At 52.4% G+C, this 70,556-nt stretch overlaps 1 protein-coding gene across 1 annotated transcript; it reads right to left on the reverse strand.

Annotated features, from left to right (window-relative positions):
- Positions 1-2,397: 2,397 nt before the first annotated feature.
- Positions 2,398-53,990, reverse strand: UNC5B (unc-5 netrin receptor B). The gene is made up of 17 exons (XM_066324383.1): positions 53,856-53,990; positions 17,519-17,740; positions 13,053-13,196; positions 11,281-11,384; positions 10,585-10,765; positions 9,872-10,039; positions 9,235-9,399; positions 8,519-8,551; positions 7,917-8,111; positions 7,185-7,577; positions 6,503-6,590; positions 6,251-6,419; positions 5,922-6,155; positions 4,932-5,081; positions 4,500-4,664; positions 3,794-3,975; positions 2,398-3,067 (listed from the first exon to the last, which is right to left on the reverse strand). Exons 1-17 carry the CDS (start codon positions 53,950-53,952, stop codon positions 2,902-2,904), a joined length of 2,856 nt encoding a protein of 951 aa, XP_066180480.1. The 5' UTR covers positions 53,953-53,990; the 3' UTR covers positions 2,398-2,901.
- Between the last annotated feature and the right edge of the window lie 16,566 nt (positions 53,991-70,556).

Consider the following 70,556-nt stretch of genomic DNA (forward strand, 5'->3'; position numbering starts at 1 on the left):
GAAGGGAACGAACTGCTTGAGAGGTTGGCTTAGCCCACGAGTCACAGCTGTAACCCTCGTCTCCTGCTTTGGAAGCAGCCAAGCGAGCCCAAAACAAACCATCAATCAATCTCCAGCTTACTTCCATCAGGGACTCTGAGGGTAACACCCTCCTGCCGGCAGGCCTGTGGCAGTGGAGCCCAAAGCAGGCTGGAGGGATGCCCACAGGGATCCCCAATCCCTGCAGATGCCAAACGTAGCAGGAACCAGGGAGCGATGAACAGGAGAGGAGCGAGCACATTGTTGTTTTTTCGTTTTTTTTTTTTTAATTAGACTAGGAAATATAATTTATTGCATAAAAATTAATTTGTTACAATAGGAATGCTAAACTTTATTTACAGTTCTTTAGTTTACAGAATAAACAGACACGGGTTTAGAGGATGCCACCAGGCCCATCCCCTGGACATATAAATATGGAAACACATTTTGGAGCAAGAGATGGACACTGCCAGCATGACACGGACCATGGGGCTGCCTTTGCCAAAATGCCTGGCTGGAGAAACCCCTGGGCGTGGAGGGAGGCATGGAGAGCTCCTGGGAGCTGGCACCCATGAGAGATGGAGGCAAACCCTGCATCCCCCCTGGCCTGCTCCTGCTGCAGGTCCCCTGCTCAGGAAAATGGGGAGAATCTCCCCAGACATGCACTTCAGCCAAGCCAGGTGGCTGCTGCCTGCCCAAAGAAAGGGGAAGATGAACACAGACAGATGGGGATGGAGAGAAGCACCCAGAGGCAGGACGGAGGGATGGATGGACGGACAGACGCACACCCCGGTGCAGCGATCCATCAACCAGAGAAGGGGAGCGAGAGAAAAAGCAGCCCATCAGAGAACACCATGGAACTGAGAAAGGAGCCCTCGAAACCACGGGCAGCTGGATTGATCCATCGAGTCTTAATTGCTCTCCAAATCTGCTTATCCTTCCTTAGCTCAGAGGGTCTCAGAAATGGTCAAATTGAACCCAAAGGACAGATAAGCCCCCTCCCATGTGACACAGAAGCTCACCCGGCAGCAGTTCTCCCATCCAGCACAAGGGGAAAAGATCCCTTCTTTCCCACAGCCTTGAAAACTCAGCAAGAAGTGAACCCCCGGGACCTTGAGACACAGCAGGGAGCAGCTCAGTGCTTTCCACCAGTGCCTCAGGACCTGCCCAGAGGAATCCTGTCATGTCCTGGCAATACTGAAAGCTCCTCCCGAGCTGCCCTGTGCAGGTGATGCTCTCCAGGCTCCCTGAGCGTGCTCCTGTGCCCAGCACTTTGTGTGATGACGCAGGCATTCCACGACACTGAGCCAGGGCTCTGCAGCCCAGAGCAGGATGTTGCTCCTAATACTTCACTGACGGGGAATCCACAGCCTGGCTGTGTGACCTAGTCTAATCCTGAGCTTACCACCCCCTTCCTATTTTATTTTTTTTAAACAGACGAATTTCTAAGATACAGCACTCAGTGAGTAACTATTTCTACCTGCAGGCAACCTAAATTTTTTACCTTCATCAAGACACCGTATCTGTGTGAGGAACCTTGTTCCTGCCTACCACTGGATTACTTTCCATTCACCCCACAGCTTCGCCATCATTATAAAAAGCCTGTTCCAGGGAAAAACAGGAGCTGCAGTGAGGGATGGAAACCTGAGCACTGCTCACGATGCCATCCCTCATGTGAAGATGCTCAGCCTGGTTCACAGCTTGGGAATACCGCAGCATCCTTCCCTGAATCCGTGCTGAAATACTGCATCAAAATCCAGGCAGGAGTGCACGGACCTGGAGTGGAGGTGGTCTGATGTGGCGACATCCCATCCCGCCAGCCCCTGCTCTCCCCTGACCCCTCTACACGTGCTCATCACCTCCCTCTGACGCCCAAGCCCAGGTTTGGGGTGCTCACTGCAAAATCCTGCTGGGTTTACAACATCCACCCTTTTAGCCTCGAGTCCAGAGACGGATGCAGGACTGAAATCTTTGGTTTGTACTGAAGTTCTGTAAATGAAGGCGTAGTCATCCTAAAAAGCTCCCCTAAACCATGCCAGGGAAGAATTAATTTAAAATACCCATATCTGGATGCACTCTCTACCCTGAACCCTAAACACGGGCCAGCATCCCTCATCCCTCCTTGCAGGTGGAGTGGGACCCGTCATTCCCGCTGCCAGGGAAAAGGGAGTTTGCAAGGACAAAAGCCTTGGGAGCGGTCTGAGCCGGCCCTGAACCAGAGGGGTGGAGAGGCACTTCACCCTCCAGACTCCCTGGGTGTCCCAAGATATGTAAACACATTTTGCTCAACTTGGATCACATGCTTTTCCCTACAAAAGTGTGTCCATCGATACTCTCTCTCTGCCACCCTGACCACAGTGACACTCTTGCTCTCACACACTGAAAAGATTTATAAATCTTTTTTTTTTCTTTTTTTTTTCTTTTTTAAAAAGGACACATCCAAAGATCTGGATAATAAATAATTTGCGTTTCCTAAGAAACTTTTTTTCCTTTTTTTTTTTTTTTTTTTTTCTATTTGCTTCGTTAAGCTGCCTGAAGCCTTTGACAGAAGTTAAGCCTGGATTGTATTCGACTCTTCAACGCAGAAATGCTATTAAAAGAGGAGGAAGGGAACCCAAAAAAAGAAGAAGGAAAAGGAAAGCCCCATCCCAACTCGAGAAGCCCTAATTCCTCCCCCGTGCCATGAGGAGGAGGAATGCTGTGTAACACTTGAATTGCTTGTAAACGCTGAGGATGGGTTTCTAAGGCTGACAGTGATGCAGGAGAAGCGCCGGCCTCGGCCCCTCCCCGCTCAGGACGGATGTGCCCCCCTCTGCCATCGAGGGAGGACCCTTCCTCAACCCCTGTTTTGTCCTCCTGGCCCCCCAGGCGAGGGGAGCACCATCAGCAGTCCCCCTCCGTGGCCATGACCACCAGCATCTCGCTCTTGCCCATCTCCTCTAAGGCACTGGCCAGGGTGTTGAGATCTCCGTCGTCCTGGTGCTCGGCTTCCCACAAGTCCAGGAGCACGCCGGTGGGGCTGGCTTTGGTGGCAAAGTAGTTCAGATACCTGAAAGGGAGAAGCAGAAGAGGGTTGGGCTGCTGTGGTGCCCTCTGGAGACTGCAGGAGGGAAGATGCTGGAGCAGCAAACCTGTTTGGAACATGAACTTAAGATGGGAAAGCTGTAACACAAATGCCAAAGCCCTCGAGAAACCTTCTGTAGTTTTTAGACAGAGCTGGTATTCAAAGCTGGTAAGCTTTGTTTTGCTGAAATTACCCTTTCTCCCTTTGGTACTGGGGTGAAACCAAGTGGGAATGGCACAGTCATTGTCCCAGATGAATAAGGGCCATTGAAAGTGACAAGAGATGCAAGACTGTGGGACAGACGGATGCCAGAATTGTTTGGACTGGAAGGGACCTTCAAGATCATCCAATTACACGGTCAGGGACACCTTCCATTATCCCAGGGTGCTCCAAGCCCTGTCTAACCTGGATTTGAACACTTCCAGGGATCCAGGGGCAGCCACAGCTTCTCTGGGCAACCTGTGCCAGGGTCTCACCACCCCCAGGGGAAGAATTTCTTCCCCATCTCTCATCTAAACCTCTCCTCTTTTAGTTTAAAATCATATCAAAGGATGGAGATAGATATGTCTATGCAGAGCTATATCCCCATTTATGGATGGACCTACACAGCTGGACACAAACCCAGTTGATGTCTACAGCTGACAGGGAGCACAGAGTGAAGCCTCCCTGCCTGGGGCACACGAAGGGAAAGCAAAGCCTGGGGAGACCCACCGGTCCATGGAAAGCTTCTGGGCAAGAAGTCTCCAGTCGTTCCCTCTGGAGCTGGGAGCATCCAGGCTGTTGCAGATCTTCTGCCGGATGGAGAGGGGGATTTTGAAGGCGTAGGGTCCCACCTGGGTGGTGGTGGTGGCACTGCTGTGGTGGGAGCGGAGGCTGTTGGAGGAGCTGCCGTGCTGGAACAGGAAGGACAGGGTGAGGCATCGCTGATGAGACTTTACGTTTTAGCTTTCGTATTTTCCAGATTCTGTACTGCATTAGTATGTAACTCTGAGCTTCATATAAAGTGTTAGCAAATTCTCTCCACAGTTTAGTCGGACAAAACAATCCTTTTCCAGCCTGAGAACCAAGGACACAACTGCAGCTACAAGCCCAAAGAATGCAAACAACAGCAAACTGAGGAGAGCAACCTGGGAGGATGGGACTTCACAACCTGAAGCTGTAATTGGACAATTAAGCCCAATACGTAAATGGACCAAAACTTACAGAAATGTGAAAATTTATGACCCGCCATCCATCTTGGGTGTAGCCCTGGCCAGGCTCTTGTACTGCCCAAGGTGTGTTCTTTGCAGGTGTGTTCTAATAAATAGCTACTTTATTCCTTTAACACTGTCTAGCCTCTGTTCTAGGTAGCATCTCCAGGCATCACTAAAATGCCCAAGCATGTCCCCTGCTGCCCCCCCGCCTCCTCTCTGCTCACCTCTCCCAGCGTGACGTGGAGCTGGAAGATCTGCCCCTCCCCTTCCACCTGCCGGACGCAGATCTTGCAGGTGAGCTCGGTGGAGGCCTGGCTGTGCCTCTCCAGCGTGAAGGTGCAGTGCAGCGCTCGCTGGCTGCCGCTCCAGATGTGGTAGAAGGGGATTTCCTGTGGGCCACCAAAGCAAAGGTTCAGCCAAGGCTCCAGCAGCTCCCGTGGAGATCCCACCTCCTCTCCAGCCACCCCGTCAGGGATGAGATGGGACAGGAGGGCCTCACAGAGAGCATCCCACCAAGAAGACCAGAAAACCCGTCCCCTTCCTCCTTGGGGAGACAACTCAAGAGACAGGCCCAGGACACCCACAGCTCTGCAGTGCCTGGCTGGAGATGGTGCTCCGGGTCTGGAAGCACAGCTGTCCCCTCATCAGCCCCTCACCTGGTACTTGGCCAGCAGTTTGCTCCTCCACAGAGCGTGGGGGATGTCGTGGATGGAGAGGCGCAGGTTGTGGTAGCTGTCCTTGAAGGGCAGGGGCTTGGGCTCCTCTAGTAGGTACCCTCCCAGTGTCCTCTCCAGCTCCAGCACCTCCTGTGGGCAGCAGGATGGGTAGGGTGAGACCCAGGAGAAGGGCAGGGGCTGCTCCTCTGCCCACCTCCATGCCCAAAGCCAGGATGGAGAGGGGAGAGGAATTGCCAAGAAGCACCAGCAGCAGCCTTAAGCCCATGAAGAACAGCTTTTGCCATCCCAACAGAACTTGCCAGCTCGTCTCATACACCAGCCCCACCTAAAACTTGAATTTCCCATTTGTGAGCATCCACAAATGCCTCCATACTCCTTGGAGAACACAAAGCTCCAAGACAGGGGTCAGGCACTCCCTTGAATGGTGCCACTCTATCTGCTTTTAACACCACCCCTCAATCACACCAGCAGCTTCTAGGAGAAAAAGACAAACCAGGAGCCGGAGCCCTGCCTACATGCCCACATAAAGACACCACATCAATCCCAACAAGATCTACTGGACAAGTCACAGGGAATCAAAGAGCCACAGCACTGGTGGGTCCAAGTCGCCAAAGCATCCAAACTCCAGCTTCCTGTGATGCACTGAATATTATCTATGCTAAAAAACCCTTCCACAGCAGGGAGAGACATGGATCCATGCAGGAATCACAGGATCTATAAAAAACCCGCAGCCAAACCTCTCGTGCAATGCAGGAGGGGCCCCAGCAGAGAAGCTACACAACACCCTCCCTGTTTCCTTCACAGAGGACAAGGAAGGACAGGCAAAGCAGTAAATACCTCATTATTTCACTGTGGTCACTTTGCAGGCAGTTGCATCAGGTTATCTGCTCCCCAGGGCCAGGCCATCCTGAGAGGCACCAGGCAGCATCCTGCTGCCAGCACAAACAGCTTTGGGAAGGGGATATTTACCTTCAGAGCATCTGGCGTGTCCTCCAAGCAGTAGACCTTGAGGCTGTACTCCAGGGAGGTGCAGATGGTGGGGGCAAAGATGGCCAGCTGGAGCCTCTTGATGGCTGACCTGGAGTAGGACTCCCCCACAAAGGCGTAGGTGCCAAGCTGGTCCAGCAGAATGTGGCAGGACTTGGCTTCCAGCTGGCAGTAGCAGGGAGTGTTGAGGGTCTCCTCGTCCAGGGTCACAACTTCCTACAGAGACATCAAGACTGAGGGTCAGCCTGTCATCCAAGGGGCTATGCCCCTCAGAGTCTCTGCTGCCTGTAGGGCCTGGGCTCTCCCCTTACCTCCCAGTTTCCCTGGTGGGACTGTGTTTTCAGCTGGTAGATCCAGTCCGAGGAGCTGATGTCGGCACAGTGGGGAATGGTCAGGACGACAGGGCGGCACAGGAGCAGGCCTGTGGGGCCACAGGTCACTGCGGGGCTCAGCACTGTCTGTGTGCCCTCAGAGGGCAGCCTGGGGAGGGACAGAGGCAGAGGTTGGACAGGGTGAACTCCGTGGTGGCCAGCGAGGAGTGGGCGGCCAGCAGGGTGACTTACAGGGCTGTGTCAGCCTTGTTGAGCACCAGGTACATCTCGTAGAACTTCCCCTGGGGGATGGCCCCATGGGGCACCAGCAGGCTCACCCCTGGAACGGCACACACAGGTGTCAGTCACAGGCAGAGCGGAGAATGAGGGAGAAACCACCCTCCACCCCAGCCACAGAGCACAAGGAGAGCAGGAAGCCAGGGCAGCACAGAGAGGAACACCTCCAGATCACAGAAACATGGAATGTTTTGGGTGGGAAGGGAGGGACCTTAAAGATCACGCAGTTCCAGTCCCCCTGCCTTGGGCAGGGACACCTTCCACTATGGCAGGCTGCTCCAATCCTTGTCCATGCTGGCCTTTAACGCTTCTGGGGATGGGGCAGCCACAGCTGCTCTGGGATGTCCCATGGCTGCACTGCTTGCAAGGATGAGCCAGAGCAATGCTTTTTCTTCACTAGGAAGGAAAATCCTAATCTTTGGGTTTCCTTTGGAAGGCTCTAGCCCTGGATCAGTGGCAGGGAAAGACCAAGGCAAGCCCAAGGAGGCTGTAACCTCCAGCATAAGATGTCAGACTTGGGAACGGTGTTCTGCCTTCCTTCCCTAAGCCCGGTTTGGGATAGCACAGGGCAGCTCACGCAGGGACAAGAGCAACTCCTCGACGGTTCAGCCGCCACACAGTCCCACCCGCTGCTTACCTGTGCCTGGCACAGTGAGCCTTCCTCCCAGGTAGCCAAACGTGCTGCTGGCGCTGTAGCCGTGCTCCCGGGGCAGGCTGAGGAGGTGCTGGGAGCCCAGGCCTTTGGTCCTCACGCTGGCGAAGTGGCCGTCCCTGGCAGTGTCCCCCGGGTAGGTGCCGGTTGCGGGGACCCCCCCCAGCAGGTCGGTGCTGTCGTGCAGCCCCGGTGAGGAGGAGGTGGTGGAGGAGTTGTACACCTTGATTTTGAGGCTGGGCAGAGGGTCCAGCAGCGGGGAGTTGGTCATGGGGATCTTGTCGGAGGAGTCCTGCAGGGCGTACATGGGGCCGCGGTACACGCCCGCGCTGGCCGTCAGGTCCGGCTGCATCGATGGGTGCAGCAGCTGAGGGTTGTCTGCAGGGCCAGGAAACAGAGGTGGGATGGAGACACTGGTGGAAACATGGGCATGGAAAAGTACTGCTTGAGTGGAAGACATCCCAGGATGGTTGGGGCTGGATGGGACCTTTGAAACCATCTCATTCCAAACTCCTCCCATGGGACACCTTCCAGTATACCAGGCTGCCCTGATTCCCACCATCAACACCTGACCACTTCCATGGAGAACTTCAGCCTTCAAAAATCAATATATTCTCTCAGGAAAACAGGACTGGGAGCCCAGTGAGGGATCCAACCCTCTCCTGTGACTTTCCTTCTGCTTGACCTAAGGATGGTGAGGACCTCTGTGGCTCTTACCATGCCGGGACGTCTTGAAGTTGACGGGGTGGAACCCTCCTGTCAGAGCGGCTGAGGAGTCCGTGATGTCCGTGTCGAAATTCCGGCGTCTCCTCCGGTACACCACCACCCCCACGGCCATGAGGATCACGATGAAAACAAAAATGGCCACCACCAGCCCGGCGTAAAGGGCCACATCACCCGTGGCCTCCAGCACTGAGAGGGATTAAAGACACAGAGGTGAAACAAGGGGCAGCAGGAAAGCATGTCCAAGACCCACCATCATTCCCCAATCCCACCACTGACTCAGGCATGGGCAGAAAGATGTGCCCTGGGCCTGCTGGAAAGGCTGGCAAGGAGGAGGAAAGAAGGTGTTTTCTAAGAGCAGGAAGTCAAGAGCAATGCCAGAGAATGAGATGGATGTGAAGCCCTCAGACCTTTGGAGGGACAACCCTGAGGAACCCACAGGAGTTTTGGAGTGGGTTTCAGTTGTTCCCTCTTCCCACCCTGTCCTTGCCCAGCTGCTAGGGAACCCCTACCATGGATTCAACAGAACTAAAACACAGGAGCGAAAAAAAAAAAAAAAAAAAAAAAAAAAAAAAGGCCATGAAATGAGCACTTACGGTGGCTTTTGGGCTCGTTTAGAATTCTTTTATCTGTTAGGAAAAACAAAGTTAGAAAAGAAAAAGGTGAAGGTGATGATGGGGATGAGATGAAACAGAAAGTGAGAGGTAAGCCAGCCCAGGAGTGGGGTGTAGGAGATCAGCATCGTTCCCTGGGGCATTCCAAAAGCCAGGTAGAAGCATGGTGACAAGGACATCCCCATGCCCAGGCAGCAAAGGGAACAGTGGTGTCACACAGCAGCAGGTGGCAGTATTGGCTGCCTTCAGCATGCCCACTCACAGGCAGCAGCACCATTATCATCACGATGGGTTTATTTCCTCAAAAAACACCTCCAGAACATTTAGCAGTGACCCAGGGAAGGAGTTTTCATGGTGTGTTTGAGAAACCCCTCCTGTTGTCCTGTCTACCCACAACCAGCTTTATTTCAGCAGAGACCCCAAACCTATGGGGAGAGACAACAGGGGCCTCAATGCCCCTGCACATTTAGATCCCCCAAAATCCCCAATATCTCTTCCTCCAGGTAAGAAATAACTCTGGAAGGGGCGAATCTGCTTGAAAACATCTTTTTAAAGACCTGGCTTAAAACTCAGGTGGCAGTGGCTGCTCCAGCTTGGAGGCACAGCCGACAAAACATGGCAAAATGTTGGAGCGCCACAGCCAGTGGCATCTCCTGGGGCATGTCCCCGTGCCCGTGGCCACCCTCCAGGGTACTCACTGTGCAGGCAGAGGCCATCGGTGCAGTTTTTGGAGTCCAGCAGCACGCCGCTGCAGTCCTTGCCGCCGTTGCGGGGCGCGGGGGCAGCGCACTCGCGGCTGCGCCAGTGGGTGCACTCGGTGCTGCACGCTGACCACTTGCTCCACTCCGTCCACGCACCGTCCACTGTGGGCACCGGACACAGGCGGCGTCAGGAAAACCTTCCCACTTTGGGCAGTGTTATCCCTGCATTTCTTAAGGACCAGCTTGTTCCAAACCCTAGCCATGGGCAGCGACATCTTCCACTAGACTGGGGTGCTCCAAACCCCGTTCAACCTGACCTGGGACGCTTCCAGGGATTCAGAGCAGCCACAGCTTCCCTGGACACCCTGTGCCAGGGCCTCACCAACCTTCCAGGGAAGAATTTCTTCCCAATATCCCATCTAATCCTGCCCTCTGTCTGTATGAAGCCGTTCTCCACCGTGCTGTCACTCCAGGCCCTGGTAAATAATCTCTCTGCATGTTTCTTGTAGGCTCCCTTGTACTGGAAGGCTGCAATTAGGTCACCTCAGAGCCTTCTCTTGTCCAGGCTGAACAATCCCAACCATAGCCTGGGGTACAGGCATTGTGGGCATAGCAGTTTCTGAACCCTCCTCACCTGGGCAGAGGGTGGTGCAGGTGATTTTCTGGAAGGGCTGCCCGTCGCAGAAGGAGCCACCATTCAGGGGCGCGGGGTTGGTGCAGGTCCGGGTGCGCTTCTGCCAGCCCCGGCCACAGCGGTTATTGCACGGAGACCACTCGGACCAGGTGGACCAGCCACCATTCACTGCAGAGGAGATGGGCAGAGTTAACTCTGGAGCCCAGTTCATCAGCTAAGCCTTGGGCTGGAGCTAAGCCTTGAGTTCCTACACCTTCTGTGACTCCCCGTCACAGCTCAGCCTCATGAACAGCAAACCACAAAACTCCCTCTTGTGTTACCACCCCGCCCATGCCCGAGGTGCTCAAGAGTGCTTTGGTCCTTTTTTCCGCTTGGCAAATATTTTTGACTGGCCCTGAGAAGAGCTTTGATTTCATAGCAAAGTTCACCCAAATGCAGCTTTCCAACTGCTTTGAGAATCAGAGCAATCCATCTGGATCCAACCTCCACCCATGATCCTACCCAGCAGAGAATGCTCATAAATACCTCCACCCCTCAAACCTCTCCTTAGAGCCTGTGGAAGCCATTAGAGGCTCTTGTTCTGCAGATATTGGTTATCACCTAATGTAATGCACTCAATTCACTCCTACCACTCCCAGGAAGTGCCCATTCTCCCCCTCGGTTTGGAGACACAGCCAGCACCAATGGTCCCCTCCCCGGAGCGCGGGCGGTACCGTAGACGATGACGGCGGCCGTGGTGCTCCGGCGCTTTGCCACTATGTTCTTGGCCATGCAGGTGTAATTGGCAGTGTCCAGCAGCCGGGCCTGCTTGATGATGAGGTTGTGATCGATGGTGATCAGGAAGTTGGTGTCCTGGGTGGGATCGATGACATCCTCGTTCCTCAGCCACTCCACCTGGCAGGAAGGGAAAGGGTGGAGATTAAGCCATCACCAAGACAAATTATGTCCTCAGCACTTTAACCACTGACTGGACAACCTCGCCTCTGACTGGATTTATTTCTCCTCGAAAACTGGGCCAAACCAGGCCTGACTGGGGCACCTTACTGGTGTTTTGGCCAAGGATGAAACACTGTGGCTCCCTCCAACACACAGCTCCCACCGGCTGACAAAGCTGTGCGCAAGGAAAACTCCACTACCTTGGCAGGAAAACCCATCCGTAATGATTTTCCCAGCCCTCAGCTCCCACTGGTGACTGCTCCCACTGGTGACAACTCACTGGGTGCCTCCTTGTCAGATTTTCCCTCTGAGCACCTCAGGAAGCGTGGGAGAAGTGTGCTGAGTGGGTGCTGCCCAAAATAAACCATTCTGCTGAATGAGAGCCGACAGGAGATTATCCAGGATGCAATGGGACGGGATGGGATACGGTGAGGTGGGATGCCCCACCATGCGTTCCTTCAGGAGCCGCTCACCTCGGCCTGTGGGACCCCCTCGGGCGGGCGGCACTGCAGCAGCACCTCGTGCTCCAGCGGGACCTCCTTGCCCAGTGGCTCCTGATCAAAGTTCTTCCGTAGGTCTGCGAGGGGAAGGAAAAGCCAGGGGTTAGTAGCCTGCAGCAGGAACAGGACAGCCTCCAAAACTTTGGTAAGCACCTCAGCACCAAGCACCCTCAAGTTGGGAAGGCCCTCTGGCACAGACAACCGGGGAAAAATGTGACCTAGGAGGAAGGAGTGGAAGAACCATGTTTTTTCCAGGATGGATTTGGTGCTCAAGGATGATACATTTCCTCCTTCATGTGCTTGCAAGCTTATACCCCATCCTGCCTTTTCCTTTTGGGGCTAACCTCAGCTTATCCACTGTTTCTTCATCCCTCCCAGCAGAACCCCTCAGGATGTGTGGGACACAGCAGTATCCTGCTCCAGAGGCTGGGAAGGAGCAGGAGCATCACTAGATGGTGCTGCATTCCTCTGCTACAACTCCCAGACCTCTCCATGCGGCTCCTGAACCCTCTGCTCCAAAAAACACCATGGAAGGTGTCTGGAGGGGGTTTGGAACAAGCTGGTCGAGAGAAGGGTGTCACTCCCCAGGGCATGGAGGTGAAATGAGGTGAGTTTTAAGGCTCCTTACAACCCAAAGCTTCCTGTAGTTCTACAATTCTTTGAGACTGTGGTTTTCCCAGACTAGACCCTTCAGCAGCATCACTGATCCATCAGCCCTCTCTGTCTCGGATAACATGCTGGATTATTACCCCTCTAATAGTAAAATCCGTTTGGGACCGGGGAAGCCTGGCTGCCCTCCTGTAGCTCTGCCATCTCACGCAATAATCAAGCAAATTCACGTGGGTGGGCCCAGCCCAACTAACTCGCCTTTAATCAGGCTGGCAGCCCCAAACAGCAGCTGAGGGCAGTGACATGTGACAGCAGAGACCCAGAGGACACGGAGTGGCTGATTCAGGCATGCAAGGTGACATCCGCTGGGTCATTAAGTGTTATAAATGCCTATTATAAAGTTGGCTTTTCGCAAGATGTGTGCTGTATGATTAATAACTTTGTGGTAAGGATGTAAGTTTTGATTTCTGCTGTTAGTAAAGAAAATTAGGCATAGTGGTAGTAGTGATACAGTGAACATCCAGTGAAGATGTAAAGAAGACTCTGCTATTGATACTCCAGCTATCAGCATCTCCCATCTGAAGAAAGCGTGGACCAAGGCCCGAGCTGGAGGCGATGATGAAGACACAGCCCAGAAACACACATGCTCTAAAAAGGCGGACCCAAGGAGGGGCCCTGCAAAACAGTCCCTGGAATATGGAAACTAGTTTATGGAAAAATATGAATATTGAACAGACTGATACAACAGAAAGGGTATTTAAAGAAAGTCCGTGAAATAGCAGTTTGTGGACTTGGCTAAATGCTTGTCCAGTCGTACTTTGCTTTTTTTCCTTATCTCCTAATTGTCTTATCTTTTATTAAACCTATTTCTTAAAATCTATATAAAAAGTGAATCTCGTTTCTCACATTAAGGATAATAAAAGCCCGGGAAGCACTGAGCACGCTGCTGGGCAATGCAGCCTTAACCTTGGCAGTGCCCCCGCCCCGGCAAGATGGGGACGGCGACTCTCAGAAGCAAAGCTACAGCTGGGGCGGGTGGGGAGAGAAAACCGGGCTGGTCCGGCAAGGATGGGTCACCCCAGGGTGATCAGAAACAGGAGCAGCAGCCAGGCTTCGGAGGTGGGAGCAGCACTCACAGGCGATGCGGACGTAGGCGCGGCGGCTCTTGGTGGTGCCCGCCGAGCTCCAGGCCACGCACTGGCACCAGTAATCTTCCAGCCCAAAGAGCTCCTCCACTTGCTGCCGGGACACCTCGATCTGCACCTCCCGCACCAGCAGCCCTGCAAGGGGACACAGGCACGCCATCACAAGCAGGGAAACTGAGGCAGCGCCCAAGAGGGGCGGTGCGTGTGCCAAGCTGGAGGGTTGGAAGCCTGGCCACTGAGGATTTCAGACTCTCTGTGCTGACAAGCACTGACCCACCCCCAAACCAAGGAAACGCTGTGTTTGACCTAAAACCATGGAAAAAAAAACTTCCAAAATTGATAATAAGCTAAGATTATAGGAATATCATTTAAATAAAAGTGTATAATATCATACAGTAGAAAGCCTAAAATTTAAAGTTTTAAAAGATAATAATATATATAATTATAAACAATATATAATAATTATATATTATAATTATATATAAAACAAAATATAAAATTTAAGGCAAAAGCTAATCCTTTTTCCACCTTCTTCTTCATAAATCTAAGCAGTACTTTATAATTAAATGGAAAAGTCCACATTGCAAACCACAAATTGTTATTAAATTAAAAGTAAAAATTATTTAAATATAATTTCTTAATTAAACAGCTTATCCTTAAAAACCTTATAGAAAAAAAGATAGGGGTCATTTTTACTTTGTTAGCTGGAAGTGCTGTAAAACTCACAGTTCGTAAAACTGCAATATAAATAAAAATTAAACACGTACAATTAATAAACATCAAACAAAAAAAAAAAAAAACAACAACTATTTCACACAGTTAATTCCAACTCTAGCCAAAAAAAAAAAAAAAAAAAAAAAAAAAAAAAAAAAAAAAAAAAAAAAAGCAACACTGGAGGACAGAGAGTTGGAGGCTTCTCATCTGGGGTTGGCAGCTCTGAAATCAGGGAGACTGTTTCCTCTGAAGGATGGTTTAGGGATGAAGCCAGGGCCATGGATCACTTGGAAGTGCCTCTTATTTTACCCGCAGTCCAGCTGAGCAGGACCAGAATCTCTTCACCCTTTCTCAAGGCATCACCCTGCTTCACCAGCTCTCTCCCACATCACCAGCACCCCTGTCTGGACCCCTTTCCACCCACCAGGGTTTGAAGGATGCTTCTCCCAGGCTTTGCTGTGGGGAGAAACCACCCCTGTCCGTGCCACTCGAATACAGATATAACAAGACAAATCAAGTCTTAGAGAAATCAGCCTGGCCATGGCAGGGGGGCAATGGCAAAGGTGACACCAGGACATGGTCCCCTGGACTGCAGCAGCACCAGTGATCATCACCAAGGATGGGAGGAACTTGGTGCTTATTTTTCCTTATTTTAAGCAATACCTGCCCTTTTTTTCTTTTCAGTTTCTATTTTGAAAAGGCCTCAATTTCACAGTGATCTAGATCCCTACCTCCCCAGCTGTAATTTTGTTGCAACTCACTCCCAGTGCTGTGAGGAACAATTACTGTCTCCCTGCCACCTTCCTGGAGAAGAGCTGACAAGGAAATACAATTTATTTTGTCACTATTCAGGGGAAGGGAAAAAAAAAAACAAAAACCAACCCAAACCCACAACAAGAAAACCCCCAAAGCAAAGGTATTTGGGCCAAGCACTTTTGGGAAACTCTGGGATTTTAAAAGGACCCAGGATGGAGATATGGCTCCAATCCATCTTGTCTATATGGGAAGCTCTGGTGGGATGGGCACCCTGGAAAGGTGGGAAGCATTCTGCAAATGCCCCACCTCTGCCCCACTAAAAGCAGTGACACCCACAACTGAAGACCAAGCTCGTGGCACACAGGAGTGACTTTTTAAGGGCTTCCAGGAACCCAAACAGAGCTGCTCTTCCCACCTGGCCCTCCTCACCCAGCCGAATTATCCTCTCTGACTTGGCCTATTTTTGCTTTCTTCCGCATGAAATGCTTTGGATCAGACGCAGTCAAAGCATTACTGAGCCAGGCTCATTCAAGACACGTCATCTTAAAAGTTCCTATTTTTTTCCCCTTCTTCTTAAAGGTCCCTTTTTCCAAGCTTTTAACCAAGGACACTTGAAAAGTAACCATGTTAACCCGTGCCTTTGTGCCTGGCTCTCCCCCGTGCCCTTTCTGGCAGCTTTCCCTAACAACGCCGGGCGCTGCAAATGCAGATTTTTTAGCACGTTAAACCGCTTTGGTTCCAGATCCGTTTTCCTCAGAGAGGCTGCCAGGCAGAGATGCCCACACCGACAGCTTTTACATGCACAGCATCACCTGCAGGCACTGTCAGTTCACTCCCTGATAGCAGCAGTGCCATCTTTGAAGCCTGGATGAAGGAGGTGTGTGTGCTTCCCTCCCAAATTGCCTGCACACAGCAGGCTGGACTCTGAGAGGGAGATGCTGGACCAAAGCAAATGAGTTCCCACAGCAACAGGTTGCCCACGTGGCTGCCTCATTCCTGAGAGTGTTCCAGGCCAGGCTGGACGGGGCTTGGAACAACCTGGGCTAGTGGAGGGTGTCCTTGCCCATGGCAGGGGGTTGGACTGGATAATCTTTAAGGTCCCTTCCAACCCAAACCATTCCATGAGTCTATGAAATAGAGTTTATTTCCACACTGCACATCACTAAGGCATGAGACGCCCCGCCTACAGGATGCTCCAGAGAAATGAATCCTGACAGCAATTAGACAAATTAACAAGGGGGGATTCCACCCAGGGCTGGACCACACAGCTCAGATGTTGCCACCAGAGTTGGGAGTCCCTGATTGCGAATAGTGGAAACTGGGAGGGTGATAGGGCAGCTCCATTGCTCTCTCCTTGTCCTGGTTCCATGATCTTCCCCTAAGCATCCTCCACTGCTGCGTGCAGACCTTTGGCTCAACCCAGCGTGGCCAGATGTTATAAATAAACGAAAAACCCCTTGGCAAAGGCTGCTTGGTCACTGACCAGCACTGACTCTGCCCTGCAGTGGTTGAGGGTTTCAAACCTGGCCTCTGCAAGGTCTGGGAGGTGGAAATGCACCTTGAGAGAGAGAAACAAGAGTGTCCCCTGCTCCTGTCAGCCTCCGGAGAGGAAAAGCGACAACCTGCCTGAGCATCTCTGACTGTTCTTCCTCTACCCCATGAATGGCTAAAGCAGCCTTAGGAGGAAAGGCTCAAAAGGCTGCAGAGGAAAGAAAGGACCTTCCCTTTACAGAGCAGGTCCAGGGATGCACCCGAGCACAGACCGGCTCATGGCTACTACAGGGTGGAGAGGAAGAGATACCAGGGAAGGGCAAAGCTGTGGGAAAAATCACAGGGACAAGAGGAGATGCTGTCAAAATACTGGTGGCTCCTCCAGGCTAGTGAAGTCTCTCCTCTGAGCCCAGCCTGCCTTCCAAGGCCAACACCACTGCAGTTCAAAAGGCTGCCTTGATTTAAAGCCCTCCAGCTGCCACATGAGTAGGGATTTGCAGAGGGCAGATCTTACAGGGGAAACGTGACTGCTCTCCTCCACTCCTGATCAGCCACAGGTACCAAAACTGGTGCAGGAAAGAGAGTGCTGAGCTAAAGCATCCCAATTTTAGCAAATCTACTTGATTGCATGCTATATCTAACCCCACATCTTGTTCTCATGCCAGGATGTTTCAAGGCATGGACTAAGCAGCTCTGCTGAGCCCAATCCCATGGAGTAAGATCCCCCTAAAATGCTTAAGCCACTTTCTCACCCCGTTCCAGGCAGCCAGAGGCTGACTTATCCTCTGAGGCAGAAAAGAGCTCATTTGCCATCAACAGGCATTTCAAATCCTACCTGCAATTGCTCTCATTACCCATTAAACACTTAATCCCTCTGCGAACCTGCATAAGCTGCCAGCCTTTGCCACCCCTCCTGGCAATGACTCCTACATGTTGATTAGGCATTTTGTAGGAAAGCAGTCCTGGGGTTTTTTTGTGGGTTTTTTTTTGTTTGTTTGTTTTTGTATTTTTTTTTTTTTTTTTTGGTTTTTTTTTGGGGGGGGGTGGAGGGTGTTGTGGGTTTTTTGTTTGTTTGGGGTTTTTTTGTTTGGGGTTTTTTTGTTTGGGGTTTTGAGGGTTGGTTTTTTGTTGTTTTTTTTTTTGGTTGGTTGTTTTTTTGGTTCTGGTTGGTTGGTTTTTTTTGTTTTTTTTTGTTTGTTTGGGGTTTTTTTTTGGGGGGGTGGGGAACGTTGTTGGATTTAAACATGCTGCCTTCAAAATCCCTTTTAAGAACCCCAAGTCCTGCACAAAGGTAAGTGTGAAATCAGGCAGGGTGACATCCACAAGCTTCTGGGCGGTCTGGAAGCACCACAGCACCACCACGGTGCTTTCACCAATGGTGGGGGAAGTCTGCCTGGAGGAGAACCATCACCAGTGTGGATGTGGCAAGAGGGAAAAGGGCATGGAAAGCAGCGAGAGATGGGAAGGCAGAGGGATGCTGTGGTGGCTTTGCTCACCGGTGACCTCATCCAGGCTCTCTCTGGTGACGTGGTCGTTCTGGTTGACCCACTCGCCGTTGCACTTGAAGTAGATCTGCGTGGCAGGGTTGGCGCGGCACACCAGCTCCACGGGCTTGTTCTTCACGATGTAGGCGTCCTGGGGCTCCAGCAGGAAGTGCGGGAGAGTCTCCGCCGGCGCCGACGGGAAGGAGTCAGGCAGCACGTCGCTGTACTCCAGCCCTGCCAGGAGACCCAGAGGGTCGGGAGGTGCCCCATGTCCCCAGCCCTCCTGCTTCCTCCCTGCCTGGCACACAGCGCTGGCAGCAACAGCTGAGGATGCGTGGGAAAGCAAGAAGAGGGCTGGAGGCTCCTCAAAAAGCAGCAGGACAGACCCCCGTAAGCTGCAGAGCTGTGGGATCGATCCCTGTGAGTTTCACCTGGGTACCGACCCCTGATCCATACCCTGAGCCCAAAGCTTGCATGATCTCACTGGAGGATACTGCGAGGGCAAAAGCAAAACAAACCCAGGTCCAGGGATAGTGACGGGGACACAGAGAGCCTCCAGAGGGGCTGGTGGCCCCAGTCCAAGCCTTACAGCCCTGAGGAATGCATGGGCATGCTCCGAGCAAAATGCTAGCAGGGCTTGTGCTGGGAATGCTGACCATATCCCCAGAACAAGTGTCAGACATCCACACCTTCATTGGAGCTGCATTTGGGAATCTCACCTCCTGCCAACACTTGGATTTCAGCATCACCCAACAGGTGAGCTTCCAGCCCAGCCACCTCCAGAGAACCATCACCCAAAGATGCCACCAGGATTCACACTATCCCAGAAAGTGGGGGGCTTTGCCCTGGGGAGCTTCATATTTCTGCTTCTTTGCTTTCAAACGACATCTAAATGCAAAAACAACTGGAGGTCATGTCTGCTCAGGCCAGGCCAAGAAAAGTCTTGGAAAGGGGTGAGCAGCTCAGTGCTCACACAGGAACGTTCTAGCTTAGGAGTGGGAGCCCAGCAGCAGCCTGGGAAGATGCTCTGACTGAAGCTGAACATCATCTGCAGGAGACCTGTTTCCAGCCCATTAAGATCAACCCCAAATATCACAGGAGTAATAAAAACCCCCACAGAGGTGCACAGGGATGCTGCTGCTTAACCTGTTGTTCCTGGGAATCTCACTAGCAGTCAGGTCACATCTCGAGGCTTCTCTTTACACTCAAAGGAGTTATGAGCTTTTCCTCCTCCTCTCTTCCCCCAGCCAGACCTGTGATTCTCAACTCCAGGCACTGCAGCGTGCAGGAAAACAGTAAATATCCCCAGCCCTGCGATAACACCTCCAGAGCTGGCAGGGAAAAGAAAGGAGCCCACTCCCTTCGTCACCCTTGGCAAGGAGCAGTGCTGCACAGAGAGAATCAGAATCCCAAGCTGTGAGGAGGAGGAGGAGGAAGAGAAAAAAAAATATAATCAGATGCATCAAGAAAACAAGATGACCAAGCTTCCTCCTGAGCAAAAATTAGTGAGGGGGAAAAAAAAAAATGCACGAGGTCAGTCGTTTAAAATCCATTTAGGAAAATTGACTTTCCATTTCCATTTAACACAGCACTACGGGAGAGCGGTAGGACATTTGTCATAATCCATTAACTGCTCTTTTGGAAACAATGAATTAAACTCCGGGCTAATTTCTCTCTCTCTCTCTCTCTCTCTCTCTGGCTGGCTCTTCCCCACCTCTCTGCTGCTGGTTATTTCCTCTCCATCTCACTTGCAAACCTGTAATTTTCCCAGGCCCCCGTGGCAGGCAGGGAGACAGGGAATGCTTATGTGTGCGATCCCTGAACAATCTCACCTGTGACCACCTCAGGCCACTGCTCCTGCTCCCCTCACCTGCTGATCAGCCTTTTACTTATCACAGCAGCAAACATCCCCTTTTTTAATTTGTTACTCAATTTTTCATCCACTGGGTTGTTGTTTTGTTGGTTGTGTGTTAGGGTTTTTTTGTTAATTTCAAAAAACCGCTTAGATGCCATGGCTCTGAATTCCCTGGGAAAGGAGGCTGGCAGGAGATAATCAAACTGGCAACAGAGGCAGCCAACAAAACTTCACTCACGGGCTTGTGTGAAAACCTCCCTGATGTGCTGCTCCCTGCATCCCTGTGGCAAAGCCAGACCTGAACTTGGGAGCTGGGAATGAGCACAGGTATCCTAAAGAACCAGTTTCTGGAAGGATCTTCCCCTATGGAGGTGGCACCCCAAAGTGCACGTGGCCCTGATCCAAAACCACAGGCCAGGAGGAGAGCTCCTTCTCCAACAGCCAACATCAACAATATGTTTTCTCTCACCTCATCACCACCCTGGTGATGCTAAACAAGACTTTAGGTCACCCAAGAAGATCTGGGAGCTGGGAGGGGATGAGTCACTGCCGGATGGGGATGAAAATGCTGGATTTGTGACTCACCGGGATCATCTACAGCAGGAAGGGTGAAGGCTGCAGTGGGAGCAACCTTGGGCCCACAGCACAAGGTTTGGGGCTGAGACACTCCTGGTGGTACCAAAAATCCCATCCAGACCCTGCTCCAAGAGGGAGTCTGCCCACGCTGGGTCTTCAAGGTTCTTCTCCACGGGGGCACAGCAACTCTGGGGACGAGGGTGGGGGAATAGGACGGCGTCACCAGCCAGATTCAACATCTGCTTTTGGTGGTTACTAAAACCTGCTGGGTTTAAGGTCTGAACCCAAAACACCTTTTAAGCAAGGAGTACACTGGTAAAGTTAAAATCCTGCACACTCACAACAGCGGAGAGATCCTTTGTTTCTGGGCAGGAAAGATCTGGGGCCAAAAAAGCGGCTCTAACAGGAGGCAGAGGAAAAGGAAGATGGGTTTTTCATGGCAGACTCACAACTGGGGCCATGCCATAGAGTCTCAACCCCCCAGACTCCCCAGACTCGCGTACGGGAGCAAATCAAGGGAGAGGGTGATTTTTCCATTCAGATATTAGCTGGGGAAAAGCATTTGCAGCTGGGCAGGGCATTCTCCTCCAGCATAAAACACACTGGAGAAGAATTAAGGCATGGGAACAACAGGGACTTTGGATGAGAAAAGGGAGGAGAACCATGCTGGGCACATTTATCATAAGCCATCAAGCCAGCCTTTCATCCCCGTTGCCGACGCCCGGCCACCCGCCGCATGGGAAGCCTCTTGCTCTGCCGACACTCATGGGGGGTGCCCAAAAATCCACACACGCTCAGTGGGGGGAGAAACACGGCTGCCTGTGCAGGAACAACTGCTGCTGCTGTGTGCCCTGCCTGCCCAGCAACAACTGCAAAATACCCCCCCCAGAAAAAGACACTTTCCCGGTGGTGCAACCCCATCACCTCCAGCGGTCACTGCCACTGCGGCTCTGGTCCCGCCCCAGGTGACACCGTGGCCCAGTGACCGCAGGAGCAGGAGACACGGGAGGTGCTTTTGCATGGGAAAGCAGGAAAGGAGCCCCGCACAGCCGGGATTTCCAGTCCTGCAATCACACCAGCAATAAAACTCCCAGCAGTGACAAACTAATAAATATTTGAGAGCGTGCTCTGCTGCCTGTAATCATCTCCCTGGCAGACGTCTGCAGGGGGTTCCCATCTGCCGGCTTCCCTCCTTCCTGCTGGAGGTGGGTGCCTGCTTCCCAGATCTCTCCTGGGTTTGGTTTTTTGTTTTTTTGGGGGGAGAGTCCCAGGCTGTCACCATCCCACAATTTCACATTACTGGGGGCATGGTGTTGTGGGGTGTCTGGAGCTCTTTGGGGGGAGGGAGAGACAAAGAGGGAGCAGCTCCCAGCTCGACCCATGGGACCAAATCCTGGAGCCTTAGGGATGATTGTAGTAGGAGCAACGAGAGGAAAAGGGAGGAGGGGAACAGGCACTTCTTTTCCTCTCCGCATCCCTCACCACACATTTTAATCTGCTGGGGCTGAGCTGGATTATCCGCAGCATCTGTTCCCCGGGGGGTGATTTGCAGATGTTTGCAGCCAGAGTTTGCAACTTGTCGAGATCCATGACCCCAAACCCACCCCACACCCCAAAGGGAGCAGGAATCCAGCCTTAAGCCCCTCTCCATCACCCTAAACACGTGGCACCAGGGATGGCGAGCCCGGGAAGCAACTCCCCATGCAGCAATGGCCAAGCAAACCTCCCCCGGAAAGTGTTAAAATCCTCTCTCCTGCAATTGTTATCCCTCCAAATATTTGGAAGATTACAGGAGCATTAGTGGCTGCCCATCACCCACGGCCACCACCATCCCTCCTCCCGGTACCAGGCAGGCAGGGATGCGATGTAAGGATGCAGGGATTAGGCTGGGATGCCTGGGTTTCTCCAGCTAAATCTCGGTGGCTGTGGACGCTTAACCCCTTCTGTCTCCACCTCCCCACGTCCCCGCCTGCCTCAGGGCAGGAGCTGGTTCCTGGGAAGGCCTGGCAGGGAAGAGTTAAACCTGCCAGGTGGGTTAAAATCCTCCTGCAGGAATGAAAAAATATATGACAGCTTATCTCCAGCACCACAGGAGAAGTCATCTGCCTTCCCAATCCCCCTTCCCAATCCCCCAGCAGGGATGGGAATGACTCTGGTTCTGGAGACAGAGATGGAGGGGATGCTCCAGCCACCGGCTTAGCTCCAAGAGGTGTCTGACAGGCTGGAGCGGGGCTGTCCCCCTGCCCCAAATTCCCCCTCCTATTGCCTCCAGGGAAAAGGTATGAACAGGCTCATTTAGAGATTCGTGCTGTTGCCGTTTAAACTCCAGCAAATTCTGACGCTGGAGCCATGGCATGGCTCCCTGCCATTCCAGAATCCCTGCCTGACTGAGGGCATCCCTGCTGCCAGCCCTGGAGGGACACAAAGGCATCCCATCACATTCCAGTTTGCTCCTCAGCTCAGGGGGAATGGCATCACCAGCCCAGACCTGTCCTATTCCCATGGGCTTCCCATTGCCATTGGGACAATTTTGTGTCCAGTGGTAACACATCCCCAAACTTTCCATCCTAAAAAGCATCCTTCCTCCCCCAAACATCATCCTCTCTTCCCCAAGCATCCCCTTCTCACCCTTGCTCTGCCAAATTCAGCCTCCTACACACCCGTGTGGGCCCCAACACAAAGCCCCATCTCCGAGGAGGCGACAGCAACACGTGGCACCTTCAAAGGCAAAGTCTCCACAAGGCAGGGCAGTGCCACACCAAGCCACAGCCCACTGCCCCTTCTCCGGGGTCACACTGGAGACACAGCAGGGAGAAAGGAGGACGGGCCAAGATACAGGGTGTAACTAAGCATGGGTTTGGGAGATTTTGAAGGCGCTCACAGCCAACTCTCTCCCTGCTGCCTCCTCGCACAGAGCCCACAGAATCCTGCGCCTTGGAAAGCCTGGGATTGTTCAGACACAGGCTGGAAGTGCTGATGAATGTGAGATGCAGGGAACGTAACAGGTCCCCAGGGCTGCAGCTGGCTGATGTAACCCCCGGCCTCATTAACTCAGTGTGGCTCATTAACCTCTCCCTCCTGAGATGGGACAGCCCCGAGCTGCCAGCAGAAGCCGTAAAACGGAGTGTGGAACTTCCAGGGGCAGCAAGGACAACCAGCAGTACCCAGTGCCTGGGCTCATTCGGGTTCAAAGTGAAATTCATGGAAGAAATTCTTCCTTATGAGGGTGGTGAGGCCCTAGAATAGGTTGCCTGGAGAAGCTGTGGCTGCCCCATCCCTGAAAGTGTCAGGCCAGGCTGGATGGAATTGGTCTGGTGGAAGGTGTCCCTGCCCAGGGTGGGGGCTGGAAGTCCACGATCTCTAAAGGTCCCTTCCAAGCCAAATCATTCCATGAGTCTACCTCACCTCTAGTCGGGAGCAGGGTTGGATTTTGAGCTCAAAAAGCCATGGGGATGCCATGCTCATGGGGTGACCACCCTCGTGCGCCCAAGCTTGGCAGCTCAGCAGGGGCTGGAGCACAGAAACCCAGCACCCTGCTGCGTCCAGGGCTGTGCTGGGGTGCACAGAAAGTGTTGTTCTACCTCTCTGACCCCCAAAAAACTGGAGCCCATCCCCTCCTGCTCCCATCAGCCAGGAAAGCACCTGGAATCCACACCCGGCCTCTCCATTCTCACCACCCTTATTTAACTGAACGTGGAAAGAACCACTTAACCTTTCCCCCAAGCATCTCTGCCTGACAATCCAGCTCTTTTTCCTCCCCTGGCTGCCCTCCTCCAGCAGCTTCGCAGTCCCTTCCTGCCAAACCCGGCATCATCCAGCCCCGAGCCAGCCCCATCCCTCCCTCCCACGGCCTCCAGCTCCTGCCAGAGCCCACCCAGCCCGAGAGGGATGGACAGACAGGCATTGCCCAGAGGGTTAGAAGTCCCTCCTTGTCCCTCCCGCCTGACAACAGGCAAACTTCGTAATTAGAGAGCATTCCTCCCCAGCGTGGGTAATGAGGGGGTGCACCCAGCCAGCCCTAATTACACCCTTGGAAAAAAAAATAAGCAGATTCCTCCTCTCCCAGCTAAAGGAAGAGCCTTCAGCTGGCCTTCCTTGCTGCCTACCTTTATTAAACCAGGACTGGATGAGGACAGGGAAATAGAATAAAGAAAGCAAAGTCTGTGCTGAGAAAAGGGTGAGGAGGAGCTGAGCAGTCCCACAGATGTTTCTGCATGCAACAGCCTTATCGATCCAAACCCCAAAATAAATATATTTATTATATTTATAAATAAATATAAAAAGAAATCGACTTTTTAGCTAAATCCTCGGGTCGGGTTTTTGCAAAGCAGCCTGAAAGGTAAACTAAGGCAGGGTGTTCTCACACAGGGCAACCAAGCACAGCATACTTGGGCATCTGGCACAGAATCCCTGCACACCCCACCACAACACCTCTGTGCCACTGCCAGCCTCAAGAGTTCAACCCAAACTCCATCTACAATCCCCAGAGAAAAAAACACTCAGGGCTGTGGCAGCACCTCCCGTCCTGGGAGATGGAAAAGGGAGAGATTTATCTTGTTGACTATGCATTACACTGGAATATTTATGGAGCCACTACTCTTTTGTTTATCTTTATGATTATGATAATCAAAGGCGAAGCCTCCTGAGAAGTGTAAACAGCTGAGATCCCTTATGGTACAAATCTCTTCATTTTTCATTATATGGATTTACAACACGACTCAGGCAGATTGGAGTAAATGGTTCCTTATTTCTGGTTTTAGCTGAGCCGCGAGCTGCGTGGATCCCTGTAAATAAATACCCATGGAAAAGAGAGTGAATTAAAATTAAAAAAAAGAAAAAAAAGAAGAAAAAAAGAAAGAAAGAAAAAAAGGAAGAATTACGTAGCAAACCCCTGCTACACTCTATTGTGCTGGCTTCTTTTGTGCTGTTTTATACATTCCCTTCAGGGAAGCAGTTTTGTTGGAAAACTATCTCCAAATTTCATCCAGCACTGGTTCGTGTTATGGGCACAGACACTTCCCTTTGTGCTATTTTAATTCCATTGTCACGGTCCTCTTGTCAAGTTTATTCTGTTTGCCGAGCTACAATGCTATTTTTAATGGACATAATAATTATATGAACTTTTTTTTTAATTTATTTGCTTTGGCCCATGAAAGGAAAGCGCCAGCAGCGGAGAAGGCGGCAACGTGCTGTTTATTCACATGTACGGCGTGTGCCGGGCTCCTGTTGTGAAAAGAATAATCATTTCAACAAGAAAGGAGAGAGGGGAGAAGAAAACAATGAACAATCAGGGACTTGTTGCCCTGGTTAAGGCCAGGAAGTCCGAAGAATTATTAATTATCCTTCAAACCGCAGCAAACCAACTGGAAGCTGCGAGCTCTCCTCGGAAAACATGGAGAAGGGAAAAACGGGTGCCTTGTTCAAGTGAGCACTGCAGTCTGGAAAATGCTAACTCCGGGAGAAAGTAAGTCGACGGTTTTTTGCAGACAGAGAGCGATTTCCCCTTCACCCAAATTACATACATATTTCAAAATGTAAATTTCCCTTGAGAGTGCAACTTTCAGGCAGCTGTTTTGCAATTGGGTAGGTTTTCGTTCTTCCCCTGAACGTGCAAATCTGGAGGCGACTGTCTTGGCTTTGGGCACAAAAAGCGACTTTAAAGCAGTAGCAGCAGCAAGCAGGGCTGTGAACCACCCAGTGCTCCTCGGGAAGGCAGGGACGCTCTGCTGACCACTGGGCGTCCCAGCTGGGAGCATCCCTCCCTGGGCACACACATCCCACAGGACCACAGGCCAGAGAGGAGCAAGGTTTCACCTCTGAGTGCCCCAATGCCAAACACCAAGGTGGGGACAACCCAGCCAGGTTCTCTAAAAGTAGCTCACAAAGTTTGTTAGTCCTGGATGGTGGCACTTCTGTCCCAAAATCCAGAGAAGATCCAGAGAAGCTGGCTGTGCATGTCCCACCTCAAGGAAGCCGAGGCACTGGCACGAGCCCAACAAGGTAAAGCAAAAAGTTTAGGCAGCTGGCCGCAAAGAAGGGAGCAGCAGTACAAAAGGAACAGAAAGTCGGGGGGGGGAAGGGGGGGTTGCATTTGGTTTTGAGGTTTTTTCCCCCCATCCTTTTTGTCTTTCTCTCGCCCACTCTCTCCTCCCGGGCAGCCAAAGCCGCCTGGAAGGACGCTCCCCGCCGCCTCCATCCTCTCTGCAGGCCCCTCGCCAGCTGCTGCCCTACTTTTCCCGACGCGATTCCCACTCTTCTCCCGCAGCTCACTCGGTGGCAGGCGTGGGCTGGCACCCGCCCGGGTACCTGCAGCATCCTCCAGCCCCGTGTGCCACGGCTCCCTCCCTGTCCTGGAGCTCCCTGTGCCAAGGGCTCCCTGTGCCCACTGTGCCACAGCTCCCTGTGCCCGAGCTCCCCATGCCAGAGCTCTCCATGCTGGAACTACCTGTGCCCAGGCTCCCTCTGCCAGGGCTCCCTGAGGATCACCTCCTGCCCCCCCAGGACAGGCCAGCTCAGCTCAGCAGAGCTGCTCAAATCGAGCAATGCTGCTCCAATTTGAAATAACTTTTATCATCACATTATTGTTGTTATTATTATTATTATTATTATTACATTAAACAAACAACAAGAGAAAAGGTCTACTCTGTGCCTCCAATTCCCCATTAATGTAGCTGGGGGAGGAACATCACAGGAGAGGCTGATTAAGGTCCCTTTATTAAACTGTCTTTAAAGCTGCCCTTAATATTTCAGATTTCTTGCTACTATGGAAAAAAAAAAAAAAAAAAAACAACCACCCCTGACGATGACAACAACAAAATAACCACCACAAATGGAGGCTGGAAATGTTTTGCTTTTCCTTGTCCTTTCTCTGTCCTTTTCTTCCCTTCTTGTTTTACTGCAGGGACAAACAGAAGGAAAAACTGAAGGGAGGGGGAGAAACAGGAATAGAAAAAGATTTAAGGAAAAAAATAATCCCTGCTGATGCTGAATGTCAAATATTAAGATTTTTCTCTCTCCCCCCTCTTTCAGCAATATCCTTATTAAAGAATAAGCCCCCAAACCATCAGTGAGACTAGCTTAGATGACAAGGCTTCCCCATCCCCTTTTCTGTGTTAGGATTTGATCCCTGAAGCCAGGGATGGAGGGCAGGTACTTCAAGCCCATCGTGGCTTTCCCTTTGTGGCACAGAGAGAGGGTGTCTAGCCAACGGCAAAAGGATTTTAACAATTACTTGATTAGCTTTATTCCTTTCCCTCTAAACTCGGCAGCCAGCTGGGCTCCTGCCACCTCACACCTGCTTTAACACAGTGAAAATAAACTGATTTGATTTGTTAAAAGCCATGAGGTTTTGGGGTTTTTCTGGGGGATGCGTGTTCTCAGTGCCTGCCCTCGCTTGGCATCGCCATGCAGAGTGGGAGCAGGAACACACCGTGCTCCCACGGGAGGAAATCCCTACAAAAAACAAAGCCTCTTCCCCTCGGTCTCCCATTTCCACGGAGGTGGGAAGCCTTCAGGAGCTTCCTAGTGTTGTTTGGCACCCTCCTCCCCTCTCTGGCATTTCAATACCGTGGGACCCCACATCACCACAGGTTTCTTCTTTTCTCACCATTGCGAATTTCCACCTTTTCTTCTCTGGACAGAGCCCGTGTTCCCACACCACCGAGCCTTTCCTCCCTTTGTCCTCTGGCATACACATCCCTGCCCCTGTGCACCCAGCTAAACTCTGAGGTGGCCCAAACTCCCACAGGCATCCTTTCTTGTCTCAGTGTGGGTCCCCCTTGGTGCCAGAGCTGCCTGGGCTGGAAATGCCCCAATTTTGAGGGTCTGTGCCGCCCTGTGCAGCTGGGACTCCACCTGGAAGCATTCATTCCTACTGATGCTGAGACCTGTGTCCAGCACCTCGACAAGTCCACACTTTCTCCCACACCTTCCTCTCCTCTCCCTCTCCTGGTGCTACATGTGAAAAAATGAGGTTTATTTTTTTCGTAAAATTTTTAAAAGTTTAATTAAAGACAATAGGAGATAATGCAAAGAGTTTATGGCTGGGTGCTTGGCATTCAGCCAAGAGCACACATTATTTTGGAGATACTTTTTTCAGTACTTTTCTATTCTATTAGCTCGTTGCATATTTATAAGCTTTTATGCATATTCAAACTTCCCTACAAACTAGTTCACATATGTAGGAACTGTCTAGTATGGCCACTCTTTGGGTCTGCTTTTTTTAGAGTATGCATGTTTCTTGTCAATAAAATTTACTTTTATTATTACTTTTAGTTCAGGTCCTGGTCTATACTTTCCACAGACAGTAAGTGTTGATAATTGGCATGTTAGCAGCAGGGATATGTTATATATTATATATCATATAATGTTATTATACGTATTATTATGTGAATATGTATTATATTACTTATATGTTATTATATGGTATATTATATGTTCATTACATGTTCACTGGATGTTAGTGTTCACTTTATGTTCACGGGATGTTATCTCCACCAAGTAGAGACAGTTGAAGCATACTATATTAGCTATTACCGCTATGCTGAATTTTTGCTAATAGCAGAAATAAAAACAGTATTTATACAGTAAAGCCATTTTAACATTATACATATAACGCTATATATCTCAGTACTTGCGAAAAGCCAACAGTATAATCTGTATTTATAACATACAAGACCCCGGGGAACTGATAGAAATTGACCGCAACAATCCACAGAACTGACGAGTCAAATGAAGCCTGGGGTGTCGAAAGCAGAGATGTTTCAGTGACTGAGATGTTTCAGCAGAGCTTTGGGACTGACTCTGGTGGGTGCAGGACATCCCAGGCTCCTGCAGGCACCTCCGAGGGATGCACAGCCAGAGAGAGGCACCGGAGGGGACCCAGAAAGCTCCCAGGGGAGCAGGGGCAAAGCATCACCCGCCCCGAACGTCACGGAAAATCGCCCAGCGCCCCCCAGCCCCGGCGTTTTCTCCTCGTTGTCCCGCAGCGGCGGCATCTCCATGAGCTATTGGCGCTAATTGCTTTAACTACGGCCACGCTGCGGGTAATGAGAGTCATTAAGTGACCTCTGCTCCGGGAGAGGGCGGGCGGGGCCGGGCACGGCTCCCGCAGCCCCGCCGGGACACGGGCATGCGGCTCAGCCTCCGGTTTACTCCTCCCCGGAGCCCCATCAGTGAAGGGCCTGTGTCCTGCCCTGCAGCGGGCAGTCTGGATGCCGCCCCGCTCCCGAGCCCCCGCAGGGATGCATCCTGAGGGGTCCTGCTCGGAGGCGCTGCTGGCAATGCTACGGAGCCGTGACTTGTCGCCACGACTGGCAGCTAGCCCGGGGCTACTGGGGCTTGGATTTGGTTCAAACCAAACGCGTACGAGCGCCTGAAAACCCCCCAAATCCTCCCCAGACATTTTATGAATGGAGAAAAAAGGTGTTGCCCCATCCCAGTCCTGGGGCAGGGGGACAGGAGGAAAGAGGCAGATGTCACTGACCAAGGGACACCAGGCTCCAAGGCTAAGCCTGGATCTGCTTTCCTGGAGTGCCAGGACACTGCCAGAAGGCAGGGTTGGGTGGGATGTTGGGAAGGAATTCTTCCTTGTGAGAGCAGGGGAGACCCCGGCACAAAGTGCCCAGAGAAGCTGTGGCTGCCCCTGGATCCCTGAAAGGATCCCAGGCCAGGTTGGATGGGACTTGGAGCAACCCGGGATAGTGGCAGGGAGGTTGGAAAGTTCCTCGAACGTCCCTTCCAACCCAAACCATTCCATGCTTCCATGATGTCCACCAACACGCAACACATTCAGCCCCCCGCAAGCACAGTTAGAACTGAAAAAGAACCACAAACGCTCCTTGGAAACCCAAATACCTCCATCCCGAGGAGATGAGACCCCAGACCCCGCAGCAGGCGTCCCTCTCACACCCTTGGTGTCCAGGCTGAGAGGCGTAAGGGAACATCCATGCTTCCAGGAAAACGCACTGCAGCCCCCTTCCTGCCAATCCACAGGGACCCATTACACTAACAGTGTGTCCATTCAGCCTGATATATAAATTACTAATGTAAATTAATGGATAATTGAAGCCCTTTAGTCCTAAATATTTAAATTATTTAACAGGCAATTAAGAGCAAAAGAGAAAGGAAAGAGGAAAAGGGGCCTTAACCCCAACAGGCAGGAAAAAAAAATATAAATGAAGTGTGAGGAGAGCAGAAAGAGCTGAACATAGACACTTTAAAGCGAAGCTGCCAGGTTCATTTTGTTTGAGGCAGGCTGGTATTGCAGTGGATGCCCCAAATCCAGGGGGACAGGGAGAGGAGCATCCACCGAACAACCCCATTGAGCAGGACAGATTCTGATCCATGTCTTTTCCGGAGAGAAAAACTCCATGGCTTTGTTTCTAACACCTCTTGGTTACAGTGCTTACCAGAACTTCCTGGCATGTCAAAACAATACTTTTAGATAATTTTTTTTCATCCTCCCTACCCCTAAGCTGACAGCATTCCCTATTCAGTAATACCATTCCTGACTCCCTTTTTAACCTGATTCAAGTACAAACACATTTATTTCAAGTGTTTTCACTTTCTTTTTTTCTTTTTCAGGTGGTCTACACAGCGGTTTCACTCTCTTCATCCTGCCCCCTGCCTCTCCAAACATCCTGAGCAAGGCAAAGTGGTTACAATTCCTCACAAAGGCAACCCAGCAGGATGCTGGATATCAACCCACCCTAGGTGTTCTGGAGAACCCCCCTAACAATACAGTGACAGCAAGGAACAGCTCGGGGCTGAGAAACACGGTGTTTCCTCCTCCAGCCTCCATTCCAAACTGGCCAGGGATATTCCTAGTGCTCCACTGGGAACTGGGAGAGGTCATAAGGAAAAACGGTCCGTCGAGAGCATACGTCATGTGGGAAAAACAGGATTTTAACAAAAGCAGCGCGTGAGTCTGTGCATGCCCGGGGACGACACCGAGGGCAAGGGGGGCTCCAGACAATAGTGAATAGACTCCAGATTATATCCTGAACTCACAGCCCCAGGGGGACAGGGTTATAAAAACCCTTTTTATTTTGTTTGTAGTCCAAAACAAACAAGTACATAAAAAGCTAAACGTGGAGAAGCCAGACAGGAAGTGAGTAACATCTGGGAAACATCTGGCCCCGGCTGTGCCTCCAGCCCGGCCGCCGGCACAGCTCTGGCTACCTGCTCCCGCAGTTCCCAACCTCCCAACCAGGGGAGGTCCCCAAAACCTCTGCTCCAAAAGGGGACAATGTGCTGGGGGAAAGGATGCCCAGCAGCACAGGACACCCTGGCACAGGCTCTTGAGCATCCCCTGAGCACCACAGGAGCCTCGGAGAAGGGCTCTGAGCATTAAGGATGCCCTAAACAGTGGGGCTGATCCTGATCCAGGCTCTGAATATTGCAGGACACCCTCTGAGCATCACAGGATGCTCCTAAAAAGGGCTCTGAGCATCTCAGGACACCCCCTGAGCACTGCAGAACATCCTTTGAATAGGGCTTTGAGCATAAAGGATGCCCCGAGCAGTGCAGGATACCCTGGTCCAGGGCTCTGAGCACCACAGGCCAGCCCTGAGAAAGGTGCTGAGCAATAAAGGATGCCATGAGAATTTCAAGACACTCCGGTTCCAGGGCTCTGAGCGGTGCAGGAGGAAGGCAGGCTGGTCAGCTGGTACCAGCACACTCTTTCCCAGCCCTAGGAGATACCCCACATCCTTCTCCACCGGAGAGAGGAGGTCCTGCTGAGCAGTCAGAGGGGCTGGAGGTATTTTCTTCCTTCTGGTTCACATCTTCTGCTCTTACTCCTCCAAAAGCCCTGTGCAAGAGCCTCCCAGCACTGCCCCATGCACGGACCTGGGAAGTCGAGGGAGGTTGCAGGGCCTGATGCTTGGGAAGGCTCCAGCCAAGCTGCGAGAGCGGAGAGCTGGCTCAGCAGGATCACCCCCAGCTCTCTTCACCGGGGAATTCCCCCGTGGCTGCCAGCCCACATCTTCCCTCTCCACCCGCCCACAGCCAACAGGGTCCTCTGGGGGCAAGAAAAGGGTCTCTCGTGCAAGAGACCCCACAGAGCTCTTAGATAGCAAGGGAAAGTGTAATGAGAAGAGCAGTGATACTCAGGAGAGGTCTGGATCACAGCAGGAATCACTTCTGTCTTCCCCGTGGAACTCCAGCTGCATTTCCAGCCAGGACATGCAAACAGCCACACTCAGATAGACACCTGGAGAGACTCCTCTGATCCTTCACTGCCACAGTGGCTGCACCAAACTCCTGGCAAGCCAGCTTCCCTCAGCTCGTCAGAAAGGCTGAGATTCCCCCAGCCCACCAGATAACCCCAAAGCACCCTCAGTTCTCCCCAAAATGTCTCCCTGGCATTTCCTCTGCCATTCGCAGTGGCAGAGCCCAGGATTAGCACTTGGGCTGTTCCAGTGGGGAGGATTAAAGCTGGTCCAAGACTGGAGAGATAGCAGCAGCTGTCTGCACAACATCTGGCACTGCTGCTCATTTATTCCTCGTTGTGCACCTGCGGGCAGCAGCACGGGACTAGTGAGGACCACCAGTGACACTGCTCATAGCCCAGGTGTCCCACAAGGACGGGAAGGACAAGGACAAGTCATTAGGGATGTGTTGCAGCCATCCTGGCAGCTGGCCTGAATGTAGAGCATCTCCCCTTGGAAGAGCCCAGACACGATGTGGAGGGACTTGGGAGTGAAGGGAAGCATTAGGGCTGAGGTCGGGGATGTCAGAGAGAAAAACAGGGAGGAAGGAAAATAATCACAGAATGGTTTGGTTTGGAAGGGACCTTAAAGAGCATCTCATTCCAGCTCCCTGCCACGGGCAGGGACACCTTCCACTAAAATACCAGAGCAGGAAGGACAGTGTTTGGAAAGGGAAACAAGCGAGGCACATTAAAGGAAAAAATTATCCAGCAGGCTGGCAAGGTTAAAAAAGCAAAAACACTGGGACACGGAAGGATAGGGAGACCTAATTAAAGAAGCCTCACTCAGAACACGCCACCAGCAAAAAGCATCTGATGTGTCAGGGACAGAGACGTCGGATGCTGCATGTCCCATCCCATGTCACTGCACACCCTGCAGCAAAGGGCACAGCTCCCAAACTCCACAGCCACTGCAGCACGAGGGTGAGCATTTTACTTTCTCATTTCTGGTCATTTCTGCACCAGCTGATGCCCACCCGTAGCTTTTTTTTGTGGTATTACTTTAAAAACAGCTACATTAGAAAGCTCCAGCATCAGGAGCTGCCCAGAAGAGTCAGACCCCACTGCAGGAGGTGCTGCAGCTAAATTTGGCCCAGCTCAGGGGCAGACCAGCTCCTGAAGGTGTCTGAACACATCCAGGCTGTCGGGGCAGGAGGGTGATGCACAGGAACCCAACGGAGCTAGGCAGCCTGTTCCCACCATCCCTCCTCGCACGTGCTTTTTCTTTCAAATTCCCAGCCTAAATAAGGCTTTGGGGAGGAAATTAATGAAAAGCAAAGCTGATTACAAAGAACAATACAATGACTCAATCTGTTTCTTTTACCTCAATTGTATAAAGCTTTTACATTTATGAAGGTTTCTCTCAGTACACAATGAAACAGCCCTCTGAGGGAAGCAGTAATGGCCCTGGAGACTTTTGAGCAAGACTGGACAAAACACCACGGGAACAATCCCAAAGGAAGGACCAGATGATCTAACAGGTCTTTTGCATCTTTAATTCCTCACCCTTTTCTTTCTCCTCCTGTTTCAGGCAAGGGGGCGGGGGTTTAGCTGCTGCTAATTAGATGTTAATGCAGGAGCGGCTGGTTTGCAGCTCATGGTGTAAGCAAGAGGAGAAACACAGGGGCCCTAAATGACAACCAGATCACAGGGACGGGGGTCCTTATTCTCAGCATGGAAAATCTCCCTCTGGAAGCAAAACAGGCCATAAAATGTTGATGTCCTTTCCACACCAGGATGGATTACTCCTGCAGCCACCAACAGCTTCCTGACACTCACGAGTCACATCGGTGCCGGCTTTGCATCTCCCCCCTCTCCATCCCCACATCCAGCCTCCTCACCAGCGCATGGGAAGGATCTCCAAAGATGTTTTGCCTATCCAGGGACAAAGGGAAAACCCCACCAGCACAAGACACACCAAAACAACCTGAGTTTAGTTCAGTCCTAGTAGTGACCAACTCTCCTGGCCGCCCCTTTGCAGAGCATCTCCCAGGAGAAGGCAGCGGGATGCTCTCCCCACCACCTCCTCCTTCTCCCTGCTGTTTGCTGGGCTGTTTGAATCATCTCTAATACCTCTCAGCGAGCTGCAGGGAGCTGAGCCGAGCTGTTTGTGATGAAATCAATGAGGTGACGCAGTGGCAGAAGTCTGAGCCCCTGCTCTCGGTGCCCGGCCCCACCACGGGACAGTCGCCGAGGCCGTCACCACCAGCACAACCCTGAACAGACTCGCAGAATCATTTCAGTCAGAAAAGACCTCCAGGGCCATCGAGTCCAAGCTGTGACACATCCTCACTTTGTCACTCAGAGCAGAGCACCGAGTGCCACGTCCAGGCGCTCCTTGGACACCTTCAGGGATGGGGACTCCACCACCACCCAGCTTGGACATAATGCTCAGAGATTTCTCCTGGCCGCATGTTGCCCTCTTCACTTCCCCACTGGCTGAGGTGCGAGGAAGGTACGGCCTGCCCGAACTGCCCACCACACATTTTCCCCCTCAAACATGGAATTTTCCTGCAAAGTTTGGAAGTTCAGGCCGTCTGGGTTCTGCAACTGCCTTTGTGTACCCATTTGCCCATTACCCTAAAGTTCAGGAGTTCAGACTGTCTGGGTTCTGTAACAAACCTCGGGTCTGTACAGACATAAAACCCATTTCGAAGACATCAGCACCCATTTTTCCTAAAGACCCTTACCCATCGAGCTGTTTAAAGACATCAGCACCCATTTTTCCCATCGGGCTCCACTGAAGCACCTTCGTACCTCGAGGTCCACGTGGACAGCCAAGAAGGATGGGGAGTCTGCAATCTGTGCCAGTGAGATGTTACTGCCCTCGTTAGTGGGGTCAGAGCCCACCGACAGCACCCCTATGGACAGTGACCTCCCTCCCCCTGACCTCCCCGCAGCCCCAGTTCCTAAGCCCAGTCATGACAGGAACAAAAGCCACTGCTAAGAGACACATTTACGACCCTCCAAGAGGGAGCCCGCTGACAGCTTAACGAGCTTTTTGTTTTTCAAGTAGTGGTTTTATATTTACGACCTGAAAGGAAAAGATGCAAGTAGGCAGGGACGATCTGGGGGCTATCTGGTCCTGCTGCTCCTGACCCGATGCTGTCCAGCCCACATCCAAGCCATTCCGGAAAGCCATAAAAAACGATTGCATTTCAGCTTTCCCCCCCCCCTTCCTCCTTTCTCCCTCCCCTCCACTAAAAACAAAAAGCACCTTTTTTGGTGGTGCTCGCTTCTTGTTAATGTTCACCCCAAGGAAAAGCATCAAATATTAATGCAGGGAGCTTCAGAGAGCTCACACCGGAAATCAGAGGCCCCATACGTTGTGGAATATCCCAGTGGATGCAAGATCCCACCCGGTCATCCCCAAGGTCTGGCTCTTTAATGCCTGGGAAGGAAGGAGGAGGCCAGAAGCTGAGTTTTTACGAGCACGAGGGACCACATTCCTGGGATATCAGCCCAGAGTTACACTTAGAGGAGGAAAAAACTGAAGGAAAAAAAATCCAAACCCCACTACCCTTCCCCAGGACGCTGCACAGTTATTTATAAGCTTAAGAGTGAAAAGAGAGGGCAAAACTCCCTGGTTTTGTTGTTTCGGGATTTTTTGTTGATGTTTGTTGGTTTTTTATTTTTTATCCTCAGCATTTGCACAGCAGAGAAATGCCTTTGGGCTGCAAGAGCATTCCAGCCACCAGCAAGAAGATAAGGCTTTTCCTTTGCCTCCAGATTCCTTGGCAGAGAGTAGACACATGGGGTTTAATTGCACACAGAGATGCCACAGCGCTGACACGAACATGATAAGAGCCTTTGTCCCGTGGAGGGCTTACCCAGCTGATAAGGACCCTGCCCTGAGCTCCTAAAATCCAGGAGGGACCTTGGCTGAAGAGCTGCAAGGGGCTGTAGGGAACGTGGGAGGCCCAGATGTGCAACGCAACATCTGGTAGGGGAAGGGAGCCATGTGCCACGGCCATTGTGCTTGGTGGTGGCAACTTTGTGCCCAAATGCTGAGACTGGATGATCTCAGCTGCCTTTCCCAACCTGCAGCGCTGTGTCCAGCTCTGGGGCCCCCAGCATAAGGATATGGAGCTGCTGGAGCAAATCCAGAGGAGGCCATGGAGCTGCTCCCAGGGCTGGAGAGCCTCTGCATGGAGCCACCTGGGAGAGCTGGGGGTGAACACCCAGAGAGACCTCAGAGCCCCTTCCAGGGCCTAAAGGGGCTCAAGGAGAGCTGGAGAGAGATTTTGGACAAGGGCATGGAGGAGCAGTACAAAGGGGGAATGGCTTCACACTGCCAGAGAGCAGGTTTGGATTGGCTATTAGGGAGAAATGCTTCCCTGCAGGGTGGTGAGGCCCTGGCACAGGGTGCCCAGAGAAGCTGTGGCTGCCCCTGGATCCCTGGAAGTGCCCAAGGCCAGGCTGGATGGGGCTTGGAGCAGCCTGGGACAGTGGGAGGTGTCCCTTCCCACGGCCTTTAAGCTTTAAGATCTCTCCCAACCCAAACCACTGAGTGATTCTATATGAGCTTGGGACATCTTTCTCTCCTCACCGCGCTCCATCCCCACACAAGCCCAGCAGCCCCGGTGCACAGGCAAAAAAAAGATAGGCAAAACAGAAAAAAGAAAGAAAAAAAAAAAAAAAAGCCTTTTAAGTGGGATTGAGCCGAAGGGCAGTGGTGCTGCTCAGAGCAGGGCAGCCCCCTCCCCGCTCCCCTTCCCTACTTATCGCTGCCCGGGGCTCTGCCCGGCGCCTGCCGATAATCAGGGAGCTCATTGAAACCCCGGCGCCAGACTGGATCCTTATCTCCTCCCGAGCAGGAATGCGGGATGGGGGCTGCCCCGGCAGCAGCAGCAGGAGGAGGAGGAGGGGGAGAAGAAGCCCCGTCCCACGGCCCTGCAGTGAGCAGCAGCTGGAGGGGCCGGGGGGATGTGGGGGTGCGCGGGGCTCAGTGCCCGGCTCCCGGCTCGGCCGGAGAAGTCGGCAGCAGCCCCCGCCTTGCGCAAGGGCCGCTAATTATCCCCGGGGATAATTACTCTGCTTCATTTCCCCATAAAGCCAAGGGCCGGGCGCGGGGAAGCCGGCTGGGAATGCCCGAGGCGTGAGCCGGGGGGACGCCAGGCGACAGCCACCGGCCCGCTCCGGCTGGCAGCTTTCCCTCCCTGCCACCCGGAAAGATGGGAGAGGGCTGGGAGCCATTCCTAAACCCGCCCAGCCCCGTCAGGGCGCGGGCTGCGGGAGGAAGAGGAGGACGGGAGGCCGGAGCTGCCCGGGGCTGGTCTCCATCACCGACAGGACCGACAGGATCTTCCAGCCGCCCAACACGGGCGGCGAGGAGAGGAGCGAGAGCCAGGCTCCCGGCTGGCCTCCGCCCGCTGCCAGGTGGGACAGGAGCCACGGCTCCAGCCTGGCGCTGCCTCAGCTCCCTCCCGGCCTGAGCGCTGGATGCTCTTAACACCCTGAAAGAGCTCCCGGTGCTTGTTTTCACCATTAGGAACCCAGAACTTTGCCCTCAGTGCGGCACCCGCCGGTGAATCCGTGCCGTAGGTCCGCGGTCAGCGAGCCTCAGCTTCATCCCTGCCAGGATGGGCAGCCACACCAGGAGGACTCCTGATGCCATCAGAGCCCCAGGGAATGCGCAGCCAATTAAGGGGATATTTAAAAAAATCATAATAAGGGGCTAATGAAGTCTAGAAGCTGCCGACAGCAGCCATATGCCTCAAATATGCTGGGTACAGTTGGTGCCTAGGTAATGCAGCTGCAGGTATCAGCTCGCCTAATTAGCTACCAGAAGAAAGTCTAATTTAAAACAAAGCTCTTATTTTATTTATTTGCTGACAGCAGCAGAGCAATTCCCTCCAGCACGAAGAGAAAGCAAACACACTGCCCTCCAAACAAACCACCACGGGCTTTTTAGATGTATCCTCCAACAAGTGTTCCCTGGTAAATCTTTGGCAAGGGAGGGGCAGGGGGGAAGAAAACAAAACAAAACAAAAACCCCAAACAACAACAACAACAACAACTCAACCTGCACTTCCATTAGCATCACAGAGGAGTTGCAAAGACAGCTTCCCACTTGTCACCTCCCCGCCACAGAAAACAGCAACCCCTGGAACCCCTCTGCTGTGCAAGGAAACCTGCCTTTAATAAAACACCCCTAAGGAAATGTGTCGCCCTTCTCCTCATTTGGGGTGATGAAGGGGCTCGGCACACCCTCGCTGCCATCACCCTGAGATGCCCAGGCTGGTGCCCACACAAACCAAGACTCCTGACCCTTCCCATCCCTCCCCTTTCTTCACCTCTGGACGCATCCAGAAGCAAATGCGGGGAGGGAAAAGGGAAATCCTAGCAGCACGGAGAGAGTGCAGGGCCACTGTGATTTCATTTAGCATCTTTATTTATTGAAGTGCTTTAAATAGATATGGAGTGACTCTCACGGCTGTCTGGCTGTTACAGCTTGGAAGGGGAGCTGCAGGCAGCTCCTGGATTAATGCACATGAGGCTACTTCCATGGATGCTCAGCATCCCAGTCCATGTGGGACCTCCTCCTGTCTTCCAAGCTTCCACTGGGGCCTTTGCATCCCCCTCCTCGTGTAAAACACAGCGTCCTGGTGCCTCCGCTGCTCCACACCCATATAAAACCCTCTTCACCACCACCCTCAATCACCTCCACATGCAAGATGGAGCCAGCAGCTCCACCACCCGCCCAGCCAAACCCTTCACCTTGTCATCCTCCTCATACAGTCTGAACTCATCCGACTAATCAGGGATTCATTCTATGCTCACAGCACGTCCTGCCAACCATTTATGGATTTATGACGGGGGGAAGAGGCATTGCAAGCCCTTATGGACAGCACTAGCTGGGCCCTGCATTTTTCTTCCCACTGATTAAAGTAATAATGTTCAGTTAAGGAGTAAGTAATAAAAATCACACCATTTTTAGGCAGCTGGGAAAGAGGAGGAAAATCTATTGCAGTGGTCCTGAACGAGCACTTCCCCAGGGCTTCAAGGCAGAAAACATATCAGACACTGCTCTGATAACATATTCAGGCTGAGCCATTAGTCTTGGGCATAAAAAAGGTGTAATAAAAGTTGCCCCTAACTGCAGACTGAGTGAGGAGGGGGAAATGGGGTTAAAAACCCACAGAGGCCAAAGGCTAGGGAGCAGCAGCAGCTTTGGGGCTTGGCAGCATCTCCAGCACACACTCCTGATAGTGAGAATCCACCTGCTGCCACACAAGTGTCCAGGGACAGTTTGTCTCCTACGTGTTTAAAGCTGCAGAGAAGTGGGAAGATCAGCATCCACTGCACCACGAGGCTGGTGAAAGATTTCCCCAGGGCCAGCATCCTCAATCATCCTCAACAACGTATTTTCTCATTCTGGCCTCATTTGGCTCCCCTGCTACATCCCAGTCCCTATTACCCATCTTACAACACCTTTCCCTCCACAAACACAGCTCCCTTTCTTCCCTGTAATTCCAAACCAACCCTTTGTCCCAGGCACAAAGAGCTGTGAGGTTTCTGCTGTGGGTTTCTCTCTGCTTTCCCATCTGGCTTCTTTGGGAATGCCAGAGCACAAAGCGAGCCAGCTGTGACCTGTAGCTACTTCGAAAAAATTATCTCCACTGGAATTTTCTCCGCACCTCCTGCAACGATGGAAATGACAACACAGCCTCAGAGGTGTCCCCTTTCTCCTTGGCAATCACCTGCTCTCTGCTCGCCTCTTAAATCCCACACAGATCACCCAACCTGGGGAAGCCAAGCAACAAAAAATAAGCTGGAAACGTCCCCCGTCCTGCTTCTAAACCACCTTAAAATGGTCAAGTCAGTTATTCTTGAGGGGGGGGAAAAAATTAAATCCATGTTTTTGATGCCTTAGCCTCCCTCACAGGTGGATGGGAAGCTCATGGCAAAGAGCAAGTAGCAACCACATAGCTGCTTTTGTAAGTTCCTATTCCAGCGCCTCAGGCTCAGCCTTCTGGGCACACCTCAGGCTCCAGCCAAACTATCCCTCATTCCTAGGGCTGGTGATGTGAAAACCAACAACCCACCAGCTCCACTGCTGTCCCTACAGATGGTGAAGGTCACTCCATTCCCCGAAGGTGGCCACAGACAAGGTCTACCCACAGCTGGGCACCTGATCCCAGCATCATCCAGCCCAAGCCATGGCTTCCTCACTCCTTCCCTCCCTTCAAGGCTGGTTTTCCAGGCAAAACAAGGATGAGAATTACTCATGCAGCATGTGACATGACCACCAGAAGGAGGACATTGCATTGCTGGAGCTAAAACCGGATCCCTGTTTCTATTGTCTATTCTTTTGTAGTGATGGGAAGAAAGAGCTGCTGCTCTGTAATCAGGCCTCTTCTGGCTGCTCCCCTGCTTTTAGGGCCAACCAGGATAATGCAACATTGCTTTCATGTGGCAAGAGAAGCTTATAAACAACACCATTACACTGCTACACCGCTGAAATTAAAGCTCTACTCTGAGCCTCAGTCCCTCCCACAGGCAGCCTGCTTTGCCTTGGACTTGATTTCTTGTCTCAAAGTCTGCAGCACAGGGGACGGACTGAATCTGGTCCTGAATGAGCACTTGTGAAATTCAGTGTCTTCCAAAATGATGTCCATTACCTATTTCTGAAAAGAAGAGTAACTCCTTCCAGCGTTTGCTGATGTGCCTCTCAGCAAACACTCGTTTCTTGTTTTCCCTCACTGCAGAGCAGCTCCAGATCATGATCCACCCCAAAAGTGAATGAAAGTCTTCTCTTCACTGATGCATCTTCACAGCTTTTTATTGTATTTTTTAGTCCGAAGTGATTGAGATTTACCCCACCACACTGCACATAAAAATTCAGATTCTGAGCTCACTCATACACATCCAGCCGAAAGCCTCCAGAGTGGATTCTCTCAGCCAGAAATGATCTCAGCTGTGAAACATCACAAGGGGCAGTCACTTTCTCAGCAGTCTCAAAATAGAGGTGGTTATTTTTTAAAAAAATTAAAAGAGATGCCATCCCTCTGCATTATCTGGGATAAACATCCTGGTGCTGGAAGAAAGCACACTTCAGCTTTCCTACCTCCAGGTTCTCATTTCCACCAGCTCCTTGAGAACTTCTTTTTGGTTTTCCAAGCCTTCTCCTGTACCACACTAAAAGCCTGTCTGCAAAAAACCCCATGTTTTAAAACCCAGGGGACTCTTGAAATAGGACAAGGACTCCTTCCACCACCCAAGTGAGCCCAGTCCTCCGTCAGGTTCAGCTCCTCTTGGATTAAAGCTTCTCCTGGGTAACTCGGTTGGGACAAACTGGTGAGGCAAGAGCCAGATTTATTGTGGCACTGACCAAGGGACAAAAACCAGCCAGATCAAACCCTGGGGACATCCGGAGGACCTGCAGAAGCAGCTGAAACCATCTCAGTAGAAGATGCTCTTCCCCTCACCATCTTGTTCTATTTTCAGAGGCGCTAGGAACTGCTTGCTCCCCAAAAACATGGAAAGCCAAAGCTGCAGGATAATTCTGGCCCAGAAGTCTACAAGAACTCAAACTCCTCCAACCTTTGGACCCCGTGGTTGATATCAGTGCCCCACATCCAGGATGCCAAGTGATTTTTCCAGAGCTAGGAGGAAGCTTCCCCGCCTCTCCCCGCTGACCCAGGCGTGGGATGCTCTTCTACTTCCCCTTCCATCTCAAACATCATTAGCAAAGGATCGTCTCCTTCAAATAAAGGTCACCTGCCAACAGAAGCCATTTGCCTTCAGCGCTTCCCTCACCTTGCCTAAGGCTTTTCCCAGCATTTTTCTCAGTCCTTCACTTATTTCCAGGTGTCCCATCGCTGCTCATACATCGTGGTCCCACGAGCAGCAGAGCAAAGCCTGTTTTCCTATGGATCTGCTGCTCCAAATACTCCCTCCCACACGGCATTTGTGTTCCCCAATAGTAGGTGGCAAGTGTTATGCTGTTGATGTTTTGGGTTTTGGGTTTTTTTTTTTTTAGTGGGATATCAATAGATCCTTCTCACTGGCCGATCAGCCTAGATAAAAAACTTTATTGCTAATTTCCTAATCAGGCGAGCGCTTAATTACAAGACATCTACTTCTGAGTCAGAGGGAGAGGGATGCAGACATACAAACAGCACGGCAGCTAAGGAAAAAAATAGTCTGCATTTTTTTTTTTTTAAGGAAATGAAGCTAAAAAAAGAACCTCCCTCCCCCCCAAACAAACAAGCAACAAAAAGAAACAAACAATCCAGCTAGCCCAAAGATAAATCCGCAGGGATTTTTGGCGTTTTAGGCACAGGAGCTCTCCTTGAGGCAGGGGACAGGGTGGTCCAGAGGAGCTGGATCCCCATGGCAGTCTCTCCCTCCCCCTGTGTCCCACATACAGCACAGTCCCCATGGGCTGTGAGCAGATGGTTTCCAAGCTGACAGGTTGCAAACAGCTCCATGGAGCAGGCCAGGGAATCAGATATTGTCTCCATGCCTTTAGTGGAGGGAATAAAAGGTGTCTCCCAGCTAAAAAAAGTTTGCTGGGAGACCTCGGTGCTTTTTCTTTTCAGTTTCTTTTTTAAAGCACTTGCACCCAGCTCCGATCTGATGTCTGTACAACTCTACGAGCTGCCTGCACATAACTTTTTCCACTTTTCCTCTGACTTTCCGCTCTGTAGCTGGAAAGGGACCACAAGGACGGCCCTGGTGCAGGGCATATCATCCTTGCTTTTCCAGCGAGCTGCAGGCACTCCCTTTCTGGCAAAAATGTCTTCCTTCGACTTCCTGTCAAAATTTGCAAACACCATGAACTCAGGACAACCTCGACAAGCTTCTTCCCAGCATCCATGTTGTTTATCTACAAGAGCCCCAAGGCTTGGGAACAGCCCTGGACTCCAGTCCTAAACACACAGGACAGTAGAGTGCCAGGCAAGAGACCCAGATCATCTTTTAGGGAGGGTGTATTTTATAAAATCATCCTTCAGTAGGCCACACTGAATCCCCCCACACATCTACCGGGACGCAAAGCCCAGCCAAACTGCAGGATTCCGGCTCCTTTGGCTTCCCTGCTGCTTTTAGCTCTGCAACTTGACCCTGGGCGAAACATATGGTTTGCATTCTCCCCCCCCTAAACTTTCCACAGACTCCTTCCCCCGCCTCCCCGCCGCACACAAGCGCAAGCCCTTCTTCTCTCCAAGCGAGGAATGGTGCCCGCAGTCCTTCCCACCCCTCTTCAAGGGAAGGAGAGGAGGCTGCAGTAAAACCCCTGGGCTGAGACCGCTAAGTGGGCTTTGCTGTTCCGTGCAGGGGTCATTAACAGCCCGGCTGGAGCTGCTGCATCCCCTTCCAGCCAGTCCATAAATACTGAGGAAAACAGAGCCAGTGTGTCGTGGTGATGTGGAGATGGAAAGGGGGGAGGAGCAGCACAACAAGAGCTCGCTCTACAAGGGAAGATTTCCTTTCCCAGCCAGCCCAGGACCACTGGGGTCCCACATCCAACCTCATCCCTCTGCAAAAGCCAGAAACAACATCCTTTAGGATGCAGGGATGGCAAACAGGCCCAGCACTGCTCAGAGGATGTTCAGAGTTAAGCAGCAACTTCACCTCCTCTTTTCCCCTCCCTGTGTGCAAAAGTCATCTTTTATTTTCCTGTTAGGCAGTTCTCATCTAATTTTCTGCTTCATCCAGCAGCCAGGCTTTTCTCCCTCAAAATGACTCCAGCAGCCTAAACAGGTCTTTGTTCAGCCCGGAAGCCTGATCCAGCAAGAAGGGTCAAGTGGGATTCTTATGGAGCATTACCAAAAGGCGAGGCATCACCTTCTCCCAACCCATGGGGCTGGGTGGAGTTAAAAATCCACCAGGGCATCCCCTTCCTCCTCCCAGTGTCCTCAAAGCACTGCACTGGAGAGGAGCCCTGCAGAGCCTGGGAGGACCGTGGGACGGATGGACGGAAGGACAGACGGATGGATGCCCCTGGCCAAAACTGCGGCAGCTATGATGGAAACCAGAAGCCTTGTGGTCTGCCAGCCCAAGCAGACTGCCTTCCCAAGGCATGCTGAGCATTGCTGGCACGCCTCTGTGTCCCACGCCAGCCACGTCCGAGGGATAAAACCAACCCAAATCCTCTGAATTGGTGCATTTTCTGCAGCACAGGACCGGCAAGCCCAACAGCTCCTTGGAGCCCAGCACGGATTCCTCTCAGCAGGTATTAAAAACCACACTCCCAAAAGAAAAAAAAAAAAAAAAAAAAAGTAATCTATTTTTGACCTGCTCTATGTTTAGGATTGGTGTCACTCGAGGTTTTAGCTGAACAGAGGAGGCCCTGCAGTAACCTGTGGCTTCCCCTACTCCTGATCCCTCAGGATCCTGCCCCATCAGCTGCGACCCCATCTGCAAAGCCGGCGTGTGGGTTTTTCCATCCCCAGCAGGACCGGCCCCAACACGCCCCAGACTCCCGGGGTTTTGCTGTAAACTACAAAGGAACCTGCCCAATTCGCCTCAGTTTGCATAACCAGTTTATCCCAAGCATTTGTTTTAAAAGCTCAGCTCTGGTTAGTCACTGTTCAGCCCAAGCGAAAACGCAACCCTCTTCCCAGCTTTTGGATCTTGCTTTTCCAGCTTTGGGCACAGCCAGCATTTTTATCTTGGCATGTAAATTTTAGAAACATGAAATATGTGCCTTGATGCCTTGATTTATATATATACACACACATATATCTAATATATATATATTATGTATATCAGGGTATCCAAAGGATCTGCAGCCCAGGATAGGGATTAGCCACGAGTCTGTAAGTCCTGAAATCCAAACCTAGTCATTCACTAGTAGCAAACCATTAAGCACAGACACACATGGAAAAAAAAAAAAAAAAAAAAAAAGGAAGAGGGAATGAAAAGGGGGAGGAAAACAGTTTTATAGCCCTTGGCAGCCCACACCCCACTTCATCACACTCAGGATCCCAGTCACCCAAGCAGCTCCACAGCCAAATCCCCTCTCCTGTAACAAATCCCGTTAGTGCCGACACCGGAGCGTGGAAGGAGGCATTTGCAAGGCTCTGACTGCAGAAAAGCAGCCAAAACGATGTGCAAGAGGAATCAGACGTCCTGCAGGAAAACCTGCTTCCACAACTGAGTCAGCATCTCCTGCTGAAGACTGGGGGAGGACAGGAGGAACTGCAGGCCTGGGGGACGCATTTGGATGGGCCTGAAAGGGGAGCCCCAAATGCCACCTCTTCTTCTTTCCAGCCCAGAGTGGCCCCAGCAGTGACAACGGAGTCAGGCATGCACCCAGCAGTGACACCACGTCACCAAATGCTTCTCCCCAAAAACACAGAGTGATGGAACCCCTCAGAGGAGACCCCACGGAGCAGCATAGGGATGCCACGGCCCCAGTGAGGAGCTGGGGGCACCAGAAACAGCTTAATCCTGGCTTAATTCAGATTTCCAGCGATGTTTGACCCCCTCCGTGAAGATGCCCCCCAGCCAGGGCCCAGACAGCAGAAGAGACAGGACATTTAAGCTTCTCCAAGATAAGCTGGAATAGAAAAACCCTTCCATGAACCCTGTCTCCAGCACAGCGACCCAGACCGCTGATTACTTTTAATTGCTGTGTAATTGGACTCTGGCAGCCATGCTTTCATTTTAAGCCTGTCTCTACATCTCACATCTGTCAAAGGGGGAAAGAAAAACCTTCAAAAGTAATATTCCAGTGCAGGAACACTGTAGCACCACCCAGCAACTGCCAAACCAGCAGTAGCAGCATGGAGGCAAAGGTTGCATCCCCAGCGTGCTTGGGATAAACAGGGCTGGAAGAAGGTGCTGGGATCCCACACCTGGGCAGCGGCCATCCCAAAGGCAGCAGTGGCCCCAGGCCAGACCACGGCAGACAGCATGGCCACATTGCAGGATCCACCCTCATGACCAGCACGAATTACTACCTTGGCTTGCAGGGCCCTGCAAAGCCCTTGGAGAGCCCCCCAGGTGAGGGCGGGGACACTCGCTCGGCTCCACGGATGAAAAGCAAGCAGCAAACCGCATTTTTTTTTTTTTTTTTTTTTTTTCCAGTTGTTTTAAATAGCAACCACTTTCTGGCTGCTGGAAAACACCCTCCCTTCTGTTCTCCAAGCCAACCCAAACAGATGGAGCCAATAACGCAGCCGGGTGATGGCGCAGGATGGTGGCAGCTCATCAGGGGAGAGCAGCCCCTGCTCACAGACCACAAGAAGGGGAACCAGACCCCCTGAAGATGGCAACGAGGCAGAGCCTATCAATCCAGTGGAAGAACTTCAGTTCATCCATCTCCATGAAACCCTCCAAAGTCCTGGTACAAATCACGAAAGCTAAAAAACACCTCCAGAATCATGGAGCCCAAACACCACCTTGCTGGCCATGGGATTGTCCTCCATCCCAATTGCTCCCAGTCCTCCAACCAGCAGTCAGGAAGTTTCCCAGACACCATGCGAGTCCACAGTGAAACACAGTCTTCACCTTGGTGCCTTCAGCCACTGCTGTGGATGCCCTCACGTGTGTGCCCCGAACCTCACAGCCCAGAAAGCACTGAGGACACTGCTGACAGCAGTGCTCATCCCAGGCTGGTCCCTTCTCCCACTTCAATCTGTCCCGAGGAATTTCTGGGCTCTGCATCCTCCTGCCTAAGGAAAACTCCCACGCTGTACAGTGCAACACAACCCTTTTAATAGCACCCTGCCTCTGCAAGCCTCCCAGCCGAGAAGCCTGGATTTGGCTGGAAATGTCCCATCCCTCCATCCTGCCACCGCCCCAGGAGGCGCAGGCACAGCCAGAAGCCCACTCAAAGGTGGGCAGCCCAAACTGCTCCTTGTCTGAGTGGTGAGATGGGACCTGTAGAGGCATTTAAATGCTGCTGATGTGATGAGAAGGGGGCAGGCAGGAGTCACTTCCTTGCCAGTGGCAGCTCCTAGGGACAAGAGGCCGCTCCACGAAAGGAAAGACTTACAAAGCAACAGCAGGACAAAGTCTGGGTGCAGAGAACCTTGCTCTCACCTCAGCTGTGCCCTCACCTCCCATCATTTAAGAGCCACCAGGTATATCTCCATAGAGCCTCAACAAGGAGGGATGCCCGGCAAGGAGGAGCATCATCATCCTGCCTTGCAGGAAGGAGCACTCCCCATTTCCCATCCTGCACTCAAACCCTCTCACACATGTTTTCCCTGCACCTGGACAGCCTTTGGTTCAGAGCATCAAGGTGTGCTGAAACTCATCCTTAGACAAGACAAAGCGTCCAAAAGTGATGTCATGTGCAGCCACATCAGTTCCAAGAGCATTTCTCTCTACCTCTATGGAAGCTTTTCTTTGCTTCCCATGCCTCTTTCTAGCATTCCCTACTTTCCACCTGCCCGGATTCTCAGCACAATGATCCACAGCATCATTCCCACAGAGCCCCCCAAGCCCACCCATCTGCACTGGGATGTCCTCGTCTCTCCTCCTGCGGTGGCCCCTGCTCGAGAGGGAGGCAGATGGATCTAATACGCATTAAATGTCTCAAAATGAGATTTTCTACGCTCTTTCAAAGGGAAACAATCCCTCAGCTTTCACACTGGGCGCAGGCTCGTGAAGGAGGGGAGCCGGGGCAGCAGAGGTTATTTGTGGGGTCTCTGTGGAAACCACACCAGCAGGACCCCTTGGAAGCAGGCAAGATGCTGGGATCTGACTTTGGTGTCAGGCTCCATGAGGGAATTGTACTGATTGGGCTGACAGCCCTGGTTATTCCAGCTGGGAAGGGATCACTTGTGTACAAACCAGCCCTTCTCCTCTTCCTTTGTTATTCCCATAAAATGTGGGAATAAACTGGGGAGAGGAGCGAGGGTGGCTGTGCTATAAGTGTGTGCACGCAGGTATTATGGACTTGTGGGGTAAAGGGAGAGCCCCGCAAAAATGCTCCCCAAATCCATAGGGTCTTCTTCCTTTTCTGAAGGGACTTGCTTCCCTGGAGAAAAGGACTGCCCAGACCATGAATTTCAGGAAGGAAAAGCTCTGCTTACTTTTCTTTTTGTATAACCAGGTATATTATTACTCTTAAGAATTAATATAATGTCTCAGCTTGCACTCTTCATCTCCCAGGGTATAAAAAACAACAACAAACAAGACAACACACCAGCACTGCCTTAAACTTACGCGGCAAGCAAAGTCAAAGGGGAAAAGTAGCTCAAAAACATTTGATTTTTAAATGCTGGGTGACTATGTCAGCCACGTCCACCCACATCAAGCTATGCCTGGCAGACAGTGGGATGCAGCTCCTGATTTTATATTTTATTTGGATAAACTTAAATGCCACGGACACAGTCCAATTTTGGGGCTCCAGTGCCATTGCCATGTCTACCATTCCCATGGTCATACCCCATTTGGCTTCACAGCAATTCCCAAGGCTTGGGACCTGGTAATTCCTCCTCCCTGCAGCAAGGAATTAGCTGAAAAGGGGCTGTTTACCAGCACCCAAACAAGTGAGAGCTCGGCCATCAATCCCCAGCAGAGAGGGGAACACGGTGGGGGGAGAAGACACCGAGGCCTCCATGGATGCTCAAGCCAGGCAGGCAAGGGAAAGGGCCGGGCAAAGTCCACGGAAAGGTGGGAAGCAGAATTCACACACAAGACAAACATTTTTTGCCTCTGAAACTGGGAACAGCCTCCTTAAGAGTGAGAGAAGCCATCCAAGGCAGCAGGGAGCAGAGGAGACCCAAGTGGGGCCAGGCTGCGGCAGGGAGGGACTCGCAGGAGATTAAAGGCAGAGTGCAGGACACGCTGGAGCAAGCCCCGTGCTAAATAATTCCTGCTTCCCTTCCCGTTCCTCGTTTTCCAGCGTGGCTTCACCCAGCCTTTCCCAGCCAGCCTGGCGTTTGATCTCTGCCTCTCCCTCGGCAGAGGTGCTGAGCCCAGTGAAAATAAAAAAAAAAAAACCCCAAAAAACCCAAAAAAACCCAAACTCCCCCCCCAACAACAAAAAAACAACCAAAAAAACCCCAAAAAACAAAAAACAACAAAACCAACCCCCCCACAACAACAACAACAACAACAACAACAACCAAAAAAAAAAAAAAAAAAAAAAAAAAAAAAAAAAAAAAAAAAAAAAAAAAAACCGAATAGGAGAGGGATGAAAAAAAAAAAAAAATCCAAGCTCAGCAAACATGCGGCTGCTACCAGCCCAGCCCAGCGGTTTGGGATGGGGAAGGAGCTCTGGAGGAGGAGGAGACGGCAGCTCTTCCCCTCGCTGAGGAGTAGGTCTGGGGCTGCCAGCCCAGCGCATTCCTGTGCCGTGAGTCAGGCCTCCGAAAAACCAGGAGGCTCCAAAACTCATGGTCCGTGCACAGAGCCTTGGGGACGCTTTGCTCGCCCTCTGGCTCTCCCCGCTCCGCTGCTGCGGGAGGAGCGGAGCCGCTTTATCTCCGAGCGGGGACCCTCCGGGACATCGCTCCCCGGGCGGGCACAGCCACACTGCACAGCTGCCTCCGCAGTGAAAATCCCAGCGCCAGCCAAGCCGGCAGGGCTGCGGGGACAGGGACAGGGACAGGGAGGGTGCTGCATCCAGCCTCCAGGCTCCCACCCAGAGAGGTCCCTGGGAGGGCGGGTGTGAAGCCAGACATCAGAGCAGCTCTCCAGGCCTTTCTTGCCTCTGCCAAGCCGGAGCCCTGCAATTCCCAGCCCCGCTGCAGGTCATACAGGATTTTCTCCAGGGCTCCAGCCTAATGTGAGCAGAGACATCATCGCTCAGGAGCCGCTGGTTCGCTGCTTCTGGGACACCTCGGAGGCTCTGCTTTTCAAAGATACAGCTCACACAGCACTTCCTCAAGGTCCTGAGCTCTGCCAGAGCCAGGGAAGGATTACCCAGGCTCCCTTCAGCCCAAGGTGAATTGAAGGAAGTCACAGACTGGTTTGGATTGGAAGGGACCTTAAAGTTCATCTCGATCCAGCCCCACTGCCACAGGCAGGGAGGGACACCTTTCACTGGACCAGGACCTATCCAACCTGGCCTCGAACACTTCCATGAGGAATGAGGCTCCATGTCACCAGACAGGGATCCCCTGCACAGAGCCCAGCACACCGAGGGCCAGGGCTGTGTCTGCTCGGTGCCACCGTGTTCTGACTCACGGGCAGCGCTGCCTTGCACAGTACAACTGATTAAAGCAAATTACAGCTCTGCAGATTGTGGAAAACCAAAACTGGAGCCAGTGGGCCTTCAAATGCCACGGAAGAGCTGATGGCGGCCACTGAGCGGCTCAGGCATCCCTTGCACCCCTGTGAATCCCCCCTTCACAGGGTGAGATGCACAGGGTGGATGACAGGAAGGGCAGAGGGAATGGGCTCATGATTTATCTCCCCCCTCACCCTACTCCAGCAAATGTTTTCACTCGCATTAGCAGCACTAAAGCCGGGAAGATATAAATGAATAGGAGACAGCAGGAACCTGTGGCTTTATGGCAGCAACATCTGCTGTAATGAACTCCTCAGACTCCACACAGCCCCTTCTGCCCTCACCTCACAGCATTCCTGGCCTGGCACTGGCCTGCCAGCCAGGCTTTGACCGGCAAAGCCCAGCTCAGGACTCTCCCAAAACCCCACAGGGCTGGCAGGATGATCCCACTGGCCGCAAACATGCTGGGAGGGAGAAAGCCATGGGGATGCCACTGCTAGAAACAGAAGGAAAACAGAGCTCCTCACAGCACCTTGGCTCACTCAACTGACCCAAAATACAGATCTGTGTTTTATGTATTTTATATATATGATTCCTCTTTGACTAGGACAGGGGTGGAAAAGGGAACAAGCATCTGCAGCACCAAAGGGACCCACGGGATCGTGCAGAGATGAAGGACACAGCTGAACCCTCCAAGCTCCCTACAGGGTCAGCTTTTGGTTTGTAAGCAGAGAAAACGCAAGCTGGATTTATTCCCTGTCCCCCACAACTACCATTTCCAAGTGACCCTGGCCTCTCTGAAGTAGTGTTTTTCCATTTCTCTCCTTTTTTTGCTGCTGTTCCAGCGTTTCACTCTGCTGCTACCCACTTCTAAGAGAGAGAGGGCTCCACAACCAAGCAGCTGAAGGAGAAGGAGACAAAAAACTCCCAAGCAGATCCTTCCACACACCCCTGCCCTCAAGCCTCCACTTCCAAAGGGGGGGATTTGATAGACAACAGGTCCTGGAACATCTTTTCCCCAGCCATCTGCTCCCAATGGCAGCAGCAGGCAGCCTGCCACCCATGTCCTCATGCTGCTGGGGGACAGCAGTGCTGCTATCCCCTCTCCATCGCTCTGTCCCTGGGTGTTTTCCTGCTGGTAGTAGGGCAGGAGGGTGGAAGGACATTCCTTCACCAAGATGGCAGCGTCACGCTGTCCCTAAAAACCTTTGTCAGCCGAGTCCCCACCTCCAGCATCACCCTCTGGATTTCAGCTGACCTTGCACCGCCTCTGTGCAGCCCCACGCGGAAAGACCCTCAAGCAAGCTCCAAATTCTAACACCGCATTGTTTTCCTACCCAGAGGTGCACGCACCAAAGCAGGATGGAGCCTGGAGAGCAGCCTGGCAGGTAAAGCCCCAGGCCCAGGGAGGGGGGACACACTGGGGGCTGGGTTCCCCCAGCAGTGCTCCTGGGGATGGATGAGCGCACCCGACGCTTTCTGGAGTTCAAACCCCCGTCCAAAACAATCTTTCTACCCCCACACTGCAAAACCCAACGCAAACAACATGTACATTCTTTTTGTTATTAAAAGAGAAAATTGTTTTCTGGGTGATGCCTCTCCCTAAAAACTAGGCAAGAATGGGGAAGGGAGTGGATGATCACCTGGGCTAAGCACGCATCTCGGTTCCCTCCTCTCTGCATCATGCCACCTCTACACAATTTCTCTCCTGGAGAAACACTAATTATAGCTCTCTAGCTACAAACTTTATTATACACACACATACATATGCCAGATTAGCAGCGTGCCTTGAGAGAGCTCCCCAGACTCAATGCTGAGCCAGGTGGGTCAGGTTTAACTTGTTTGGTTTTTTTTTTTTCCTTCTTCATTCCCTCCCTCCTGCCCAGTTTTATTTCAAGCCCTGCACGAACTTGGTGCACACAAAAATAAAGAGGACAGAGCCGGGCAGGAACACAGTGCTATCCCCACAACTCCCCTCAGCATTCACGGCTAAACCCTGATCCACAGCAGCCTGCCTAATCCAGCCTTCCCAAACCCTCCACATCCCACACCTCCGGGCCCCTCACTGCCCATCCCGGCACTCCCAGCCAAGCAGGACACCAGTTGCCAGCTCTCAAACCTCTCCCTTCCCACCGAGGAGGGAGAGTTTCTTCTGGCTGGAGGACGCTGCTGCAGCAACATCCAGGCCCCTGGATAAGTCAATAGTACCGTTCCTGTTTCCCATTTGCTGAAATACACTGGATCTTTGTGCGGCGGAGGCGGAAAAAATATTAATCTAATTAGACTCCCTCCCTAAAATTCCTCGTCACCTTAATTACGCTTCAGAAAAGAAGGCTTGGTTCATTTTCCTAGAAAATCAGCTTGTCAGGAGACGCTTTCAACTCCTTAACAAGACCGATCTGTGCTTTGAGACGCGACCTCAAACCCTCGCCAGGAGCCGCGGGGAGCGAGAGATCCCGAATTCCCGCCGGGATGACGACCTTGCCCAACACAGTTATGGTCTTTCCCAGCCTCCAAAAAGCCATCAAACTTTATAGGGCTCCCCTTCTGAGCTCTGTACCCGAGCACATCTTTTTTTACACCCGGAGAATAAACACGGGCAGCTTTGCTTCGCCACCGCCGGAGGATGACAAAGGACAAAGTCCTGAGGATGTTCGTGAGCTGTAGAGTGGGTGTGTGTGTGGGGGGGAGAATATACAGCGGAAAGGCTGAGTTTGATCCAGGAGTCCTAACGAGAGAGGGCAGCAGGAGAGATGCGCCTCTGTTTCTCGTCTGTGGCAGGGATTACAAACGGAAGGGCTGGATTTAAGTGCATCTCAATCACAAGATCGAGCTGCGCACAGGAAACTTTGAACGGCCGTAGGAAAACACCACTCGGCTGCCCGGCCATCAATCGCTCACCTTAGAAAAAAAATGCAGATTTAATAATAATCGTGGAAAAAAAAATGAATAAATAAATAAATAAATAAATCCACACTGAATAGTTACTTATTTGGCCGGGGAAAATCACACGACGACGCTACTACAAACAGGGCTGGGTTTGTTTTGCTTTTGCCAAGAAAAAATAAATATATATCTATATATATACACACAGAAAGAGAGAGAAATATAAGGAAGCGGCACGGCGAGGCGAGCAGGGAGCGGCGCTGGCAGCTCGCATTCCCCCCGGAGCATCCCCCCCGGAGCGGGGAGCGCTGCCAGCCCGTATCCCTGCGGAGCATTCCCCCCGGAGCGGGGAGCGCTGCCAGCCCCCACCCACCCAGAACATCATCCCCCCCGGCCCGGAGCGTCCCCCCGGCGCGGAGGGCGCTGCCAGCCCGCATCCCCCGCGAGCATCATCCTCCCGGGAGCATCCCCCAGCAACGGCGCGGAGGGCGCCCGGCTCCCCCCAGCCCCGCCAACCCCTCAACCTTTCTTTACATTAAAGAAAGAAGAAAATAAAACCGAACGACGCCAACTCGGCGTCCCAAGGCCGGGCACCTTAACCGCAGCGAACTTTTTTAAGGGGGGATGTTTGCCCACCCCACCGCCCCTCTTCGCCCCCCCCCCAAACTTGTGCCCGTCTTACCTGCGGCGGCCAGCGCCCGGCGAAGCAGCAGCGCGGGGAGGAAGAAGGAGAGGAGGAGGAGGAGGAGGGAGAGGCGGCGGGGGCCGGGCGGCGGCATGGCGGCGGCAGCGGGATCGGCGGCGGCACGGTGAGCGGAGCGCTGCCCGCCCGCCTCGCCACACTGCCGGGCTGCCCGGCGCCGGGCGGGGCGGGCCGGGGCGGGCCCGAGGCGGGCCCTGGGATGAGCTGCGCCCGGCCTCAGCCGCGCCCCGCCCGGCCCAGCCCGGGATGCGCGGGTCCAGCCCAGCCGGGAGCCGGGCGCGCATCCCCGCAGTGGGACCGGCGGGCACCAGGGGGAGCCGCGGAACGCGAGCGGAGCCCCCGCGGGAATCCTTCGGCGCTGAAAGCAGCGTCCTGCTGCGTTCTTGTCACGGCATCGGGGAATGGTTGGCTCGGAAGAGACCGCAAGATCGTCTCCTTCCATCGGCGCGGACGCCTTCCACCAGACTGGGAATGTCCGAGCCCCGTCCAACCCGGCCTGGGACACTTCCAGGGCATGGGACAGCCACAGCTTCTCCAGGCAGCCTGTGCCAGGGCCTCCCCAGCTTCACAGGCAATAATTCCTTTATAATATCCCCATCTAACCCTGCCCTGTTTCAGTTTGAAGCCATCCCCCCTTGTCCTATCACTACGTGCTCCTTTAAAAAGTCTCTCTCCATCTTTCTCGCACCCCTTCTCTCACGCCTCCCCCAAAAATGGGCGTTAAAATCCAGGCCGCAGGATGTACTTGCAGGAGCATAAAAATAACAGATGGAGACGAACACAAATAATAAAAGGTCAAATTCACACACTGAGGGAGGTATCCTGCAACTGCTTCTTGGTACGTGTTTAAAACCCCTTTTGGTTTTAAAGGCGGCTGATAAAAAGGATGTCGAGTGACTTTTTACTAGGGCAGATAGTACAAGGACAGGGGGGAATGGTTTTCAGCTGAAAGAGGAGAGATTTAGAGGAGATGTAAGAAGAAATGTTTTCGCCGTGAGGGTGGGGAGGCCCTGGCACAGGGTGCCCAGAGAAGCCGCGGCTGCCCCTGGATCCCTGGAAGTGTTCAAGGCCAGACTGGAAAGGGCTTGGAGCAACCTGGGATAAGTGGAAGGTGGCTGGAACTGGACGATTTTAAAGTTCTCTTCCAACCCAAACGATTCCATGGCATGCCCGTATCTCGCTCTTTGTAAAGAACTGCAAACAAACTCACGGGTTTGCAGGCTTTGGCGGGGCTGTGATTTTCCGCCTGCTGCGTCCCCTCCTCAGAGAGGGTTTAAACTCCACCCTGGCTCAGTGGAGGAGGGAGGCGGTAAAAGGGCTCGGCAATGCTTTTTTGGGGGCAGGGAGACCTCCAAATTCAGCAAAGCCACATGCTGCAGCACCGTCTGTGCAATCGGAGCGCCACCAAGATCCACCCTTTTCCACGGAGGAAGAAGGGGGCTGCCACGGCTGCCTAGAAATGGTTAAAATAGCATGGGAACTGCTAACTACTTTTAATTGCTGGCAGCTGCTCAGTTCCTCGGGGTAGGGCAGTGGGGGCGAAGGCGCCCTGGCAGGCAGCCGTAATTACAGCCTGCGCCTCGCCGCCGGCCCGCTGCAACCGGGTTTTGGCTTTGGCGCCGGAGCTCTCAGGGCTCAGCGAGCCGCTCCAGCCACGGGCTAGCAGGCAGGGCTCAGCCCCATTGTCACCTTCGGAGTGGAGTACAAACTCCAGACAGGATGTTCCGTCGGGATGCTGCATGCAAACCCTCACCCCAAAATGAAAAGGCATCTTTGAGAACCTTCCGGAGCTGACATGAGCTCTTCCTGCTCGTGTCAGGTTGCTTCTCCCGCTCTCTCCCTCAGCCAGAGGCACCCCCAAAAACCGGGAAGTAGTCGTGGCATGCTGCTTGGGCCACCTGCACATCACTGGTGATGCAGCTGCCTTCGAGCATCCCACACTCGGCTGCACTTCAGCCGGGATTTACAGAGCAGCGGGATGTGCCGGAAAAGGCTGAAGAGCGGAAAAAAAAAAAATATTAAATCTCATTTCCAGTTCTGTCGAGGGAGTGAAGCTGTAAGGGAAGAGCCTGGCCGGGCAGCGACGAGAGGGGATGCACCTGATGCAAACCCAGCAGTGCTGGCACTGAGGGAAAGAGCTCTGGGAAAATAAACCAGGACAAAAAGGTGTTTTCCAGCTGGATCGGGCCAGATTTTGGAGTGGAAATTCAAAGTGACTACTTTGGGAAGCAGAGTGTGCCTTTGTAGAAATGAGCGAGAGCGGGTGAGTTAAACTAGGCAGCGTTTAAGGCAGTCTGGTATTCAAAATACGAATTAAAGCGATGCAAATGAAGGGTTCACTTACCCCTATTGCGCAATTTGAGAAAAATACGACATGACAAACTATCATTAAGGCAAAGGGCTGGTTTTCCTCCCAGGTGTTTACGCGCTAGCCTTCGTTTTTCCCTCTAATGGCCAGGCATGAACGTGTCAATCAAATTCTTGGCTCAGCAGGACCGCTCCCTGCAGCCGATCCATCCGAGGTGCGAGGAGCTGCACCGGGCTCAGCCGGACTGGCAGGGTCCAGCCCTTGCCATCAGCCCCAGAGGGGCTGGGTGCAGCCAGGGGAAAGCGGATGGCACACGGGAAAGGGGCCCTGGCACCTGGGGTGGTTGGCGTTCTGCACCAGGCGAAGGGAGGAATGCTCCCGACTCAGCAGGACCAGCGCATCCCGCTGGTGACACACACGGCACCTGGGCAGGGACCTCGCCGCGCCGGACATTCGGCTCTCCGGCACAGCCAGGAGGAAGGGGGTGCGCGAAAGCGTTAAAAAAGATGGCAATCAGATGAATAATAAACAGAGGAAACTCCCGGGGTTTAATCGGGAGGTGAGACAAAGACTCACTTGTTTGGGATTCGAGGTCACCGCGCCCTTCAGCTCCCACCGCACCGTCGTGGGAGGGGTGGGTTTCTTTCCCCACCCAAACTTCGGAGGCTGAGCAGACCTTAGGTGCGTTGAAACATCCTCTTGGTTCTTTTCCTTTCAGACCTCGCTCCTCACAAAATATTTCTGTGATCTGGGATAAGGCTGGGCTTGCTGGCACCAAGTTATCAAGATATCTTTACAATACAAAAAAAAAAAAAAAATTCAATCAGTGGGAAGAAGGGCAATTTTATTTATTATTTTTTTAAAGAGCTTGTTCTTTTAAGCCCTCAGACATCATTTGCAGCAGTGGTCAGCTGGAAAGGCTGCAGCCAGGGGTAGCCAGAGGTCCTTTTCTATCGGGAGTTCAGAGGTCTTGGAGGAAATTTGCATGGCATTATCCATAGCTGTGCTATCAGGACAAACATTCCTGCCAACCTCATTAAGCATTAGGAAGGAGAGAGCATCTGAAGACCTGCACACAGGGGGAAAAAGAGGGGATACACAGAGCAAACCTACTGATAACACGGGGTGGAGGCACTGGGAAGGGCTTCCCCAGCACGGAAAAGCCATGCAGAGAGTTCTGATTTGCCTGGGATGCTGCTGCCCTGGCACTGCCTCCCCACCAGCTCACACTGCCACATCTCCTCTTGCCCCTCAAAAAGCTGCTTCCCTCCTCTGGGAATCCAGCTGGGCTGAAATCCCCCTGCTTTTTGTAAAGAGGGAATTTTTCACAGGCAGCTTGTTGTTGCCAGGCACAAAGTAAACCCTGAGTTAGCCATGGTCCATTTCATTTTTTTTTCCCCTTACTACTGATGATTGCCTCACCTGAGAGCTTTGGGAGCAGCAAAGGAAGCTGCAGAAATTCCTGCTGACAGACCTGCTGCCCTTAAGGATGCTGTTACTGCCACAGAGAAGTCCTGGATGCTTCCTGAAAAGGACTGGGAATTTGCTTCTCTATAAAACACAGGGAGAGTCAGAGCAGAAAAAGGGCTGGAGGAGGACAGAGCAGGCTTTTTCTGCAAAACAGGTGGCCCACTGTATTTTGACAGGTAGGTTGTTTCTGGAGGACACCTGGATCACCTGGATGGAGCCAGTGTAACCCCTCGGTTTGCCGTGGGCCAACTTCCCTGGGCAAGCAGTGATAGGACATGGGGCAACTGTTTGAAACTGAAAGAGGGGAGATTTGGAGGAGGTGTCAGATAGAAATTCTTCCCTGGCAGGGTGGGGAGGCCCTGGCACAGGGTGCCCAGAGGAGCTGTGGCTGCCCCTGGATCCCTGGCAGTGCCCAAGGCCAGGTTGGATGGGGCTTGGACTATCCTGGAACAGTGGAAAGTGTCCCTGCCCATGGCAGGGTCTTAGAACAAGGTGATCCTCATAGTCCCTTCCAACCCAAACCATTCCATGATTCCCTGCTGATTTTCTCCCATGCTCTCTGAAGGTGAAACACCCGGCACCCTCCCTTCCTTCCCCCTCTCCATGGGCTCCCCAGGTTACCCCTTTAGGCTCAGAGCAGGGAGATGAAGGCAAGGGACTGTCCTGCCCCTCACCTCCAAACAGGGAGGCACATTCCATGCTTGGGCTGCTAGGGACCCCCGAGGGAGCTGAGCAAGGCTCAGGAGAAGATGCAGCACCTTCATGGAAGTTGAGGATGGAGAAGACCCTCCCTGACTAGCAGGACATCATGCATGCCCACGGGGCCCTCGCTGTCAGGGACATGACCAGAGAGGGCAGAACACCCCAAAATGAAGACCAAGATGATGGAAACACCATTTACATATCCCTGAATCCTCCAGCCCATGGGATACCGGGCATGCAGGGCCTGCACCAGATGTGGGCGGAAAAAAAAAAAAATCTCTGAGTCCTGGCTCCCTCCCAGACTGAGCTCATGGGCAGGAGATGGAGAAGAGAGGCAGGCTCTCCATGGAGGCACTGGGGAGGGAGCGGGACTTTGTGGTTCAGTGGCTCCCAAGTCCTTTCTGCTTTGCAGAGCTTTACAAGTGACACTGGCGTGTGATTTGATTAGGGAAAGCGCTTCACTTTCTCCCCACTCCAGAGTCTCCTTGGCTTCAGCTTGAGATGCGATCAAAATCCTGCTGGGCATGGGGGGAGGCAGACTCAAACCATCCCTACCCTATCCCCCTGTGTCCTCTTGGACCCTCGTGTCACCTCTGTCCTCCACCTCAGATGGTGCCTCACAGCATCTGTGTCCCACAAGACGGTGGAGGAGAAAGCTACTCCCTCGGGGCCAGGAAAGCCTGGTTAGGAGATGGTGATTCCCAAGGTGACCATAACTCCGTGTTAGGAACCCTTTCCCTTGCCAGGGGCTGGGCTGGGTGGCCGGGGACAGCTCCACGTGTGCACACAGGGAACTGACAGGGAAGAGCGAGCACCCCAAACCACCAGGAAATGCCTTGGGGGCTCATTGAGACCAGGGTTTGCTCCAGAGGGAGCTGTCAGCGCCTGGACTGGAGTCAGCGGTGCCCCCTGAGCTTCTGGAAAAGAGCAGGGGAGAAGGAAGATCAGCACAGCTACCAAGCAAAGCAGGGGGCTTGCCATCTCCACCTTTTGTGTGCAGCAGAGCTGGCAGGAGAGCTGGAAATTGCCAGGAGGGATGAATAAGGGAGAAGGGAGAAAAGCCACAGCAGGACAGTATAAAAGCACCAGCACTGTGGAGCAGGTGCAGAGGCAGTGATAATCCCCCATTTCTTCCAAGAGAGGAACCAGGAATGTCCAAATCGAGTTATCGAGCTGCAGATTGAGGGACAAACAAAAGACGGCACTTTTTCCACGCCACCCGTGATTAAATTATGGAACTCATTGCCACAGGGTGCTATGGAGACCTACAGCCTAAGTGGCCCCCAGAAAGCATTTAGGCAAGCTCACGGGGCACACGGGTCTGTCAAGGTCTGTTAAACATGATGGAACAGCCACCTCAGGGAGTTCCCTATGCCCAAGGCTGCCGGCGGCACGTGTCGGACAAGGGGTTCAGCAGACCTGCCATGCCTTGCCGGGAGTGCTGGACCAGCACAGCCAGGGAGATAAATAGCATCTAATCACCTGAATAAACCATGGCCTCAGTCTCCCTGAGGGCAAGGAGAGGTTACTGTGCTCAGAAGTGCCCATGGTGTTGCTACAGGATAAGGCAGAGAGGGGACCCCAGAGTTTTCTGTCCCTGTCCCAGTGCGGGGATTCTCCAGGACCCCTCAGCAGGGATTTTTGGCCAGGCCTGCCCTCACAGTTAGCTGGGTTGAGACAGAGTGAACAGGGCCCTGCTGTTCCCCCAGCTTCAGGCTGAGATGCTCTTGCTCAGGAAGGAAAGGGGGAAAGAACTTCCCCCACTCCGTGTGAAGACACCATGTTGCAGACCCGCCTGCCATAAGCATGGCCCCTGCCCCTCGCTCTCCATCCAGCGTGGCAGCTCAATAATTTATCATCCGGGAGGTGCAATAACCATCCATAATTCACGAGCAATAATGTTCTACAAGTTGGAACTGGCAATTTGGCTCTGTGGACCAGACGCTGACTTCCTGGGGCTGCCTCACACCACTTCCAAGGACTGGCTCCTTCTTGCCAAAAGGCACAGAGGCAGCAGCCACCTCCAGGTGGATGCAGCCCTGAGAGGCATCCTAGTAACAGCAGGTTCTGAAACAGTGTCCATCTGTGCCTGCTCTTCAGGTTTCCAAGGCCTTCCTCGTGTGCTGGCCTGAAAATGAGGAAGAAGTCTCAGATTTTGGTCAGCAAGGCTGACAAAACCCACCCGTTGTGGGGCTCTGTGTTAGTGGAGCAGCGATGGAGGTGCTTGGGAGGAGCAAGACAAGGTGTGTTAGCAGTGGAGAGCCCTGGCGTTCAGTAGCAGCTCCTTGCAGCAGTGGGTGGTGGTTTTGGTGGCCCTTCCAGAGGCAAAGGGAGTTCTGTCAGCACAGGAGTCCTGTGCCATGGGAGCGCACAGGTCCCAGAGCAAGATGAACACTGGTATCTTAACTCTCAAGGCTGATAAACGGCTCCAAGGCACGGGATCCAAGTGATAACTTGGGGTTGGGGGTGGCAGAAAGGGCTGGGTTGCCCTCCAGGAGAAAACAGAAGCATCACGGTATCAGCAGGGAAGTGCAGCAGCTCCGGGGAGAGGTGGGAAACGTGAGCCACTGAGTTCTCAGATTAGAAAAACACCTCTTGCTTGGCAAACTCTGTTAATCAGACGTAAAACACGGTGAAGCAGAGCATGGTGGAGCTCTCTGGCTCCTGGGGGAGATGTTTATTAACTTGTCAAAACACAACGGCTGTTGTTGCCAGCAAGAACCCGGAACAGCAGAAGAGAGAAAAAAAAAAAAAAAAAAAAAGAAGACAAAATAGAAAAAATGGGAGAAAGAATAAAGATCACATGTGAAAATCATTGTTTGCTTCCCTGTAGTTGGCTGGGGATGGTGTGTGGGGCATGCCTGAGCCTGGACCATGCAGTGAGCATCCTCCTGGAGAGGCTGGGCAGGAGGCTGCTGCACCACTGGGCTCTGACTCTCACACTTTCCACAACAGCCACTCCCTGACCTTGGTGGGATCGGGCCACTTGGCCCGACATAAATTACAGCTCCTGAAAAAAAACAAGGTGATCGGTGGCAATGAGACACGTAGTTAATGCTGGGACAGCCTGTGGTCATTGCATCCCAGGGACACTGGGACAGGGCAATGGGAGAGCAGCCACCCAGCCACTGCAATAATTTTAATCATATTTGGTTGAAGTGCTACTGATCAGGGATTAAGTTTCTTCCCCAGTTATTTGCTATTGCTTTGCTTGCCTTGAAAGAGAGACAGAGGATTAACTGAGGGGTGATATCATTATCCCGGTTTTTGCCAGGAGTGTCCCTCTGAAACGAAGCCTTCTTACTCTGAATAACCCCAGTCTTCCAAAGGTTACGTGTCACAGGCAGCATTGTCAGTTAATTATGATAAGCCCAAGGGGTCTTTTTGGGGTGAGACTGGCCTCAATTCACAGAATCCTACAAGGTTTGGGTTGCAAGGGACTTTAAAGAGTCATTCCAACTCCCCTGCCATGGGCAGGGACACCTTCCACTATCCCAGGCTGCTCCAAGCCCCACCAACCTGGCCTTGGACACTTCCAGGGATCCAGGGGTAGCCACAGCTTCTCTGGGCACGCTGTGCCAGGGCCACCCTCACAGAAAACAACTCCTTCCCAATATTCCATCTGACCCTGAAGTCCCCTCACAGTGAGGGTGGCCATTACAGACCAGGGCTGTGGCACTTTCCATGGGGTTTTTCCAGCCTCTCCAGCCTCCAGGCACTGTCAATATGTACTTTAAAGAACAATTTACACCTAAAAATGCTCCCCTCCTGTGAAAGCGCCGCCGTGCAAAACAGCAGATGGTGTTTGAACACTGCAAAATAGAAAATATATCTTTAAAAGGGAGATACCAGAGTTGTCTTGGCACTCTGCGGGTGCCTCAGGGTCTCCATTTGCAGCTTTCTGCATGGGGGGAGAAAAAAATGATGGCAAGTGCTGTGACATAATATTGGTGGAAGGAGAATGCTTTTCCTGAGGGGTCCTTAGGAAATTGCAGCATGGGAACAACCCAAAAGGACTCTGCAGGAGAGGCCCTGATACCAACAGCTGTCACAGGCCACCACATGTGCTCAGCTGGGGCTGGGATGGGAAGGGAAGCAGAGCAGGATTTTTCCTCCCTTTCTGCCCTCACTGGTGTTCATCCTGCTTCTTCAGATGAAATGCTGTTTATGGGAGAGGCAAGGTGGGGTGGAAAAGCATAAACGTGCTCCCACGTGGGGCTGCTGGGAGAAGTCCATCCTGTTGGATGCTGACCCTTCCCGGGTCCTAGCCCCAGGACTGATGCAGCAGAAGGTCGTGCTCCCAGAACCACACACCCAGTGCTACACTGACACCGCTTTTGTACATGAAGCATCAAAACTGCTCCTTAAAAATGCCTCCTCTCTCTCCCTGTCCTGGAAGCAAAACCCTGCTTTCAGGCAATCCTCCCTCCATGTGAAAAAATCCTTTTTCTTAGAGGCTTTCTCAATAAAAAAAAAGCCTGAACGCTGCTAATTTCCAAAACAAACAAGCAAATCTTTGGAGCAGCAAAAGTGAAGGCCCCGAAGGTATCTTCTAAATGTCAGGGAAAAGCATCAGCCCTAGCACGTGGCCGGCTGTCACTGCCTGCCCAGCGCTGGCTCCGGGCACTGGGGACATCTTTGGGAAGTTTGGGTTTGGTGGGAGCAAAGAAACCCCCAAACCTGGGCCCCCTTAAAGCTGCTTTGAAGCTCTACAACAGGAAAAAGATACCACAAATCGGGCTCAACTTCACTCCTAGCAACGACATTTTGACAGCTTCTATTTCGGGGATGGCTTTATTGTTTTCCCCCTGGTCCTCAATTAATGTCTTACCTCAAAATAGCTACGAGCCAGCAGGACTTTTCCACTCACGAGGCTGTGAGCTGCTCCCAGCTTCCCCCGTGGTGCAAAGGCTCGTGGATTGGGTTGGCTGTGCCCAGCCTGGCCCCAAACCTCCAGTTCAGATCCCTCGAACAAAGACAACCTCCCTGCTGAAGCCAGGTGCTGATGCTTGAAAGTCAGCCCGGAGGAGGAAAAAAAATCCGGCTTTGCAAACCTGTTCTCCATTGTTCTGAGAGGGCTGTACTTGAGTACGTGAGGCTCGAGAAGAGCATTCAGCCAGTGCCCAGGAGAAACACATGGTGGGAGTGCTCTGAGGGATGCAGGGAGGAAGATGGAGCCATGGCTGATCTCTAATTCTGCGCTTGATTTCGGAGGCAGGAAATGTTCACCATATGGAGGGCCTTAAGGATATTTGGGTTGGAAGTAGATGGTCTGTGAGGTCCATTTCCGAGCCAAACCCATTATATGATTCTGTGACATTCCCTGCAGTGCTGGCGGAGCTGCACAGCCCCATCCAAAGGGATGTGCTGAGCCTCATGCAAGGATATCACACCCCAGACCTCCTTGGGCTCCCTACTCCATCGCTGGTGAATAAACTCTTAAACACCTCTCCAGTGGTGGTTAAAGATTTAGAAAGTCTGTACGATGTATATGGCTCCTCCTGAAATATTCAGTCCCTGACATTAATGTTCCATCAGTTTTCTATCACAGATCACCCCTGACAATGGCTTCAGTCACGGTGGTGCAGACAGGGAAAAACAGATATATTCACACAGCCAACCACCTCCAGTTGCCTCTTTTCCCACGGAATTTAGTAGCTACAATTAGTCCATACAGACCTCCTCTTCCCTCTGCTCCAGGTGAGCCAGCAGTGCCCCCAGCCTCCCTCTGGGAGCGGGTGACACGGGAGTGACTGCGGAGGGCAATCCAGGTGGAGCACGGGATGCCTTTTGCAGGGAGGTGCTGGGCACACAGCCGAAGCCATCCCAAAGCCCAGCAGCCATTCCAAAGGCTCCAGTTTATAATTTACCCACAAGAGCATCTGTGCTCCCACTGCAGGATGCCAGCTGCCCTTTCCCCCTCACCCAGGACTCCCCATTTTCCACTCAGTAAACTCATCCCTGGGCCCACACTAAACACCGTCTCCTACAGCATGCTAGCCCCAGGTGCTTTTTAAAAATCTTTTCCCTCTTAATTCCTATAAACTGCTTCACCTATGTGAAGCACTTGCACGTGCCTCTCCTGGCCTCTCTAAATGACTAAGAGGTTGCCTCTGTCTGTCCATGAGTGCTCACCCAGCTGCCATGGAATAAGGGAGGGAAAGAGCTCCTGCTTCAGTCACCTTTTGATTTCAGTATGGCTAACGAAGTTAAAGGGGATCTTTCCTCTCCCCCTAGCCTGAGCTGGAGAAGCCAGAATATTTTAGCTGTTATCTGATTTGATGTGCAAAAAAAACAGAGGGAGAGGGGAAAAGAAAAAAACCCCACAACTCACTGCTGGCTCTTTCTTGCCTTTAATTGAGGATACAAATGCCAGGCTGATTTTTGGTCTCCTTGAAATTGCCTCTGGCAGTACAGGGCTCCCTCTGGTTCAGGACAAAATTGACTTTGTGTCGTGAATGAAAGTGATTATTTCCCTCCACAAATGAATATGGCAATTATTTCCCTTTTGGGGAGTGGAGGATGAGTGTGAGGTTTGAGCTGCTGAGCAGAGCCTGCTCAGGTCCCTTCCCAGAGCAGGGACAAGCTGGGCTTGGCTCAGCAAGTGTTTTGTCCCCTGCTCATATCCAGCCACCTCTTCCCTTTCCCCAATGATGTGGGATCCCAGGCTCATCTGGATCCCCACCCGACACAGGCACTTTTCTGGATCAGGGGCTGTGCTGAGGGGAGCAATCCCTCTCCCCGTCAGATCAGCCCTTGAGCTGGAATCAATTTTCATCCCTTTGTGCTGTTTTTCCCCTGCCTCAGGAGTAAGGGACGTTCCCTAATGTGCCCATCCCGTACCACTTCACTGAGGAAGGGCAAGGCTAAAATACCACCTTGGCTATGTGCACAGGGGGATGATTAGAGGCATCTGGAATCCCAGACTGGTTTGGGTTGGAAGGGACATTAAAGATCACCTATTTCATCACCCCTGCCATGTGCTGGGATGCCATCCAGGAGGTCCTTCTCTGTTTGGAGACAAAGGTGTGTCACTCACTCACCTTGCACATCCTGCCTCCTTTCCCCCTGGGAATTCACTCCGTGTGTGCCCATTTCCCCACACTGGCAAGGAAGGCTTCACCAGCTCATAAATTGTTTCTACGCCAGCTCTCGAGCACGTTGCAGCTTCTGCAGGTGTTAAAAGCCACTGTAAAGAGTGACACAAAGAAAGTTATTTGCAGCACACGCCGAGATCTCTGCACCCCACACAAACAGTGACAATGCAGCAGCGTGTCCTGGAGAGCCATGAACCAGCACTGAACCATTAACTGTTTCCAGGAATCCCAGGCAATCCTGCAGGAACACACATTTCCCCTGCCAGCACTCAGAAACCTTGTCCTTGCATCAAAGGTTGGAAGGAGGGATTTCAGGCATCTTCTCCAGAAAAATCACATCCCTACTGCCACGGCCACACCAATGCCAACAGCATAAGAACAAGGAGGATTGGAAGAGGGAGAAAAGTGGCAACGAATGGTTTTTAAAATGTATTTATCGTATGTAAGGCTGTCACCTTACACACAGTTAGGAAGATTTTTACAGTGAGGGTGGAAAAATACAGGCACAGAGAGGTGGAAAACGACCCGTCCCTGGAAGTTCCCAAGGCCAGGGCTTGGAGCAACCTGGGACAGTGGAAGGGATCCCTGCCTGTGGGAAGGTGTTGGAATTAGATGATCTCTAAGGTCCCTTCCAATCCAAACCATTCAGTGATTCTATGATATGCAAGAAGACAAAAATCCTATATGAGTTATTTACCAGCATAAAACCACGTGTTTATTTTACCGCTGACATTTCACAGCCCATCATCATGGAGCCAGCACCAAGCCCCAGCACTCCCAGCAAGACCCCATCTCTTCCCTCCAGGAGTTAAAACCACGGGACACAAGCGCCAGAAAGTCACTTGAAGGTTGTGAATGACCTTGAAGGGAGCTGGACTTTGCCTTGTTGACTGTGGTGGCAGGAGTGTGAAAATGTATTGCAGCCCTTGGGCAGCCTTCAGTTCTCATTTAAGCTGTTAATCAGAGGGGGAGAGGGAGGAGAGCAGCAGCAGCCACAGCTTTTCCCCGCAAGCCTGACTGGGAAAGTGTGAGTGGTACTGGAAGGGCCTGCAGGACACAGGCATGGGGGCAGGGGGGAACAGCTCTGCCTTCTGCAAGAGGGAACTGTTCTAGGAGCCGAATATTCCCTTCTTCTTCTTCTTAGTCTTTCCACGAGTGGAGTTATCCTGTTTTTTGTTCCCTGGTTTGTTTGGGTGCTCAGGTGTGCACAGAAGCTCTGTAGGTCTGTGCCGAGGGTGGCATCAGCCCATTGCTCTCCCCGACAGTTTGGGGCAGCTTTGTGACCACAGGGATTTTGTGACCAGGGTGGTCGTGTGACCCAGGGGACCAGCGCTAAGGTGCAGGTGCCCCAGAGCATCCTGCCCTCTCTGTGCCATGGCAGTGGGACCTTGCTGCTTTCAGCCTTCATGTCACTGACTCTACTGTCCCCAGCATCCCTGAGGAACAGGGCAGACCCTGTGGGGACCCAACAAAGGCTGTCCAGAGAAGCTGTGGCTGCCCCTGGATCCCTGGAATTGTCCAAGGCCAGGTTGGATGGGGCTTGGAGCAACCTGGGCTAGTGGAAGATGTCCCTGCCCATGGCAGGGAGACGGAACAAGAAGATCCTTTAAAGTCCCTTCCAACCCAAACCCTTCTAGGATTGTATGACCTCGGGCCATGAAGCTGTGGGAAAAGGACAGAGAGGGACACAGGCACAGACCCTTTGCTGGAAGAATGGGGCTGGTGACCTGGCCTACCCAGAGGACTCCTTTAGATACAGGTGGGATGCCCTAAGGGAGAGCAGAATTTGAGCAGAGCAGCCACCTCCCCACTCACCTGCACCACTTCCCCTCCTCCAGCACCACAAGGGTTAAGATGAGTCTATTACTGTTTGCTTGTCACTTTGTCGCTGATCTAATGACCATCGATAATAGCTGAATAAGAATTGATGGAGAGATGGATTTAATTAACCCCGGTGTCAGCAGCTCGCATTGCTGTCTGTTTGTGTTAATGGAGCAGCTCAGGAAAAAACTCTCCTGAGCTTTGTGTGGCTCAGCCTGCGGCGAGTGAAACACTCCTATTCATCAGCTGCACCCTCCAGGTAAACTCAGGCAGTGCCACATGGCAACTGCTTCCTCCTGTCCCCAAAAGGATAAAATAATCACCTGCTCTGGCACACTCTGAGTCCCAGATCTGTCCACCACCCCACCTTTGCTCCCTACCCTGGCTGCTACTGCCTTGGACAGGGCAGCCAAGGTCTCTGCAGGACGGCTGGGAGTGCTGATATCGAGATGCTAGAAGTCTTTATTTAGCAGGGAACAGTGCGGGGTTTGATAAAAGACCAGCACAAAGGCAGCAACTGCTTTGTGTTTCCTGAGAGCGCAGATGCTGGGGTAGAGACATCGGCAGAGAGGATACAGACAAGACAGATCCTCCACATCCCCTGGGCCTCCTGCAGTCTCCTCATCCTAAAATCCAGGGGTTGCATGCACTCCACTGGGATTGATCCTCTTCTGCTGGGTTTCCAGCTAGTTTGAGAGCCAACTCCAGGTGAGCAGGCACAGAGGTACAGCCCAGACCAGGCTGGATGCTCATCCCGGTGCCACTAACGGGGCTGCTCCTGCCCACTCCTTGATTGCAGCTGGCAATTAGCGTCTGTCAGCTCCTGACCGCTCCTCAGCCGACCTTCAGGAGCAGACAACAGCCCGTGTTGCTCCTCATCCTCCTGCCCCTGGCTGACCAGGAGGATCACCGGGGAAATGCCAGCCTGGAGGAAGGGTGGGTGCATGGCCCTCCTCACCTGTGGATACCCGATCCCAGCGAGGAATTTCCCAGCAGCTCGGGGAGCCGTGGCAGCATCATCCAGCACCCCAAGTCACCCAGGGCAGTAATCCACGGCTGCAGCCCAGAGCACCCTTCCCTGGGCTTGGGAGATCTCTCAGGGCAGGCTCGGGGTGGTCTGACCCACCGCCCTTTCTTCACACCTCCGCTTCCTCTCATTTTCGGCTGTGATTGATTGTCGTGTTCTAACACGCCTTGACCCAGGCGGGCAGGTCTGGATCCATCTGGATCCCCATCTGGGGACGCACCGGGATGGTGCTGCTGCCATCCCTGCCTCGCTGGGCTGCTCCTCAGCCCCTGCAGCTGGAGGCTCCCTGTGCTGGCTGTGACAGACCAAGGTACGACTGTCTGAAGGAATAAACTTCCCAGGGCAATGCCTTGCTAGGCTAAAAATATCCCTTCCAGTGCAAATGCTTTCTCCTGGCAGCACTTCCAGGAAGGACAGGAGGCAGAACTTGCACGGTACGAGGGCACTGAAAGCACCCCTCGTTGGCAAACACATTTCCTGCTGGGAAACAACCAGGTCAGCTCCTGGCCCCTTCTTCAGCAGCTGTAGGCAGCTCCGAAGGAGCAAATATCTCTGCCAGGGCTCCCGTGGAAAAGACAGGCGTGGAAAACGGGTGCAGGGACAAGTGAGGCAGAGAATATCGCCAGGGAGGTGAAAGCTGGTGTCAGCAGAGATTAGGGCTCTGTCCCTGCCCTCCAGCTGCAGGATGGAGATCACATCACCCCCCAAGGAAAGGTGAGGGGTTTAATTCAGCAGCAGCTGATGTGGAGTTTCCAAGAGCTTCACACAAGCTCTCAAGGAGCCCTCGGAGCATTTTGGGTCTGGATGGGGAGGGCCGGTGGTAGCGATGCAATGGGACATATGGATCTCTCCCTCCCTATCTGAAGATCTTTCTCTTCTCCCAGCAGGGAAGAGAAATGGCTAAAATAAGCAAAGCTGGCGGTGGAATGCAGAATTTATCCTGGCCTGCTCAACACAGTCCCTGAAGCAGCAAAATTCGTCCTGCCGTGGCAGGAACTGGGGAGCCTGGGAAGAAGCCCAAGACCAAGCATCATCCCAAGTCCTTCCTAGCCTGGCAGAGCTCTCAGCTGCTGAGCTGAAGGTGAGCTAGAGCTTTCCTCTCCTCGAAAAAAAACCCTCAAAGTATCCAACATTTTCCTCTTTTAGCTCCATTTTCCCAACAGAACATCAGTGACTGCCCACAGCTCCGCTTTGTCCCCGGGAAAAGATGGGGAAGACACAGGCAAGGTCTGTGTTGCTCTGGAACAGCCTGAGCCTTTGGAAAGATGCTGATCTAGAGAGAAACAGGCTTCCTGTTTTGCTCATCCCTGTCCCAGACAGAAAGTACCTTTGCCAAGTACATCTTCAAATCCCTGCCAGTCATGGAATATGTGAGGCTGGGGGAAAGAAAAAGAAAATCCAGCAGAATTTAATTTTGAATATCCAGCCAGTCTTATAGCTTTTCGACTGCTGGAGCAGGTGAGCTAATAATAAAATCAACTGTCCAGAGAGGAAATGAATATTGGGTTTTGCTCCAAAAGGATGAATTCAGCCAGCGTCAGAAAGAAAGGGAAAAATAATAATCATAGAAAATAAAAAAAAAAAAAAAAAAGAAGAGGAGGAATTGTTCTGTGACAAACGTATTTTGACAATCCAGCTGAAAAGGCTGACAGAGTTATGAGTGAGGGGGAGGAATTACTGATCTCCGAGTGTCTCTCACTTGTTTTTCTTGATTCAGCCTGGCCCTGCTAACAATGTGTGTCACTGCCCAGCGCTGGGAAATCCTTTGATTAGTGACACGTGCTGCTCCCCACGGCACAGCCTGGCTTCCTCCTGCACTTTACCTGCCAGCAGCACCAGGGCTCTGCAGGGGGACCCACCAGGCAGGCTGGGTTTGGGAAGGTCACAGGTGCAGGGGCCGAGGTCTCCAGCCACACATCCCAGTGCATCTCTATTTGGGATGAGCCCGGAGTCGCATTTCCTGGTCTTCTTCCTGCCTGAAGCCATGGAATCACTGAATGGCTTGGTTGGAAGGAGCTTGAAGATCAGCTTGTTCCCATGGCAGGGACACCTTCTGCTATCCCAGGTTGCTCCAAGTGCCATTCAGCCTGGCCTTGAACGCTCCCAAGGATGGGGCAGCCACAGCTTCTCTGGGAATTCAATACCAGCTCCTCACCACCCTCACAGGGAAGAGTTTTTCCTAAGATCCCATCTAACCCTGCCCTCTGTCCATGTGAATCATCCCCCTCATCCTGTCACTCCACGTGCTCATCCAA

Source organism: Sylvia atricapilla, chromosome 8 (genome assembly GCF_009819655.1).
Source record: "Sylvia atricapilla isolate bSylAtr1 chromosome 8, bSylAtr1.pri, whole genome shotgun sequence".
Taxonomy (NCBI): domain Eukaryota; kingdom Metazoa; phylum Chordata; class Aves; order Passeriformes; family Sylviidae; genus Sylvia; species Sylvia atricapilla.

Excerpts from the sequence above, each read along its gene's own strand:
- UNC5B (XM_066324383.1), bottom strand. The coding sequence starts at position 53,952 with ATGCCGCCGCCCGGCCCCCGCCGCCTCTCCCTCCTCCTCCTCCTCCTC. Across the intron at positions 9,400-9,871 it reads CTGCACCACCCTCTGCCCAG|TGGACGGTGCGTGGACGGAG; the intron begins GTGAGGAGGGTT and ends CGGTGCCCACAG. Across the intron at positions 3,068-3,793 it reads CAGAAGCTTTCCATGGACCG|GTATCTGAACTACTTTGCCA; the intron begins GTGGGTCTCCCC and ends TCTCCCTTTCAG.